General features: G+C 41.7%; 2 long non-coding RNA genes across 3 annotated transcripts; both read right to left on the reverse strand.

Annotated features, from left to right (window-relative positions):
- Positions 1-23,807: 23,807 nt before the first annotated feature.
- On the reverse strand, positions 23,808-36,342 carry LOC104685596. Of its 2 annotated transcripts, none has more exons than XR_002273328.2 (5): positions 36,256-36,342; positions 31,502-31,592; positions 29,268-29,426; positions 27,394-27,483; positions 23,808-25,671 (listed from the first exon to the last, which is right to left on the reverse strand). It is a non-coding gene; the product is annotated as an uncharacterized LOC104685596 (long non-coding RNA). The 2 variants fall into 2 exon arrangements; XR_751139.4 differs by lacking the exon at positions 36,256-36,342 and adding an exon at positions 32,653-32,946.
- A 6,917-nt stretch (positions 36,343-43,259) lies between these two features.
- LOC104685597 lies at positions 43,260-48,667 on the reverse strand. The gene is made up of 4 exons (XR_751141.4): positions 48,308-48,667; positions 46,963-47,178; positions 46,728-46,782; positions 43,260-45,792 (listed from the first exon to the last, which is right to left on the reverse strand). It is a non-coding gene; the product is annotated as an uncharacterized LOC104685597 (long non-coding RNA).
- Between the last annotated feature and the right edge of the window lie 23,422 nt (positions 48,668-72,089).

A 72,089-nucleotide genomic window follows, 5' to 3' on the forward strand; every position in this document is an offset into this window, starting at 1 on the left:
AAAGGGCTTAGTGCCCAAAGCTCAAACACTGTCATAAAACTCTTCTTTTAGAGATACCTGCCCAGTGGAAGAAAAGTGTGCTCTATTAGCTGCACAGAGATGCATCAGCTTTGAAACTCCAAGGTCACGTCTCCATTTCAATATATACATATATGGAAAAGCAACAGGGGACATTTATTTCAGCAACAGCATTTTCAAATTTTTTCAACTAAATATATATTATTTTATTACAAGATTTTTCCACTGGGTGAGAGCTTGCTAGAAAAAAACTATACTGACAAGCCTGTATAAAAAACAATTCAAACCAGGTACCTGCCAGCCAAAATAATGCACATGGAAACGCCTTACTGCCCAAATCACACTGGAGAGCTGTGTGTTGGGTATAGGGCTTTGGAGAAGTAAAAACTTAATCACTTTTTAATCCAGGACAAACTCCCTCCCTGCTATCTCAGGTCAGGGCATAGGAGGACAGGTGCAAGGACTAAAGGAGGCAGGCAGGACTCCCACCTCCTGCCAGGAAAAGCCATCACAAAACACTGCACCTTTTCCATACCTAGCCTGCCATGCTCTCTGCCACGCATTCATCACAGATTGCTACCAAGCAGGTATTTAAGCATTTTCCAATAGTCCATTCACAAGTGAAATGCATATTTGACCTCATTTTTATCATTAGGGGAGATAATCTCTTTGGGGGCTTTGGGGCAAACAACCAAGGCTCTATACAGAGAGTCTTTACAGGGACCACACCTTCCCTCCAGAGTTTATGGTTTCTACGATGCAATCACTCACCATAGGCACAAAACAAGTGTAATAGGGCAGGTAAAGCATGAAAAAATGCTGGAACAAGAGCAGCAGTATCTCACAAATCTGAGCTACTTAAGGTTGGACCAGCAGAAAGTTACAATTGTGCATTTTTGTTAGAGCAAGAGGACAGTCTCCAGACACACAATTAAATCTTTTCACTGAAAACCCGCACCTGGGGACCAAACACAACAAAAGAAATCACACTATGGAAGTGAACTTACAAATCACAACAACTCCTACAGAAGCAAGCTTGAGGTCTGCTGAGAACCTGTCAGAGAGCAAGTACTAGGACACAAAAACATACTCTGCATTTTAGTAAGAGGAGAGTACTCATGACTTTGCACCTACCTCAGAGGAGACAAGCAGCAGAAAGGCCCCTACCCTTCCCCAAGGAATTTAAAGAGCCCAGGGGTGTCTCCTGGGAAGGCCACCAGGCAGGTGCTAGCAATCAACAGCATCTCCAGTCCCGCTAATACTTTGCTTAATGCGATTAGGTTCATTACAACCACTTCCCTCTGACTGGTTTGCTATCCCTCTCCCTGTGGAAAAGCTACAGCCTGCTCTGCCAGGAGCTATGCACAGGACTGCAGTTATCCAGGCAGGATTTCCAGCCCTTGGTGATGGTATCGTTCACCTCTCAGTGCATCCAAAGAAGACAGTGAAAGGCAGATTCAAGAAGTTATTTCAAATCATTTGCTTTTTATCTTGTCAACAGAATAAAACCCAGAACTTATACTGAAAGCAAAATACAGGAGAAGGATAATCTGCCAAGCCCTTTCACCTCTATTTCTCAATTTAGTGCTAAGATCAGGTGACACAGAGATAAGTCCCCTATCTCTCTCTTCCTCCACTTGGGAGGAAGAGTCTGCCCTCATAAAACTCAGATTAACCCCCTAGTTCACCAAGGAGCTGAATAATAGCACTAATGGCTTCTACCCGTGCATTCTGCAAATCTGGTGACGGGACTATCAAGAGCAAGGGGAAAATTCTCGGTGCCAAGACCTGTGCTAGGACACAGCACCCGGCCCAGCAAGCTGACAGCAGCGTTCACAGTGGCTGTCAGACAACTGTAGAAGGACCTGTTTTGCATAGCTCCACTCACAGTGTGACATCTAATGTCAAAAAAACATCTGACGCTCTTTGTCAATCAGCAGAGTCAGCCCGACTTCGAGGCATGTGCTGAGCTATAGGCAAGAAAAAGAACGTATGGAACACTGAGCCTGCTGGGATGCTCAAGAGCATGAGATGAAGTAGGCAGAGTGCATCCCAGGATATCAGGTTCAGCACTGACATGGTGGAAGCTGTAAATACTTTATGTTTTAATTGGCTTGCTTGTGGAGTAAATGACTCACTAAAAATGGCATGCTGTTGGTCTAAATCCAGTTATGTACCATGTACCTCTCTGAGAAGATTAGAGTGAGCACATTCAGTTCAAAGTCTCTGGGTGAAAGGCATCTGGGCACACTGCTTATCAAATACTCTGTCCATGGTGGCAAGTCCTGGCTGCCAGCAGGAAACACACAGAACTCTGTCATTTGCTGAGCAAAGTGCTCAGAGGTGTAAACATCACAGAACCAGCATTACACAGAGCACCTGTGAGCAAGGGAAATAGCCCATGCCCCCTGAAGACCGAAGCAGTTCCTTCCTGGAGATCACAGTGATGGACGAGGGAAGTTTGGGGCCCTTCACTGGCCTGGGCAAGGTGAGGAGGTCCAATAGCACCTGTAGCTTTCTGCTGAGCCCAAGCAGAGGTGTATCATACTGCTCCTAAGAAATGGATTACCCCATACAGGGGCAGCAACAGCAGGCAATAGCTGTTCTCTCTTCTCTGGCTTGCAGCAGTGTGTCAAACATCCATTTGATAGCCATGCACCACTGCCTGCAGGCCAGCTCAAATTGGACTCCAAAATGCACCACATGGCTTTCTTTGAGGCAGGTTACAAGGGCAACACATTAGAGAAAAAGACTACAACACAACTAAAATGTTCTGTTAGTTTTAATTAAGCTCATCGCACTGGAAAACTTTCTGATTCCAGGGAAACACTTGTCCTTGGGATTCCTGCCTTTTTTGTTTGCTTTTAAGCTTAAAACCACCCAAATTTCAAACCAGCAAAGGGCTAAGTGATCCTGGTGAGCTCCCACTCAGGCTCCCGCAGTTTGCAATAAGCTCAGTGAGAGCCCATCTCAGCACTGGATATTGGATATGGTCTCCAGATGGTCATGCAGGGCATCAAGACAACAAATTACCAGGACAGGAGACCTGTCAGAGCCATCCTCTGTTGTAGGACTTCCTTTCACAGAAATGACATGCGGATTGCAAATGGGACAAAAAGCCTATGAGACAGCAACTCCAGACAGGATTTGTTTCTCACTGACTAACTGTGAATTCAGCTTTTTTCAAGCCATTTTCTGTCTCTTTACATATCATGCTGCTGTAGGAATTGCAAAGGTAAGGAACATTTTCTCAGGCACACATTCATAACACAAAACAAAGAGGAAGCACTAGGTACAGGAATGTAACAGAAAATGTAGGTCACGTTCAAAAATATTATCAGGAGCATGCAGAGTATATCATACCTCTACAATGAGCTTTGCTTTCATGAAAATTAATTAGGCACAGATTTCCAGTATTGCTTTTCATTTCTGTTGCCTCAGCTCTTTGGTGTCACATCTCAGACAGCTTGGCCCTGCTATTCATAAGCACTGATCACCTCCAGCATGACCACAGCAATCGGGAGCTGCCCACTGAAACAAAGCTTTTGATATCTCAAAGGCCACATTCTGTCTCTTGTCTTGGATGAGAAAACAGGTGACTACTGCAGGTATGCCTGTAATCTCCAATGAAAGGGCCAGCAGAGACACAACAATGATTCTCCTTTGGTGGTAGCAATGAAGGGCAATCACAGGAAGAGCCTAGGAAAACCACTACAAACAGAGCTAATTTTTTAAAATTTACATACTAAACAGGATTTGACATAAGAAAACAATTTCACACGTTAGTTTTAGAGCAAAGGCTTCATTTCATCCCCTGAAGTAGAATACTGATTGCTCAAACCATGTATTTTCCAATACATGGCCCAGCTACAGATCAGCTAAATGTTCACAGGCATCACTCCAACGTCTCTCAATTTTCTTTCTCACTTCTCTCCCTGTCTGCTATTTTTGCCTTCAGGAATCTCAATAACTTTAGTATTGCTCCTAGTTTTTATCATCTATATTTGAAGATGTATTTATACAATGAAGGAACATGTTTTGGACAAGGAATTCTGCAAAGTTTACTATGGGAGACAAGATCACAGCAGATATGAGAGTCAATTCACAATATATTTTATGCCCATCTCAATCCCGTGGATGAAAAGTTGTAAAGGGAAGAAGAGCCTCTTTGGCTTCCACCTTTTGTACATTCTTTAGTCCAAGAGCTAGGGCAGATTGCAGTGACTGGACATATGAGCATCACTGGAAAAGTAGTTTTCAACACCAGAATGGAAGTAGAACATTTTTGTTTAACAAATGAGGGGTCAGGCATCTGTGCCAGATAAACAGAGGATGGGCATATGAAGTTCCTACAGTCCTGCATTAGTACCTCTACAATCTCCTGTGTTGGACCTATGCAGCTACCCAGCTACTACAGCTAAGTGGAGTCTCATCCAAATCCTACTGCCTTCTGCTTGATGCATATGGAAAATTTGACACCTCCAACACCTATATTTACTCCATACAAACTTATGACTACACAGGTAAGTAATTCATGGCCCTGAGGAGGTCAAACCACAGATCTTCTAGCCATCAGTTTTTGCAGCTCCCAGAAAGTAAACAGGGTTTGAGCCAAGCCTCTGAGTGCAGTGTTCAGGGAACCTCAGTTTATGTGCTGCACATGCAGAAAGGGAGCCCATCATAAAATAGTAATTTTATTTCTGCTATATTTTCTCTAAAAACATAGGGTATACAATCATAAATGAAATCTTGCTATACCTCACTGTGCCAAGTGAGACAAAAGCCCCAAAGCCCTCATAAAAATTAAACCAAGACAAACTGTGCTCCAAATCCCCAGAAAACAAGAAAAACATTGCAACAGAGGAACATAATCCACTTGGCTCCTTTGTTGCTGCAGCACCAGGTATTTGTGTTCTGATGGAAACTGATGGTTTGTAACATCATAGATAACAACTCAGCAGCATGAATGGTAGTCCAGAGCAACTACATCATTGTGTGTTACTGCGTGATATTCCCTGAATTTCTGCATATTGATGCCCCTGAAAGTTTAACATGTAATGATTTGAGTGCAGGATATATTAAATTAATATATCCTTTCAAAACTTGAAACTATGCCTTTCACTTGCCTTTTCTTCACAAGATTTAAGAACATAAATGTAGTCTTAAGGAGCTATCTTCTAAATACTCAGCTAAAATCATGTTTCCTGAACAGAGACACAGCTTTTTAACGGGACTGTACTCTGATGTAAACACAGCCTCATATCAAGAAAGCATCATTTCAAAGCACTCTCCATATACCCATTATATCAGGCTGCTCTATGCCAAAAGATTAAACACTCCCTGTTATTTCTTCCTGCTTTTCCTGCAGAGCGATATTCTAGGGTTTGGACATAGATACAGTTGTTGTTTCTGGAACAGACTGTGAAAAACTGCAGCACATAACTTACCTCAAGCAATTGATAACGGGCCATTGTTCATCCTGCCCCACCACGGATGAAAGGAAGCCCACATTCCGTAAGCTTGTGGAAATTTTATATCTTCTGACTCCTTTGCCCCTTCAGAGCCATTTCAACAAACTAAAGACATTTCCCACTAAAAAGATTACAAAGGCAAAGACACAGATAATGATGCAGCTCCTCAGCTGTTCGTGCTGCAGCAGTAGGCATGGCTCAGCTTTAGTTGTCATATTAAAATAATTGACTGTTAATCACTTAGGCATTAAGATCAGTTTATCAACTCTACATTATCTAGCATGAAACCCATTGGCAGCTGGGCACTTGCTGTTTTGTAGTTACGGCATGTCATTTATTAAGGAGCATTGTCTTAGTGTTTGTTGCAATTTATGTTACCACCTTGAACTTTTTCCCCCTTTTATCCAATGTAATGGCTAATTAATTAATTTATCTAATGGCTGATTTTATTTTATTTTATTTTTATTTTTCGTACAAATGGACCTCCCTGGACCTCGTTCCGTTTCCTCCTAGAGCACACCTGATGGAAGATTGCAAGCAGAAAGGTTCCAAGGATGGTATGTTCTTTTGGTGTGAACAAAGCCAGAGGACTTGCATGTAGGATAACACCCCTGACTGTTAACAAATCCTGGCACGTGACACGGAATGAGACTGGAAAGGCCTGGAGACAGTGATGTGCTTTAGAGAGGTGCCTTGCTCTGAGTGTAGCAGTGAAGAAACCCAGTTAGATACTGACCACAGGTGAGCAATGTGTATGTCCAGAGAACTTTAACATCATAGATGGTAACACAGCTGGAGGTGGGCAGTCATTAGTATTCACTAATTGGTATGCCCCTGCTGGACAAGAAACGTATGAAATTAAAACTGCAGAGCTTTTGGTTTGGTATCACAGATTGTTTTAAACAAACTCATTTGTTTGGGTTTTTTAGTGAAATCCCCCATGACAATTCACAACAATAAGTTTTCTGGCAATTCTAAGAAGGTATGTAAATAAACTCGTAAACGAAAAAAATTGAATTTAAAAGTCCATCTTTTGAGCTGCTCAGAGAAATACAACTCTCACAATCCTTACCCAGCAGATTATAGGAGACATCCTTTCCTGGCAGGCAGTATTGTTGTTTAACATAGCAGCCATCTAAAATCTTGGTGGGGAGTTAACTTTCCCTACAGATTTCAGTTAGAATTTACCTGAAAAAAAAAAAAATAGCTGCAATTCTTTGCAGAGTGAAGCAAAAAGCCAACACTAATGCTGTGAAATCAAATAACCTGAATGAGGGCTGAAAGCTCAGCCCTAGTCCTTCCCACTCTCCCTTCCCTTTTGGCAAGGGGGTCTTGGGCAAGCTGCAATTGCCCTCTGTAAAGCAGAAGTAATTCTATTTACTTACTTTGCATGAGGAAGTGGATAAAACTTGAGATGCACCATCCTAGGCAAGAAAAAATGTTTGTGGAAGCCAACCAGAGTGGGAGATGGGAGCAGACCTCTGCTCTGGGGCCATGGTTGCTTGTTCTTCCCTTCAATCATGTGCTGGTGAGCCAAAAGCACAACTTGGCTGGTGCCTTCTGAGCTCCTGTAGGGCTTGTTCGATGGGAGACTGTGATCCACCCTTATGAATAATAAAAGTAGCAGGAGTTCAACTCTTTTTACCAGCTGGAAAAGATTGAACAAGCTGCAGCTTCGTTAGAACCCCCTCCCCTCAAAGCTTTAACACCCAGCATCGTCTTGAATGGCAAGTGCCAGACAAACCTGCTGGGAAGGAAGAGCTCCTAAAACAGGGAACCCAACAACACAGATGCTTGTTTTCTTTGGGAAAAAGTCTCCTAAGGAGCTGTATGGCTGCTAGCAAGGTAATGCCAATAATTTTTGCAATTTCAAACAAATAATAGGACATCACATCACCAAAGTCCAGATACTTTAAGGCACTGAGTCAAGCACCTTACTCTCTCTCCTATGTATGTGTCAGGGAAAAAATCTGGGAATAGATGTGTTGTTTTAGTGTGGCAAGCAGTTTATTTCAAAATTGCACCACTTTTAGTTGTATTTGTAAATATAAGATTTATGAAACAAGACCGTTTAAGTGACTCAGCTCACCCATTCTCATGTTACTTCAAGAACAACATGCTGTGTTTTGGGGGGGATGTATGTCATTGAAGCACATACAATTCAAAGATCATTTACTTCCAGCTTCCAGAAGCTCTGCCTGTGGACTGAGCCCAAGCATGCAAAATTTCAGCCTGCATGTATTTGCCAAAATTGTAATCATCTTAATGATATAAGGGCTTTGTTGTGGCAATGATGCAACCTACACCTATCTGCGCTATGAACATCAAGTAAACGGAGTTAGGACTATTCACAAATTCTCCTTTTGTAAATATATGTACACTGACAAAATGAAGACAACTAAAACCTCAGGCTGAAAATAGAAGGTGGAATTCGAACACTTTGATTTAATGGACCTGGGTGACGAGAACTCGCCACATGCAGATGCGTGACTCAAATCTAGACAAGCTGCAAACCTTGTCTTACCTTTGGTTTGCTGTTGAATGCTTCCGAGTTGCTCCTCATGCAATGAAACAGTAAGCCCTAGTCTATTTCCAAAAGCACAGTGATGCCCAGCACAGAGGTGGCTGTGCCAGCACCAAGGGCTCCATTTGAAAGCCTGCAGAGCTCCTCTGGAATACCCTCCACAGTGCTGTTGTGCAATCCCACCACTTTTGCCCCCGATTCCCTCCAAACGCGTTATCCCGCGCCTGGGCTCTGCTCGGGGATGCACAGCAGGTCCCTGGCGAGACAGAGCTGCGTGCAGTGAGAGCACGGTGCAAGGCACGGGCGGCACTGACTGCCCCTCCGGGCTTTCCTCCTTGCCTTTCAGACTCGCAGCAGCCGACCTTGCATGCTGCCCTCCCCCATCACACCCTCCCGCCTCGCCCTCTGGCAACACAGAGTCTCACGGCCGCTGGACTGTGAAATAGCTCTTTTTTCGTTTTTGCCTCCTTGATGAGCTGAGATGCAGGTGAAGAGAAGGAGACAAGAGGCTGTGCCAGTGAGAGCTGTGCTTGCCGTCCTGTCCATTCTGAGGGAAATGTTTCCCAGCAGCAATGCAGAGGAGGCCATGTCCAGTCCCACTCAAACCTCAGAGTAACACAAGGACCCATGAAAGAAGGAGAAAACCAGGAGATGGTTCACACCGGGTGCAGCCACCTCTTTTTGATGTTCTGAATGCTGCTAGCTGGAGGCAGAAGTCTCAAGGCCCTGGTGAGGACAGTGCTCTACCTGTGGAGTCACTACTCCTGCTCCCTCCCATCCTATTTCCTTTGCCCACCCAGGCAGCTAAGGGAAGGGGAGCAGCATCTTCCACCTCCACTCACCTTGTACTCTGTCCTTCCTTTGGCAGAGGGGATGTGCTGGCCACACAACCCAAGATGCTGGCCACAACTATCTCTAGGCAGTGCCTTATCCATCAGAATGATGTTCCCTTCAGAGCTGGGGGGGATGGAAGAAGAATGCTGACTTTAGGTGCTCTCCATTTCACTCCCATGGAGTTTCCCTCTCCCTGGCTCCCAGTCTGGATTACATGGCCAGGGGACTGCAGGCAGCACTGGCTACATACGAATGGCTATTCCCAGGAGGAGGATGGCGGCGTTCTGGGTGGAGAGCGCAGCCACCTGCAGTCAGCAGAAGACAGAATTAATGACCTTTGTTACCTCATTAGTTGAACGGTTAGGCATCTGGTTTTGACAGAAGAGAACATACTTGAAGCTGCTGTTCAGTATCTGGTGCTGAACAGAGGCCTTATGTCTATAGGGATTTTAGTCCAGCAATTTTGATGAGCCCTACATTCACCCAGAATGAATATATATCTGTACTCCTGGAGAAGCCATTCTAAAAGGAACTTTGAGCAAACCTTTGATAACTCTTCCCTTAAAAACATCCCCTTTGGTTGACAGGGTGATATCAAGACTTCAAATTGGAGCTGGTGAAATGCTCACACCAGAAAGGATGAATTTATCTTCCCAGTAATCTACAGCTGCTGTGTCAGACACCGTGCTGCAGTGTGTCCTGCTGTGTGCCGTATGCCACTTATAAAGCAACGACCAACCTTCCCAGATAGTGCCTCACACAAAGTGTTTACCAGAATATAGATTGCTGTGAGATACAGTTAAAAGTTGCTCAGAAATAAGAGATCAAGTAGGCTGACCATTTGTGAGGTCAGCGGTGCTTTTTTTTGTTGTGCCTTGGTTTTGCCTTTTTGCCTTTTTACTTTTTGCTGCCTTTTTTTTTTTTCCCAGCAGCATCTAAGTGCAATAAAATATCTGTGAGAAGAATTGCTATAGCAACAAAGTATGTTCTCCTAATGGAGGCTGTGTGTAATAGCCGACTGCCACTAGAACTTTAAGGAGAAGGAATAAAATCCATCACTAAAGCAGGAAAAGGAAAAGCATTAAAAATTAAGATTTTATTGTTCCATGATTTATGTTTACTTCCTTCACATCTCCAGATGATCTAGAGAAGTTTCAGTAGCTCCCTGCTCCTATTTACTGCTTCACACAAAAATTTTCAGGAACCCAGAAAAACAATGGTGTGAATGATCTATTAGCAGTAACATAATGATACAGTTTTGCACTCCACGGTAGCAGGATTGCTGTGAATATGAGGAATTAAGAGACTATAGCAGCACTGGGAGACCACAGGTAAGACAGCAGTTAAGACCAACACGATGCCGATACACAGCAAGAGGTCATCCTTCCTGTCAAGATTCACAAAATGTAGAGAGTGAGGGGGAAACTGCCACAGAGAAATAAAGTAATTAAGTTCAGGATCACTCAGCAAGCCAGTAGCAATGTCAGGACCATGTCCTCTCACTGTCCATCATCTAATAAAGCTGTTTATAAAGCTAATTTTACTGTTCTTGTGCAGTGTGATTGCCACAAACCTTAGGGTGCACTATACATGCAGAGAAGATGGTTTGTGTCAGAGTTCACTGGGATTGTTGAACTGTCCAAGGTAACTACTGTACCCCTGCTCCGTCGCCGAGCCCCAACCAGCCCTCACCTTTAGTGGGACACTAAGACCATCTTTCCCTTCCCTCCTTTCTTCTCCGTGGGTCAGACTGTGGTACCAGTGACAGCAGAGAAAAGGAGGATTATAAAATGGACAAGTTTTGACCTCCAAAATTATTACACAGGATATCAGGAGAAAGAGAAGATTGGTTGAAGAATTTAACTTAAAATCACAACAAGTTTTCCCCTCTGCTTCTGGAATGATGAAGCTTCAAATGGCTTCAAAGATGTTTCATGCTGATGGAGATAGCCTTTGTCCTGTTGAGCAAACTGAGATGCTGCATTAAGGTCAGTGGCAAAGCAGGGCAAAGAAGCAGCAAGTCCAGAAAAGTTGATTCCTACTGCCCTGGTTGAGTCTTTGCATACTCAGGTCTGGAAACTGCAGAAGGAAAGCAGAAAAATCAAAAGGCTCTTTTAAAAGATTCTCTCCCCACAGTGAAAATATTTCCTGGCATATCTTTGCAATGAACCTTGTTATATGTTGTCCTATTTATAACTCACATGTCTCCCTAACAAGCAAGCTCCTCAGAGGTAGAAAAGAGAGCGTGATTTGAATAGAGCTGTATATCACAGTTTGATATTCCCACTCTGGCTATGATTTATAACAAAAGCGTAGCAGCATGGGTCAGCCAGGGAGGGACTTTCTGAAGAAAAGAAAACTGAATAAGTGAAAGTTTCCTTATCTGTATGAAAGGCACTTTTTTAACTGAAAGAGAAGAGTGTTTTTAACTCACATCCTACCAGACTAAGCAGCAAGTTGTCTTCATTTTAAAATACAGTTTCTTCCCATTAGTTCCGCCTCTAACATTTTTAAACAAGGCATTGTATCAGATAATAGTGAGAACAAGAAAATATGAGCGGCTAACTCACAACCAAGCACACAAGTGGTCTCAAAAATCATATAATGGTACACTTTAGGTGTTTACCATCTGTGAAAAACAAACAAACAAAAGCAGCACTAGAGTTTCCCTCAGAGAGCAGAGGTCACCTTGGGTTAAAGCCCTGGCAACAAGAATCAGTCCAGACAGCAGCTCCTTGGGTGGGAGAGGGCAGAGAGCAGGCAGATGTGCACTCTTGCCATGACTGCTCTCCTCAACCTAAGGCACCTACTGCTGCATAATTTCTTGTGATGGACTGAGAGGAAACCTGAAACCTTCTAATTTGGCAATCTCAGACAACTGAAACCCAGTAAAAAGGCAAAGCTGTCCTCATGTACACTGTAGTGAGTTTTACAGGCTAGGGCAAAACAGGGACACATCCAAGACATACTGGAGCCTAATTTCTCCACCAACCTAAATGTACAAACAGGGAAGAGATTAAAGGTTCAAAAAATCAAGGGCTGCCATCTCCTATTTGCAATTGTGAACAGGAGCACCCAGTGATTAGTCATGCTCTTTTTTCAGCATTCTCTGGTCCCATGAAACTTTTATTGCTTTTTCATCTGTTGCCCAGCTATTATCACCTCCTGCTCTTCTGGGTAATCATCTTAAAATGAGAACTGTGCTGCTAGGTTGATCCAAAGAGTTTTTGCACATGCTGATTCTCTGGAAGGATATTCAAGGGTCTGACTGAACACAGGGCTTTCCCAGAGCCCTACTGCAGCCCCACTTGTGAAGCTCTCCCAGTTGCCTGCTGGTTCCCAGCATCCTCACTGTTTTGGGCATCATGATGAAACCCCTATTCTTCCTCAAGGTAGAAGGTCAAATGCGGCCAGTGAGCTCCAGTTAGGGGGCCAGACAAATAAACCATATGCAGTCCAGCAACAACTTTTTGGGTTCAAGCTACCACATAACAAAAAGAGTTTTGAAAGAGTCTCTTGCTTGTGTCCATTTACCCTAAAATGATGGAACTAGCTTTGTTTAGAAACTGAGCACAAGCTGCGTTTCCTCCTGAAGGTTTAGCAAGTTTCTACCCAGCTGGGAACTGTTTCCCAATCCCAGAAGACCAAGCTTGCATAAATGTTTACAGATTAAGTTACTTACATTCTGAGTAGGGGAACAGGGGAAGGAGTAAGGGGCTTGGTGAAGTGAGGAAGTGTCTCTATATGCCTCCCACCAGCTTTTTCCAGTTGCCATTGCCTACCAAGGTGCTGCCTAGCTGCCACCAGGACCTGGGGGAGACAGCAATGGCTCTAATAGTTCAATAGCTCTTGTTACAGTTTTCCCATCCTCAGAGGAAGCTAACTGATCCTTGTCTCATCTTTCAGTAGAATACAGCTTATGTACATCACACTCTAGCACAGTCCTTTCCCTGATATGCATGGCTTTGACAGACTGCTTATCCATCCACCAGTCAGTACACAGCAGGCTAATAATGGGCTCATACAGCAGCTCTCTCCCATTTAAGAGCTTACTTCACTGGGGAACAGACTGATGGAAAGGTCCAGCTCTTTAAACAGGATGTTATTCAAGTGGTGTAAAGGTGTTTGGGCTTTCTGGGAAGTACTTTTGTTGTACTACTACAGCTGAATGTGAACTGCAGGGACTTCCCATTGTATCAATGACAGAATGCCATCACAGATGTTAGCTGGAGTTACACCACCCTTCAGTGTTTTTCCTACCTGCTCCACAAATCAGTTAGCATGACTTGTGATAACTAGTTTCGCTATCAGGTTTTCCTACTGAAAAAAACTAATCCTATTTTAATTGAAGAGTTATACTATACTGCGTTTGATTTAACGTGAAGGTATAAGAGAAAGAATGAAACTAAAGATCAACTCCTCAAGCAGAACAGTTATAAAACAAAGCCATAAAAAGTGCCTCTTCCATTTACTTTGTTTGAAGATGATCTCATTTGTATTGTGGGCACAGATTTACCCTGTTCAAATCAAATTTCTATGAATAGAAAAAAACTGTAACTGTGATAAACACCCACAATTATAGCACTTGATTTTCTCTTCCATAATTTAGCACAGCTTTAGCTGGTAAATTCTCTCTTCTTAGGAAAGGAAATTGTAAACCCTGAATTTTTCCATAATAGTTTGCAGGGTGTGTGGTGTGCTGCTCTGAGTCACGCACATTGTCCAATGGTGCCTAAAGCAGACAGTACCAGTCATAGAATCACAGAAGAGTTTGGGTTGGAAGGGACATTTAAGAGCCATCAAATGCACTCAAATCCACTGTCTATATCATTGATAAGGACACTAAACAGTCCTGGTCCCTGTGTGGACCCGTGAGGGACACCACCTTTCACTGATCGTTGACTGGACATTGAGCTATTGACCGCTATCTTCTGGATGGAACTATCCAACCAATTCCTCATCCCGGCATCAAATCCACTTCTCTCCGCTTTAGAGAAGAGGGTCTTGTAAGGGAATGTGTCAAGGCCTGTCGGGGTCCCTCCCCCCTGCCATGTGGTCCTGGGAGAGGGGCCCTGAGGGCACAGACACGGGGCTTCCCTGCCCCTGCTCAGCCTCGTTCCCCATTGGTTGTTTTGTGTTCCCCTGCGTGGGCAAGGACCCTCGGGTCCCGTGTCTGTAACAGTTCCTCGGCAGAGCTCCGGCCACGCGGCTGGAGAAATAAACATCTCTGAAACATCTACCAAGAATCTGTCCATATAGATTTCTTTTCCACGGGCCTCGTTGTCTGATACACGTGTTGCAGTATCTGCACTGTAACAAATGGTGGATAACGCGAGCAGAACGATCCCCGATCCCTGAGGGCAGCGACTGATTTGTGAGTAAACTCTGGATTTCTCTTCTTGTTTTCGTTTTGCTGTTCCATCTCTAAACTGTGGAGGAACCGTGGAAAGACTCTTGGCTCTCAGAGCCGCATATGGACATTTACCTTAAACTTGAAAAGATTCTTGAACAACGATTTGTAAATTTTAGCTTAATTCAAGCTCAAAAGGAACTGAAACACTTCCTGGCATGGTTGTTTAAGAACTTTTTCTACGTTTCTTGGGACTTGATTCTTACCAAAGACTTTTGGAAGACTGTTTGGACACAGTTAATTTCTGAGTCAAAATATATGCCGATGGAAGAATATTTTCGTGAATATTATTTAATTACCGAGACTGTTGAACAATGTCAGCTCTGTCCTGGTGAAGGGAACCCTGCCTCAGGGACCGTGTGACCAAGGCCACGTGGACTGAGTGCTCTGTGAGCAGCAGCGAGGCAGTTCCCGCGTGTGGGCAGAGCGACGCGAGCTGCAGTGTCAGCAGCGGAGCGAGGCGCGGCGGGAGCCCGCCTGGCCCCGCGCAGCGCGTGGTGGAGTGAGCCCCGTGAGAGGGGCGGTGCGCGGGTGGCGGCCAGCGGTGGTGGCGGTGGAGCAGAGCCGTGCCCAGCCGAAATGCGCGCTGGAGCAGGGCACGAGGGGGGGGCGCTGCTCAGAGGCCTGGCCAAGATGTGGGCGTGGCCCCAGGCAGTGGCAGCGCAGCTGAGACCAGAGGTGGCAGCAGCGGCGGTACGCAGGGGGCTGAGTGGCATGGCCCGGCCTGGCTCAGCCCACGCGGCCCCGAATGCGGCCCCAGGAGACCCCGCAGTGAGAGCACGCAGACATGAGCAGCCCCGACAGCTCCGGCAGTTCCAACATGGGAGCGACCGAAAACGAAAGTGAAACCTGGAATGCAGCGAGATAGAAAACAGCAGCCACTTGGAAAAAAGAAAAAATCATCGTAGCTAAGATTTTAGGAATAGTAAAATGGTATAATGTTAAACAAAATTATGGTTTTATAACAAGATGTGACAACCAGTAAGACATATTCGTTCATAGAACTGCTATTAAAAAGAATAACCCTGAAAAATACATCCCAAGTTTAGGAGATGGAGAGGTAGTGGAGTTCAAAATTGTGCAAGGTAGAAAAGGGTGACAAGCAGCAGAGGTCACTGGGCCTGATGGTGTTCCTGTAAAAGGCAGTATATATGCTAAAAATCGTAGTCATGTTAGACAATATCTCCATTATAAGCCCTCCCTACAGTCTCCCTTTCCTAATCCCACCTTTCTCTTTTATCCTATATCCTATTACCCCCTGTGTATTCCCAATCCATTTTTTTCACCCATGGTTTCCCTCACAAAACCATGCCTTTGCCAATTGTTTCCCCAAAAACCCCTTTCCAATGCCAAGTGGGGGATGAAGAAGGGGAGGGAATAATTTAATTATTGTTGTTTAGAGTTCCAACAGGTACAAATGGAAGAAACCCTCTCCTGCCTCAGTTTCCCCACAAAGCATGCTCGGAGAGTCCTGTCTCCCTCCTGTCAGCCTTAAGATGTTCCAGAGAATCTGTCTGGACATTTAAAGACTCAGGAGGGTGGCTTGTTTTGTTTTGAAACTGTCCTTGTTATCTCATGTTTATCCAGTTGTTTTCAATATTAAGTTTTAAATCTCTTTTTGTTAAAAATAAACAGGTGAAATGTCGGGGTCCCTCCCCCCTGCCATGTAGCCCTGGCAGAGGGGCCCTGAGGGGAGACACGGGGTTTCCCTGCCCCTGGTCAGCCTCGTTCCCCATTGGTTGGTTTGTGTTCCCCTGCGCCGGCAGAAGGACCCTCGGGTCCCGTGATTGAACAGTTCCTTGGCAGATCCTCAGCCATGCGGCTGGAGAAATAAACATCTCTGAAAATACCTACCAAGAATCAGTCCATATATTTCTTTCCATGGGCCTCGTTGTCTGATACACGTGTTGCAATATCCCCACTGTAACAAAGGCCTTACAGGAGTCCACATGAATGACATCCATAGCCCTTCCTTTCTCCACTGCTGCAGTCACGCCATCACAGATGGTCACTGGGTTCGTCAGGCAGGACCTGTCCTTGGTGAAGCTGTGCCATGACCTTTCCAGGCATGGAAGTGAGGCTGACAGGTTGGTACCTGCCAGGGTCCTCCTTTCTACCCTTTATTAAAAATGGGTGCAATGTTTCCCTTTTCCAGTCACCAGAGACTTCACCTGACTGCCATGACTTTCCCAATGTCTTGGAGAGTGGCTTGGCACCTACATCAGCCAGTTCCCTCAGGCCTCATCAGGTTCCATAGACTTAGGCATGTTCAGTTTCCTCAGGTGGCACATTCCATCTTGAGTGCTGGAATGCATGTTTTAGGAATTATGAAGATAAATCATCTCTGTCCCTTCCTCCATTCCCTCCCTTAATTAAACAAATTAAACAAAGAAAAGTTAAACAAGAAAAAATTTGTTGTACATCTGTTTCCCTGTGCTATCTGAAGTTTTCCTCCCTCTAAAACACTCACTGGTGCCTCTTCCCCAGGAAAGGTCTTCCCTAGGAGAAACCATCCTTTTCTAGGAGGATTTTTAGGAGAAATGGATGAACATGGCATTCTATTCCAGAATGGTCACAGCTGCTAAAAGCTTTCCACATCCTGGATCAGTGATTCCATCTCTCCTGCCCAGGTTTTTACTCTCTGTATTCATGAAAAGCAAGATGCAGTCAAGCCCTACACCAGCTGTCTTCTTGATGTTGAGAGTTCTGGTACCCCAAGGCTGGGACCTCCTACCCCACATCCACCCCCTTCCACCCTGGGAAAAGAGGTGGCCTGAGCAAAATGTTGTTGAGTACCTCAGCCTTCTCCTCATCTTTTGTTACCAGTGTTGCTCATTTTGGGGGGCATGAGGGGCTGCTCTTTTTGACATTCCTTTTCTGAAAGACATACCTGTAGAATCCTTCCCTGTCATTCCTTGTGTGCCTTGGCAAGTTCAGCTCCATCCACGCCCTGGCTTTGCTGACCCCATCACTACACAATTGGACGGTGTCTCTGGACTTTTCCCAGGTCACCTGTCCCTGCTTCCTCTGCTTGTGCATTTCCTTCTTGCCCTTTAGTCTCAACCCAGCAGGTCTCTTGCCTTCCTTTCCTAATTTCCTACACCTGAGGATGAAGAGCTTTTGCACCCTATGGAAAGCATCCTTAAAAGATCTTGTCCCTAAGGGCAGTTTCCCAGGAGTCCTATACCATAAGTGAGTCAAATACACAAAACTGTTAATCTTTGCCTCTTTGATATTCCCTGTAGCTTTGTGTTTCCAAGTGAGAGACAGTGGCAGAAGACAAAACCTGCAGATACCTCTCTGAAAGCTTTCTCCTCCTCAGAGCCCCTCAGACAACTGCTTGTTGGGGACTCAAGTGCTTGCTGGATCAGCCCTGCTCTGGCGTGCTCAGCACAGGCTCAGCTCCTGGTGGTGTCTGAGATGTGTTATGGGTACACAGGGACCTGTTCTGCTTCCCTGGCAGAAGAAAGAGAAATCACAGGAGCAAACTGAAGAGAAACAAGTGGGAAGATTCAGATCAGTAGAGTCAGGAGTGGAGGTTTGGAGGGTAGAAAGACCAGGATGGTGACAGCACAAAAAGTCCTAAAAATGCAAAGAAAAAGAATAATCTTAGAGGTTGAAGGGTGGGTTAGGTAGAAGAGAGCTGGAAAGGATGAAAACTGAAAATGAGTGACCAATGGACACAGCAGCAAAAAGCAAAAGCCATTTGCAAGGAGCAAGCTCTGTGAATATCAGCAGTCCAAAAAGAGCTTTAACAGTCCCACCAGCCCTGTTTATGAACACCATTTTCTAGCATTTCTCTAAAAGCAGTGAGAACTAGGGAATGAAATCTAGGGTCATCTATATGATACAGTTCATAAAACTTCATAAAGATGAGATACAGATCAGTGAGGGTTGTAATATAATGGAATAAACGCACACCCTATAAAATGTGGAACGGCATCACAACAATTCTCATTTTCAGGATAAGCCATACACGAGGATTCTGGCCCTTGTCGTTTTGTTGTGTAGGAAAGTCTGCCCATTTTAATTAAAATACTGAAACCAAATTTAGAAACCTGGCTGGGGCTACAGTCCTAGGAAAATTTTCTGTGGTCACTCAGTACACAGTAGGATTCAATACTTTCTCTTCCTGTGTGCAATCTGAATAAGTGAATTGAAATAATTTACACTTTTCATAATGATTAGGGAGTTGAAATAATGAAAGGTGATCATGAATATTTTAATTGAAGAATAAAATTATGTTAAAATAATCTTCAGATTTCTCTTATGCTTTGTCAAAAGACACCAATACTATAACGGTATTGTAATTTTTAGAAATGCACTATAGATTCAAATATTCACTATTCATAAGGTTCATTGATGCCTTTTTTCAAAGGTGCTTTAGAAAAGATGTAGAAACCTCTTTCATCTTTTAAAACATTGTAATTTTTGATTAAATATATCTACAACGTAGCTACAAAGATATTCATCTGCATCACAAAATCAAAATCAGAATATAGCACAAGATCCGTGCAGTTGACATTTTCTATTGCTGCTAGTGTTTTATGCAGTATCCTTCAGATGACCACATCACCTGATAAGTTTCTTACAGAATCTCACTAAGGGTCCTTAACAGTGGCACATTTCACAGCAGACAGAGGTGATGCTGGAGTCTGCCTTGCACCAAAATTTTGTAGTTTAAGGGTGTCTGTGTTCTTTTCATCAAAAACCTTGCAAGTCTGCAAAAAGACCTTACAACTCAAAGTCAGATGCATTTGCCTCAGTGGAAGATCTGAATATCAGCTCAAAATTATACCTTTGTTTTTGTTTCCATTATAATATTCAAAGAATTTAAGTATTAGAATAAAGCATGACTACATTTTATTGCTGGATGTGCAGAGTATAAAATAACGATTTAAAACGTTATATATTTATAAATATATACCCCTTTAAAGGACTGCCATTATGCTTCTGTGGCCTATCATCTACAATGACTACAGGAAGCTCCAAGACTTCCTGCATTGTGTTCAAGCTGTTTGCTTTCAACATTGTTTAACACTATATAACCAGTTGTAATACTTCGAAAACAAAACTAATACTCAAAAAATGGATTTACAGAGGGCTTGACTTTTTGAAATGCATATTATTTTCCAATGCTATGCTACTAAAAAAATCCTCTATTTTTGCTCATTAATTATTGTAGTTTAATGAGATCCTTTTGTTTCTGTTCCCTAACTTTTTGCAATCATCTAAAGACATACTCTCTTCCGTCCATAAGATACAGAGACCAGAGCAGGAAGTCTTGTCAGCAGAGCAGTTTCCACAGCACACTGATGAAAACCATAAACCATTTAGGAGCCACGTGCATGAATGTATATTCTGTACATATTTCTCTTACTCCAGGAGGTACAGGCCTCATGAGAGCAGATCCCTTCAAATCCTAACTAATTATATTTTCAGAGAACTGGGGCACTGATATAACTTCTAAGAATGCAGCAGGATATCCACAAATAATGCTTCTTTCAAAACTTACCACTGTAGAAGAAATACTGGTCTCAGTAGGAGTTATGTCCACCATGACTGGGAGGTAAATCCCACTGCTCCTTGTGCCTGCCCCTGCTTGCCCGTGGCACCTGATGCAGGATGCTGGTGAATAACCTCAAGAGAGCAGCTAGTACTGCCCTCCTTGAAGGCAAAAGGCAGGGAAGAATAAGGGCATGAAGGACACTGAGGCACCGGCACTGCTTCATCTCAAAAAATATGTAAATATCTGATCCTAAGTGGCCAGGAATTAATTTAATCTTCAGTTTGCTCACACAGAGCTGATCAAAGGGTCTGTCCTTAAAAACAGGCTACCTGCAAGCCAATCAGTGTAATTGTATGTCAAGGGGGCACATGGGTCTTCTTTGGAAATGAAGAAGAGCCTTTCATCTGAGAGGATAAACAGGCAACACAGAGGGGATTTTTGAGAATAAGATTTCACCTTCCCACAATTACCAAAAAAGCTTCTCCCAGCAGAATAATCATATCTAAACTCCTGGCTATCCAAAAAGGTACTGCTCCTTGTCTTCTTCAGTGGAGTTCCAGTTTGCCCTGCTCCTCACCTCAATAAAGACTGCAGCTCAGCTTTTAATCCGTTTGCAAACATAAGGATTCATTTAAGAAGCAGGTGTTTGTGCTCACCTCACTGTATTTGTACCTGCCCCACTTCCTTGCCTCAATTCTCCAGCCCTGCTCAGCATCTCCACACTGCAACCTTATCTTCCCAAACCAGACAAACAGCTCCCTCCAGATGCCAGGCCAGTGCCACTGCTGTGGCAATAAACTGGTGAGAGGGGAAGGATTAGAGGTACACTTACTGAAGGAAGAAGTAAATGCCTTTTCCAGGGGCTGAACGCATCACCTCTGCCTCCTTAAGGTCAGTGAATAGCAAGTTGTTTCTAAACTTCCCTCCACCTGGAAGTACAATTATGCTAGTTAATCTTGAAATGCCTTTGGCAGCTGTCATCTGGGTTTTTTTTATATTATCCTTAAAACTTTTCTAGTGGTAAGTACACACGCAGTGAGAAATAATAGCCCTTTGTGTAACAAGCAATACACACACTTTGTCCAATCATTTTTACAGTGTTTTTCTCCATTTCAGAAGTTATTATCATCACAGGAGAGACTGAAAGCTGAGCCATCATACCACAGCTTAAATGTAGTGGTGAAATGTTTCCTCTTTTTCTCCCTTCCCTCTCCAGCTTTTTTTTTATTTTTTAAACCAAAGGTGTAGAGGATGCTAATTGTGACCAATATTGTTATTTCTCAAGAAACCCAGCCTAATCCCAGCACAGCACTTGCTGCTCTGCTCTCAGATTACAGCCTGTGTGGCCCTTTCAGGCTTCTGCCAGCCTCCAGAACAGCAGTCATCCCCTACCATGGACTTCTGCTGATACCACAGGTTGAATAACACAGGGAAAGAGTCAGGCCCTGCATAAACAAGAAATAAGATAGTGTCTGCCACTCAGTTTGATGCCAGGTAGGTGCTGTGGGACTAAGAAGTGAGAAGCCTGCAGACTGAGACAGCTGGAGGCACTGGTAAAAGAAGCTCACTTTGAGACAATGCAGTTGATGTGCTGAGTGTTTGTCCTCAACAATTTCTCCTTGGTTTAACTTGGAGCAGGCAGGGACAGACTATTGCAGGAGAGAGGGATCCTTGAAATCTTTGTCTTGGCAACTGATCTCTGACTTGTGACGAGATCTCAGCTCAACCCAGGGCTCTTCTGCATTTTCCTGGAAGTGCCCAAGCTGGAGTGTTACAGTAAAAACAATAAAAAATTAAAAAAAATAAAAAAGAAAAGTAAAAGAAATTCATTTAGAAGCCGCTTTTAGTACCAACATTCTCCAGTGTGAACCCCAGCATTTAGAATGGGAAATGGTTGAGGCTGATTCTGAACACAGGTTCAAACCCCCATACAAAGATTGTGAAGGACAACATTGAATCCAAACTGTGCCAAAGGTATAAACTCTAAATTCAGTGCCTGCTCTATGCATAGTGCTCATCTCTTTTGTCATTAATGTTTTCTTTTTTTTTTTTTCCCTCTTATACTTCTTTTAGAATGCCTGATTGATGAAAAACACTCACAAAATCATGACCCAACAACTTCCCCAGGCATGATCCTGGATTAACTCTCAGGATCTGTTGCCTGTTCTACAACCAGCCCTGGTAGCAAAGGTTGGCACCTACCTTCTTGTGCCTGAACGTCCTTCCTCCCTGGGAAAATGCAATCTGTTTCCCATCAGAAATGTTATTTCAAATTCAGCAAGTAGCGTTTAAAGCAAAGGTCAACATTAGTTCTGGATGTGCTAATGCACCGTGCTTATAATGGTTCTGTATTGACTCCATATTTCAAAAGGTGAGGCTATTATACTTATGCCACCTAGGATTCTTAGTAGGCACTTAAAGGATGTTTTCACTAGCCTGTAGTAGCCTCTATATATTTAACAGTACACTCAGAGGATTTCATCTTGAAGTTTTCAAAATTGTTTTACGATTTTACCTCTATCCAAATATACAATTTGAAATTTAAAATTTTGCGTCCCATCAGTATATTTATTTCACTGCCTGAAATAAATTAAAAACCTAAGTCCCAGCCTATGTTGTTGGAAGAAAAATTGGAGGTCAGATAATGTTAGGCAGCCAGAGCTACCAAATGATTGAAGAGTGGTAGGTAACAGCTCCAGTCTGTGGCAGGTGACTGTGTTCTACAGCTTGAACAACAGAAATCTCTCTGCCTGTACTAAGGAAAATAGCTACTAATCATATATTAAGGTTACAGCCATGGGATATGTGTATATAGTCTCTTGCACTTGTCTGGCAGTCACAATACACTATTTATCCGCAGGGAATTTTTGTAGCAGTCTTACAACTGTGAAGCAATTTATAAGGTCTTCCTTTCAACTCAGCATGTTCTCATCAGAGAAGTAGATAACAGAATAACTTGGGACTGAAATTTAGTCTAATATTTCAAAGCCCTTGAGACTCTGATTAGACCATTGCTCTGTCTGCAGATAATCTCCCACTAAACTAAATGGATGGTGCTTTGTTTTGTCCACATAAAAATAGCACTAAGACTTTGTATCTGGAAAAAGCAAAGTCTGAGCTCCCTGATGTGCATGCAAGGAAAAAAAAATCTTATTTAACTAGCAAAAGAATGAGATAGGGATGAAAAATGCGGATGTTAAAGCAGACTGAAAATTGATTGGCACAAAAATTTTCCTCTAGTTGTAGATATTCTGGGTAGACTGCACTCACTGGGCAGATGACTAATGACAGGCTTCTCACTCTGGAGTCTTTAGGCCAAATGCAGCTCTCAGTTACCCAAATTTAAATCTCAAGTAAATCTGCTGATGTTACCGTAGAGTTGTGTCAGCTTCCCTGAGAGCAGAGTAGGATGCCTTGTTTATAAAATTAAGCTCTGAAAGGTACATCTGTGTGTGCATTTTGATTTGCAAATAAAATAATTTTATGGAGCTAAATTTATGCAAATACTTGGAATCTAAATCCAAAGGAGACCTTTAGTCTTGTGTTAATCAAAAAATATGTACCATTTTACAAGAAGGTACTCAAAAATATGATATGGAATACAATTAAAAGGAATAAATTCACAGAGGTTTCATATTTTACCAAGTCTTTGTTCCCTGCATGTGTATAACTGACTGCTCCCCTAGGAGAAAAGAATATACATGCTCCAGTCCTTGTATTTGTCTACCTAAAAATATCAATACATTTCTCCTCACAACAGCTGAGGGAAGAACACAGACAGCATTACCACTCAATCTTTAATCAAGCACAGAGTCAGGAGAAATCATTAGACTTCCCAAAGGCCAGCCTGGGAATGCAACATGTAAATAAGGAGAGAAATGCAGTGTTCTGCACCAACCCTCTAGTAGCATTAGATCCCTTCATAGGGGATGGAACATTGTGCAAGGGTAGGGATTGGGAAAAGATGTCTATGCTAACTCCCAGATCAACACATACAAAATGAAGTCAGAGGAACTGTTGTCTTAAGCATTTAGGCATTTATTTACATTTTTGGGTACACTACACCTGAGTGCATGCAGCTTACAGTTTGTTTCCACTCACTGGAGGCAGAACAATTTATAAAGGACCGCTGCTTCTTTTCCCCTGCATGGAAAAATTCAACACTGCAGGTGAGGCGTTCGGGGAGTGCATTCCAGAATATAAAAATCACATCGGTCTTTCAATATGAGGATCACCTGCAGGCTTTCACACAATTCTTTATGCTTACAACAACTCTGTTTAAAAGAAAACTTAAGGGATGGCTGGTGATGAAGGAATTCGTTTTTAAAGCAGGCATTCGGAAAAAGCAGTGAAGGAAGAAACACCATTCATTTTTCTCAAAGAAACAAGACATCAATTCCACAATGAATATATCTATAAATTATCATTTCTTAACTTCAAAAAATAAGTTTTTCTAGCCTGCTTTGGCAACCCTGTAGTAATTCTCCTGCAGGTTGCAGAATCATGTTCTTGATGATAGGAGCTAGCCTATCATCAAGAGCCTGCTTCCCAAGAAGCCTGCTTTGCTGACATGTTTTTGGGATAAGGCAGGTAACACAAGCTCCATGTATTTTCTGGGGGTGCCAACACTCATGCCACTTAGCTCTGAAGAATCTCTGCTTGGTTTAAATTAGAGTCCTCTGGAGTTTAGCACAGTGGATGAGTCTACTGACTCACACCCAGCTCTTACAGCTTCAATGACACTGGCCAGAGCAAGGAGAAAATTGCCAAAATCACTTCAAACCAGCTGGCAGACAGCCACTACTACATGAACTAGAGCAACCCTCAAATTGAAGCACTGCTCGCCAAATTGATTTTGATAGGGCAGAGAATACAGGAACAGTTTAGGCTGACTGCAGGCACTGGGTAACCATAGATTCACCAGCAGCACCATGCAGAGATCAGGAACTGGAGCAGCTGCACCCAGAGTGGGGCTCATCAGGACAGACAACTTTTCACCACACCATGAAAGGCACAACCATGCTCCCCTATCAGGTAAAAGCTGGTCCCATCATCCGAAAACCTACCAGTTTTTCTGAGACATTTTATCAACCTTTCTTTAAAAACACTGAGGCAGCCTAAAAACACCCCACAGATTTGAATGTCGCTGCCAGTGGTTTAGTCTAGCACTGTCTCCTCACTCTCAGCTTCCAACCAGCTTTAGAGACTGACATTTGTGCACCTGAGGATGTGTGAGCTGACACTATGTACTTTTTCAGGTGGTTCCATCTCCTCCTGGGTTTAATAACAAAAATATTTTTAAGCTGCACTGTCCTCAAAGCCCATCAATGTAGATCACATGAGTGATTCTTTAATTTTATGTACCAAATACCCACATGACTGGGTGTCTGCTACACTGCCCAATATTTTTCGTTCATTTAAAATATGAATTTTCATAGGGAAATGCATAATGTGATCAAGATTTTTCTAACATATAAATGAACAGCAGTCAGACTGGAAGCTGCTCTTCATATACTGAATAACAAATACAATCCTTCCACACCTCCTTGCAGCGTTCCCCCATTTCCCACTCAGCCTCTTTCCTCACACCACCATTCTGCTCTGAACACTGCCAAGTGGAACACATATCAGGAAAGTCAGGAATTTTTTCTTTGCCTGAGAAAACATGAACCCATGGGCTATGGATATAAAGAAAGGAAGGAACAGATGCCTACTTAAACTGAAATACACAGGGAAAACACGATTTCATAGTTCACAGTCACACTCAGTGCAGTCGACCCCTGATCTCCCCATTTCCACAATGCAAATCATCCCCCCAGTGTAGCTATGCAAGGATACAACAAACAGTGCCTCTGTAATGGTAGGCTGTCATCATTCCAGGGAAATTGTTCAGCGAGACTTTTTACTTCAGGATTGGAAAGGTAAAATCTGTAACAGCAGCACAAAACCCCAACCACAAACCATGCCCCTCCACAAAAAGACCCCATGACCCAGGGAACTACTGTTTTCCTTCAAAAGGGAGTAAAAGCCCTTTCTAGTTCTGAACATGACAGGATTTTTCATTTTCCAATGACTGTGCAAGAAGTAATTAAGTCATCTTTACAGAATGCTTTTGAAGAAAAACTATACAAATAGTTTCTCAATCCTTTTTCTCAGTGAAGAATCACACAGCATATTCAGGCAAAAGAAGGTTTTTGGGCTTCAGCTCAGTGCTTCTCCTTCAGCACAGTGCTGTCTTTACAGAGAATTGATCAGCTGAAAACAAATGCAATGCAATACCCTTGATATTTATAGAGTACAAAAGGTGGAACCTCTGATCCTCAGACTGTGAAGCCTGCTTTGTGCAGACACTCCAGAGCAGAAGATAGTTTCGCCACATCACTGCACCGTGAAAGAACCAGACGTGTTTGTGGCAAGCAGTTTATACGGATATCAGGCTCCCAGGTGCTTCCCAGTATTTTTACAGCTTACATCACCAAGTTGTGGCATGGCAAACTTGCTTCAAAGGGTTTCTGTGGCCGCCCCTGCTCAGCCTGCCGCGCTGTTGTGTTAGGAGTCAGCTAGATGGTGCTCATGGGGTGGCAGCCGATGTGCAAAGTTAGCTCTGGGATTTCGCTCCGGGCCTCTTCCCCCGCCTCTGGCATCCCACACAATCTAAGCCCGCTGCCAAAAATGAAAAAGCAGCACCGGGAGGAACGGGATGAAGGAGGGAGGTGAGAGTAAACTGCATCTCGGATACCGTATGAGCACGGATCCATACAGAACTGCGCTGGCTTTCGAGGGCTGGGATGCAGGGATGAAACAGGCTGGGTTTGTGTATATGAGCCAGCTCATTTACTCCTACCTGGCAGCCTGAAAAGAGCACAGCACTGACAATTTGGGAATGAACCACGTTGTTGGAGAGATGTGACAATTTGGAAGTTGTTTTTCCTCTGACAAATAGCAATCCTAGCTGTAAGATTCACTGTGGTCAGATGGAGTGTGTCTTTATGGATGTTTGAAGTTAGAATTAATTAGTAGCTTTTAGCAGTCTGTGAAGTTGCCTAGTTTTGCTGGATTAATTGCATATTGCAGATAGTGATGTAAAGACACACTGTGCTAACTCCCAGTAAATATGAAAAACTCTAAGCGCACGGGAATGGTTTGGTGTGGACATATTGTTCAGATGCATTGAGTGGCAGAATACTTATAAATTGTTAAATCTGAAGATTCTACTTGGTCCCTTGGGCTGAAAGTTTGTATGAAAATTTCATTTCAAAATGACAAGCCTATATATGCACAGGAATGGTTTTCTAAATAAAACCCTAGATCATTTTTTATTCATCTTACGTCTAAAATGCCCAGAGGCATAGATCCATAAAAATTTTAAACTTTAAACAAAAACTCCTTTTGAGTTGCAGGAAAACAAAACATTCTGAAAGCAACAGTTTATATTATTTATTGTGATGTTTACTTAGCAAGAGAAGCTGATGAGTTAATTCTCAGTGGAAGTGCTGAATTACTTTAGGAACAGAAGCCCAATTAATTAAGGATCATTTCCTATTGATTTCACAGTACTACAGTCCAGACTCAGAGTACCTGCTATGCTCCTATACAAGATAAACATAATAAATAATAATATACTTACACTAGTTACTGCTGTCCTGATGACTTGTAATTCTCAGGGAAGAAACACTTCTAAGATTTTTATGTGAACATAATAAAAGCCAGAATGTCTCTTGAAAGAAAGAGAACAGGAAAACACAGAAGAGGCACTGTATAAACTCCAGATAAAAGACAATAGTCAAATGAAGAGACAGGTTTAAAAAGCAGACAAAAGTGGAAATATATACATTTGTACTGGAAATATCAATAGGAAAACGTAAAGTTTAATACCTAAAGCTGGGAATTTTTACTTTATAGAGTGCAAAACCTAAATGCATTTGGCATACCTCTCTCCACTCCCTGACTGCTTCCTGCCCCGAAGCCCTCACAGCACTGTGGCTAGACCTTAAGCCCAGATTCACCTCACAACTTCATTATGAGCAGAAATCAAGCCCTGGAAATGTCATTATTTAACCACTATGATCAGCCTGCTGCACGACTGTGAAGAACTAGGGCACATATTTTCTCTCTAGGTGTGTGTCCTCGTTCCAGGAACGACAGAGTTAACTTTTGCAGCAGCCAGAAAGGGCATGGCCAGGACCATGGGGTTATCCCCTGGTCTTGTAGTGCCAGATTCCTGTGGTAAGCAATCACCTGTGGATGGTTTGCCTCTCTGGTACACTCTGTTATTTGTATTGTTGTTGTTGCTACTGCTTGCTTTCTTATCTCATTGCTGTTTCCAGTGAAATTTTCTTATCTCATGATCTTTACCTTTTCATAGCCCCAATTCTCCTCTCCATCCTGTCTCAGGGGAAGGTGGGGTGGAAGTGAGTGGGCAGCATGAGGTCTGGGGCGTTTCAGTGGGAACACTAAATTGGGAAATAGCATTCCTAAACCATGACAGTGAGCTTATCCATCCTGGAGACCAGCTGGAGCCCCACACAGCCCCACTGTCAAAGCCTTTCCACACAGAGCAAAACAGTGAGTTCCATCATCCTGACTCTTATGCGAACACAACAAAATTTGGGGTAGTTTTGGCTCAGTTCACGGGCAAGTTGCACTGCACTGTTGGAATGGACAGATGTGTTGGATTCACTTTGGATAATTTAGCAACCATTAAATGCATTACCAGGATCCTCTATGAAGAAATTCAGGAAGTTCAGCATTCCCTTGTACGACCACATGTATTTGCAAACAGATTACATATAATGGTGTTGTTTGAGGGACAACTACAGAAGCAAGTTATCTGGCTACAATTTTCAGACCTGCTTTTGTTGAGTCTGACACCTGGAACTGTGCTATGTCTGCTTCCTCTTAAAGCTAAACTTTGTCTCATTCTGCTACCTCTCTCCACTCCCTGACTGCTTCCTGCACCGAAGCCCACACAGCAGTATCCAGTGACCCAGCTTTTGTGTTTGTACCCAGTCACTAAAGAGACCACTGGGCCATAAAGATTCAATTTTTGCTGGAGGTTGTCAGGCTAACTACTAATTACTGTCTTGTACAGCAACTTCTCTTTCAGCTCTCACTGCCTACACCGCCTCACTTTTTTTTTCACTTAGCCTAAAGAAATGACAAGAAGCACACCCATGAAGTTCAGCCATATTCACACGTCCTGATGTCCATCAATACTGCACAGAACAGCAACAACACAGGAAATACAATACTCACATTTACTTAGACAGTAAGACGGAACAGGTAACTTGAGCTGAGGCCCTTGCAAGTCATGAAAAATAATGCATAAAGGTATCAACTTATTTTAAAAGATCTCTAAGCATCTTTATTTGCTAAAGAAGAAGGTGAAATCCTACCTTGCAGTTATGGCAAGGATAAAAGGAAGCTGGGAGCAGTGCTGTAGCCAGCATGCACACAGAGCAGGAGGAGCACACAGTGCCTAAAACCAGCGCACTGACTCACCAGGAGAGCATCCTCCAAGACCTGAGGTCAGGCTTCTCAAGAAGCAGCAGATAAATCAGCAAAGATCCTAGATCTTCATGGCCAGGCATCTGTACTCCCAGACAGGGCTGCAGGGAGTGGGGCTGGCAGCAACAGTGTTCTTTGAAAGCCTTTAGGAAACTGGAAAAGAAGGGGAGAAAAAGGATGGTCTCAGAGCCTTTGACTTTTGCCCATTAAGCTCAGCTTCTCTGAGCTTAGACTCAGCAGGAGGACATGAGTAAACCACAGAAAATGGCCTTTACCTTTCTTCTGCTGCTTACATTTTGGGTTTGCTTAGACAGAGGATGGACTTGAATGAGTGAGGCCATTTTTTGGCCTCAGGAACAAAAGGAATCAAGGAAATGATCAAATCCAGTTAAAAAAAAAAAAAGAAAAAAAAGCATTTTAAAATTTTAACCAATTATTTAAAATTAGACATTATATGAAAATAATTATTCCAGATCTGAGAGCATGTGTACTAAATGTGAACATGAGATAGAAGGGGCTGGGTTTTCCAGTCTGGAGAAGCGAAGGCTGAAGGGAACCAATCTTTGTCTTCAGCTACCTTTGGGGGTTGAAGATAAGGGAGCCAGACGTCTCTGCATCTCACACTGAAAAATGAGACATAATGACTGCAGTGGAGCAAGGGCAGCTAAAAGTGGATGCAAAGATGATGTTCTTCACCATGAAGCTGATCCACCACTGAAGCAAGTGCCTTGAGAGGCTGGAGGAGCTCTGTCCTTGGAGATTTTCAAAAGGCTTAACCTTTACTACAGTGTGGCTCGTAAGTCACCATAAAAACTTAAATTGATGTGGAGACAATTTAGGGAGGAAGGCTGTAGACACGTGTCCTGTTTCTGCTGCCACTGAGGTGTTTAACCCCTATCCTTCCCTGCTGATTTTTACCGCACTTGAGGGGGCCATGGATGCATCAGTGCAACTGCAAATGCAGACACTCCTCAATCCAGTTACACAAATTAAATGCTTTGTATGTTTCAGCCTATTTTGGGAGAAAGGGTGACACAAAGCTGGGCAAAGTACATTTTGAATGCCCTGGTTAGGAGGGCATAGAGTGCCTGACCTCCAGGTCATACACACAGGTCTAGGACCAACTTGATTCAGGGAGACAGACCGCTGCAATTTATCTTGTGTTGTTCTTTCCTACTAGCAATAAATAAAAGCCCAAAAAGATATAATTTTGGATGGACACAGCAGGAGCTCACTTCACTCAAAGCAAGACTGGAACCTTACCTGCTGACATGCAATTATTGAACTCACTTCATGCCCCCATGCACCAGCTGCACAGCACAGAGGGAGCACAGCATCGACATGAAAAAGCCCTGATATGCAGGTGGCTGTGCCTGGAACAAGGGACGGGATCCAGGGGTAAGTGTCAGTGCAGGAGGTGAAGTGTGCACAGTGAGTGCTGACTGCCTGCTGGGTTGGCACACCTGCAACAAAATCCATGGCAGTACCCTCCCTTCCATCCAGCTCCGTCTGGAGTGTTTGCAAACAGAAACATCATGGGTGTAGAGTCCAGGTCAGGAAGGCAAGTAAAAGGGGGAAAAGGGGAAAAAAAAAATAGAAAAAGTCAGCTTCTGTGCAGTGTAAATCTTAGTGATGATATTTTTATTACTATTAATTTGTTAACCCTGTTAGTAGACAAGGTAAACAAATGCAACAATCACAAGTATATAAACTCAATGCATAAACAGCATTACTCAAGGTTGCTTAATAATTCATTTTAGTCAGTTTCAGAGCAACTTCCTACAGAAATAAATAACAAAAGACCATGAAAGAAACCCAAAACTGAAAACACCACTGTGTGTGCTGTGAGCTCTTGTTCCTGTGGAGACTTTAATGTTTTGGAACATGATATGCAGCAGAAACAGTAATTTATAAGGTTTTCCATAGTTTTGTTTTGTTTTACATGTGTTTCTGTCCACCTGAATTTTTGTCAAAGCAAGTCTCAAGTCTTTGTGAGTGAAAAATCCTCTCGGTAGCAAAAAGAGGACAATGTGACTGCAGAGAAGTTGGCATGTGCAGGGTAGACTGTAGCCAGGACACATCCAATCTGTTGGGCATTCATGCCTGCTGAGATTGGACACTGGAATGGGCACTTCAGAGCCTGGGCATGGGAAACCCCTCTGCAAACTTCAGCTGCACTTCACCAATCTGTGGGCAAAGCCAGTACATTCACACAAGAGCTTGCTCACCTCAGACCTCGCCTGTGATGCCACTGGCTGTACAAATGCCCTCAGCCTCCGTATTCATTTTCCTTTTCAAATTTATGCAATTGTCCATGTCCTGGAAGATAAGGTAAGGACACAAGTAAGGAAAGTCTGATGTCTTTTTCTTGAACACTCTCCACAACCACACCTTTCATTCTCACAGCAAATCACGTTCTAGCCAGGGTTTGTAATTTTCAATGAAAAAAGACGCAAATTTTCAATCATTTAATATTGTTTCAACCTTTCCAACAGTACCTTCTGAGTGCAAAGTAGCTGTACAGTATCACATAATTTATGTGGTACTGTATTATATCCAGTGGTGTTTGTTCAGAAAAAGCATAATTACTACCCAAAGACAAGGGGAAATAAATAAGAAATGAAAACTAATAATAGTGTGAGGTGTTGGTTTTCTTACCCCTCAGAGTTCAATTTAGGCACAGTAGTTATTGATTTAATTTCACAGCACAGGCCCACATTGATAAAGGATAATATACACTTAACAAGGGAAATTATGGAAAAATAAGGAAGTGGTTTTCTCAAACTAATTTTATTTTGTTACTATATCATTCCTCACATTGATCCTTCATTTATTAACAAACAGTAAAACATATTTTTATAAGAGGAAGGAAAAGAAAAAATTGGAAATTTTAACACTGTGGATGGCTGAAGAGTTTCTTGTGAAACTTCACAAGAAAACTATCCAAGTAACCCTTTCTCTTAGGAGTTCTTACTTTCCATGGAAGAGAGTGGATATTTTTCTAAACTGAAAAATATAAAAGTTGGGAGATGAAAAAAAAAGATTATGCAAAAAAAAAAAGGATTTTTGAGATGTAAGTTATTGCAATACCTCTTAGAAGTTGTATTTCAGATAGTTAATATTTCTTTTCTATGCCCCTGCAGTGAGGTTCCCAGTGGAATACTATGTCTCATCATTTATGGGAGTCTGTGGTAGCTCCCTGGCAAGAACTCCAGGCAAAAAGAGTCCTGTGGTTCAAGGGAAAATAATGAACCACACATCAGAGCTATAACACTGTAAGATACTACAGAAAGCTTTCAAGGCTCAAATTTTGCTTAATTCTACTTTAATTTTTTTCTTTAATAAAAGAGACCAATGGCAAAAAGAATCATTTTCTTACTGCAGGAGGTGTATTGAGCCTGAGTCAGTCCCGGTCATTTTTTTTTTTATTTCTTTGGTAGTGTGCAGCCTTGCAGTACAGGTGGGAGCTAGGATCTGTACCTGGAAAACACACAGAAATTCACAAGCCAAAAGCCTGCCACAGAGCAGTCCCCCATTCGGTCTGCCACGGATCAGCAGCTCCCAATGTTTGCCTGCCTGCCCAGCAGTGACTGCTCCAGTACCACTCCAGCAGGGAGGTGAACCACTGAGGCAGGAGAAACGCTGAGGCAGTAGGATTGCCTTCCTGGCACCCACACAGGCCGCTGGCTTTGGCTCAGATCCTAAAGGTTTACGTCAACATCAATTTCCAGATTTTGAAAGATGTGTTCTTTCAAGCACAGGTGCAAATAAAAGGCCTTTTAGAAGCCACTACCATGCCTCAACGTAGAAAAATTTTTATTAGCTTTAGAAAGCGAATAAGTTTAATTTAAGGCATGGCCCAGGTTTTGCAGTTTTTATTTAAATTGTCCATAGACCCTCTCCCTAGAAGAGGAAGGACCAATGACCCCACGGCATTTTCTACAAAACACTTCAAGCCTGATTTGGAAACTGTCGAAAGTCTGGCACTCCAAGTAAACACTGCCATATTTTTGGAATCTTTTCCCATCCAAATTCAGTAGTACAGCATGAACTTCCCTCAAATAACAACACAGCTCCCCCGGGGTGTAGATAATACACATAATCACCACAGTCTCTGCCTATTCAAGTTAACACTTCTTAACAACAGATGTAATCTTCAGTGAGACCCAGCTTTTACACATTGCTGCTAATATGAATCACGCTTAACTTGTCCAAGTATCTCTTCTAAAAAGCTTATGTTTTCCCTAGAGGTATTTAAATTAGGAATCTTTAACTGCTAATTGAATATGAACTTGTATAACCGAGCAGGTCATCCTCGCTTCTGAAACAGAGGATGAAGGACTGCACTTAGTCCAGACTAAGTGAGGTAAACACATCTGATGAATAAAACCTTCATGATACAGTAAAGGTTTGAGGGGCACTGTTGCAACAGGTCTTAGGGTGAAGAGCACCAGATGATGCTATCAAATCTTTCCCAACAGCTCAAGGTCAATGCCACAGAACGAGTTCTGTCACTGCATTCATTTTCATTGTTCAGGTGTCTAGCAAGTTAGAAAGGACTTCAGTTCAAGAGTGTTTTTTAAATTCACTAAGTGTATGCTACATTCAAATATCATTAAGACAGTAAAATGATCTGACAAAAGACAGGGATTTTTATATTGCCTGTTGCAAAAGCTTTCAGAGAAAAGCAAAGCAGGCTCCTTGCTTTTAGTGCACCAGATCACTGTCACATGTCAGTACAGGTATTGAATTCGGTCTAGTATTTTAAAAGTCTTGCAAAGCAGCAGACCTTTACATCTTCTAAGGATTTTGCAAACAGTTCAAAATTGTACTTCAGTATTTTTATACAATGATAATGGTTCAATAAGTAATTTAACACTGGTTATTGCTTTCTATTTTGGTGTAGTAATTTACAAATATATATTTAACCAGACATAATGCTGTCAGAGAATTACTTAATCAGCATATGAACGTACATTGAAGCAAAAGCTGGGAGTACATTTATCCAGTTAGGTATGAATATTGCTAAAATGGCTCAAATAGAGTGAGGGGAAATGGGACAGCAAGGAAGAGAAATCAAACCATCACTGATCCCATAAATGCAGAAAATGGACAGATAACAAGCACGATATTAACTTAAAACTCATAATGTTCTATTTTTCTCTGTATGTTAAGTGATAGCTTTGCTGCAAAAAGCATGCTTCTCTTCTTTGAACACAGAGATAATGGAGTGCACACTGGGGAATACTGGGGGTATGCTTACAGCACAGTATTCATTCCATTTCCATCCAATTCAATCTAAATCCCACCCCGTTGCCCATCACCACTGGTTTTCCTTAAAACAGAAACTTGATTTTTTTCAGCTATGTCAATACATTTCAGTTTTACCTTTCTATAACGCAGTATGTGACATGCACACCTGTGGTAATTGTGGAGTTTCTGGACATCTTTTTGGGTTTCCACCTGAATGGCAAGACACTACAGTCAAGAGTGGTAAATATGGTATTTCCTCATGTATTTGAGACAAGAGGTGGAAGACTTCACACAGGCTACAGATGTGGCTTCTTCACAAGCCCTTACCAAAACATGATCTTCTGGCTCCCATGGTGGAAAAGCGTAGGTTTGGCAGAGGGAGAATTACTGGGGTTCAAAGATAAAGAACAAAGGCAAGCAGGGCTCTGTATTTCAACTCCAGCACCACAACAGCAGCCAGAGCAAAGACCCAAAGATAAACTCTTGCAGGTAAAAAAGGAGCATCTTTTACTATGGACTCGAATGCCCTGCACCAGGCCACTGTGACTTTCTGAGTTGCACTCTGTTCGACCAACTTTATTACAAGACAGGCAAAAAGGATTCACCTTGCAAGAGGTGAAGTAAAAAGCAAAACATAAGGCAACATAAAACAAGATCTGTCCTCAAAAAGACTATCTTTGCTTTTAAAGTTACTTTGTTCTCCTCTGGGGTTTTGTAAAACAAGACCTGGAAAATGCAAATATTTCCGGTATTGCTTGCTCAAAGGGATGGTGCTTTGGCAACAGAAAGGCTGTGCCAGTGCCCTGGTTGTCCCTGGCTCAGGATCCCACTCTGCTGGTACATTAAGTCTCCTGGCTCAGTCAGCAGTAGGAACTGGGCAGCCCAGGGACAAAACAGCTTTGGGAAACAGAAAAGAGCCTGGAGGAGGGGACAAGTGAAAGCTGTGAGCTCACACTGCTTCATGTCTTGGATCTGGTGAGGGACTGCCCCAGGACCTAGACCCAACCAGGCCATGAGGGACTGGACAGCTGCTACAGAGAACAAGCCAGATTTCTGTCTGGCAGACAAGAGGCAAAATGAAAATATGTTTTATAAAACCATAGAATATCAGGTTGGAAGAGACCTCAAGGATCATCTGGTCGAAACTTTCTAGGCACAGTCTACACAAGATGGCCCTGCACCCTGTCCAGGCACTTAAATGTTCAACACTGGGGAATCCACCACTTCCCTGGGGAGATTATTCCAGTGGCTGACTGTTCTCATTGTGAAAGGTTTTCCTCATTCTCAAACAGAATCCTCTGGACTAACTTGTACCCACTTGTACCTCATCTCTCCCTGTAAAAAGGGAGCGTCCACTTTCTCTGTAGCCATCCTGTAGATACAGGAACATGGCAATACTAGAACCTTTGCCTTTTTTGAACTTCCCTATCAAAAAAACCATCCTCTTGTAGAAAGATTGACCTCTTCTCTGCTTGGCAGAATTCAGTGTGAAACACACAAACTCAAGAATAGAGACATGCATAACATCTCTGCCCATCCCCAGAGGAGGACAGTTATGAAGGGCAGCACACATGTGACAGCTTTGCACAAGAGGAAGAAAACAAGAGCAAAAAACCTTATTTCCTCACAGGAGTCACTTGCTTCTATCTTTCCAGTGGCTAGTTAAATGCCATTTACATTTTTCCCTGATACAGACAATACAGATTCCCACGATGCACCTTCTCCTCACCCTCACAGAAGAGTTTTTTCTTCATAGACTTATCATTTAACCAGGAGATGACGAGACACTGTGAAAACTTTTCTTTTCAATCCATATATATCTGTAACAAAAAAAAAAAATTCTGTTACTGATTTCCAACTCATTAGCAGTTAAAAATCATGCATCTCCAGAAACTGAGGGTAGGGGAGGGAAATCTGCAGCCTCATGTCACCTGTAACAGCAGAGCATAATCCTCCCAAGTTTGGTAACTTTGCAGACACGGGGAACTGTAGAAGGTAGCAATTTTCACTGATCAAAAAGTTTTCTGACTCTGCATAACCCACAGTCATATATATCCTTGAATGCCATTTGTCTATTATTATACATAACTATATCTTATATATAACTAAATAACTATGTTATTTAGTGCAGGTATGACTCTTAAATCTACATAATACTAAGGCTGCCCAACACTCTCCATTTTGGATGTGTTTTCAGCTGCTGGTGGCATTTCCAAGCTTGTGTTCTATGCCACTGTCTGCCTCAGGTTAATTAGCTCTGTAGAACACAGAGTATAAACAAAACACACCATGTACCCAGAGAGCTTTGCCCAGATTAGATGAAATTGTAAATGATTAATTGAAAAAAATTCAGTTATCCATGCCATGCTTTGATGAGGGGATCTGAAATATGGCAGGAGGTAGGGTTTTTTTGTGTTAAAAATCCACTCATTGCTGTTGTAGTGAAAATCTGTACCACATCAACCACCTTAAAAGATTTTGTGTATTTTCCCTTACCCTCCCTATCAAGATGCTTATTCTTAAGCTACTTACAGTTTATCACCTCAAGTCCCAGGGCTACTGCGACTTAGTCTGTGGGCACAAGATTGGCAGTGGAGATTTCATCTTCTGCTTGGATTTCTGCTCGACTGGGGCAGCAGAAGGCAAGGACAACAGAGAGATCCCAGTGTCAGCAGTACAAAAAGGATGGGCAGGGACTCTTTTTGGGGACACAGACTTGCTTCTGCCGTCATCTATATCTCCCATATTACTCTGGTAGATGGATTCCTGTGGAAAGCACGTGCATTTGGGAAGCTTTTATGTTGCTGAAATGCTGGAGGTGGATTATAAAGAGGGAAGGACTGGTTAGAGTGTTTTGAGGTGTGGGAAGAAGGAAGTTGCTAAGAGAAAAGACTAATTTGGGCTCCTAAATGTCTCATTACTTGCTCATGCATATTCCTAGTCCAAGGTTGAGAAAGAAATCACTGCATATCCAGCCCTGACAGCAACTTAAAACCTGGATTCTACATTCTATCTTTCTTTCTCAGTGAGGAGGCAGGAGACCTCAGGCTGTGACTTCAGCTATGCACCCACTTGTTGGGAAAGATGCTCCTGCATGTGCTCACATTTCTGGTTATGGATGCACAGGAATAAGCAGATAATTCTTATGTCCTTTATCCTCTCAGGACAAATGAGCACAGCTAAAAACTGTCAGAGCCTTGAGTGCAACATTTAGTACTTAGACAGCACATCTGAAAGAATATGGTAAATAGGGGAAGAGAAAAGACACAGCTTGCTCAAAGAAGTAACATTCTTCATTTCCCTTCCACCTCCCCCTCAGTCATCCGCCTCATGGAGCAAGTGAGTAAAAAATCATGATCCAGAGGGTAATGGCTGAATAAGAGAGGCTCCCAGGTCCACTGCAGGCCTGCCATGCTTCAAAACATAGCTCTTGCTCAGCACTGACAGCTGAAACCTCATCTTTGTAATCTATGGCCTGGCTGTGGAGTTCTCTGCTCTAATTATTCTGCATTTGTCTCTCCTCCCAGCCTGGAACAGGTTTTCAAAGGCCTGAGACCACTGGAACGGGGAAGATTTATGGAGTCAGTCAATGCTGGTTGCATTCTGCAGAACTTTGAATAAGAACCAAAAGACTATTTGAATCTTACAAGGGAAGTTTCCCTCTGATTCGAGTATTACTCACTTCCTGGTGCACTGAAGTTAAAGGATTAAGTAACTTTTCCCAAATATAGAATGGATCACACCCAATCACACACACACACACACACACAGTGCTGCCTTCTTTAAGTGAAGCATCTGAGGAGGAAAATGAGATTACAAATTTAGGAGTATAATGAGATCAAGTTAAATTCACACCATTTACCCGCCTAAGCACAATCTATGTCCTTAGAAAAGATTAATTTTTTTGGTTGCAATTTCTAATCTCATTATACCTTTTGTCACAAGAATGATTTATCAGAATTTCAATACTTAATGCCATACATTTTGTATATTCACTTGGCTTCTCCAGTATTTTATATTTTCATTAGCTGGTATCCACTCACTCATGCCATACCACTCAGCACAGCTATAAATAGAGAGACCAACCAACCAAATCACACAATATTGAAAAGGTCAAAGTAGTATATTACATTACTATAACTTAGAGAATACTCTTTGCAAGGTATTAAAACTTTGACTCCTTATTTATGTGACAACGAAAATAAAGAAAATAGGAGCCACTGTGAAATAATCACATCATTACCAGACGTCCTTGGGAAACTGAGGGATTGTAAACCCCTCAACATTATTATCTTTACAGCCTAATATAAATTAATGTTGTTCTTTAGGTACTGTCTATCATAGGCTAAGTTAGGTACTGTGTGTCTTATGCTCAGGCCATGGTCTGTTCACTACCACTTTTTATGTTTTTAAATACAAATATTCAAGAAGCTCTTAAGGAATAATTATAAGCAAATTTTTTGAAGTCAGAAACCTCTTTTAGTTAACTTGTAAAGAAATTTATCCAGAAACTAAAAATTTGTGAAACTTAAGATAAGGATTATTATTACTGACTCCTTCCCTCCACCAAGAGAGTAAGAGAATTATGGCCTTTCTCTGAAAGTCTGTGGAAAGGATCTGTTTGAACTCAGCGGCTGTGTCAGCACAAAATGCTTTTAGGGTGACGGTGAGCACAGGCTGTTCTGCAATACATCCACCATCCTGTTCCCTCTAAAGACACCCTTGTCTGCATGGCGAAATGCGTATCCCACCTCTTTCCTCGCAGCCCAGGATTCCTAAGAGATCAGGTATACACTGCAGAAACACCTGAAAATCCACAGTAACCTTCCCAGGCCCAGGTTCAGTCAGGTGGCTGATGTGTGCCTTGCATCACTGCCCCTGTACCCAGTGCTGTTTGATCCTGCAGAAGTCTCTGGCTCACATGAAAGTCTCTCTGCTAAGTCATCTACAGGCATGAGGTTTTACACAAAGAACAAAAGTACAGCTGGGATCTTCAAGACTAGAAGAGCTGTCCCAGACATAGCAGTCATGGCCCACATGAGACAGTACTCACAGCTGTAAAGATTCACAGAGTAAAAGGGGATGTTTTTAAAACCGTGAAAAAAATTGAAATGGAAGGAACAATGTTAAAGGGATAAAGAGAGAAGGTGCTAGCTGGGCTTTTCGATATAACTGCAGGAGAACTGAGCTTACTACTCAACCCATAGTGCACTTTTGGTATGTTCCAGGCCACCCTGAACCCCTGGGCAAGTTTAGGCATCCACAACCCAACATGCTGTGGAAGAGGTGCTGGAGGCTGCCCTGCTTTCTCCCTGTGTAGACAGGGGCAATCTGTATTTAGCCGGCATATGTTTGATTAGATCCTGGCATTATACAGTACTGTAGGTTTGGGGAATCAATAATAATGCCATTACAAAGGACTTAATAAATGGAATTGCAATTAACAGATAACTGAGAAATAAGCTCAGCTAATATTAAGACAACAGCAAACAGTGACCTAATTTCTATTTTATGAGCCTCACTGTCTTCCATGAGAGAATACACAATTCCCAGTGAGCAAGAGGGGATGCCAGGATAACTCTTTGAGGACTATCCACAATTTCCAGTTTGAAACACCACAGTTGCAACAATGCACAGCCAGATTTCCTAATGCAGAGCTGGAGCTGATCTGGCATCTCTCCCTTTCTCCCACTGAGTCCCTGTTAAGAGATCAGAGAGGCCGAGCAAAAACAAAGCTGCAGTGTCTGCAGGCAGTACAGCTGAATAGCCACATTCACCTGCTCATGTTACTTAGATGCTTATATGGCAAAACGAGCCTGCAGCTTCTATTTTTCATACATGAGACTTGAAGGTTGGGTATGACTTGGAGTTTTTTTGGAGGGGGGGATGCTTTGGGGGCCTTTTGGTGAGGTTTTTTTGGTGGGGTGTGTTGTTTTTGGTTTGATGCCATTTGTGGGTTGGTTTCTTTTTTTTTAGAAAAGTACTTGATAAGACCTTGCTTAAGGCCTTGTCTACACAAAAATAATGTCCTAGTAGAAGTGATGCAGCCTCCTCCCCTGACAGTGACACCTGCAATATAGATGCTATTATTTTAATAGCAAGGTTGCGCACACCCTGCTAAACAGTTTACTGAGGAAGGGATTATACTCTACCTGTGTCACACAATTTTCAGATTAGAAAACTGAGGCTGTACTCTTACAACTGACTAAATGTCCATAGGTAAAACAAGCAAGTAATTTGCCAGGAAGAAGACTTAAAAAATAAATAAAAAACCTGCCAAAAATAAAAAGCAACACCAGGCTTTTATCTTTGCCAGCAAAGGTTACCCGGGAGAGAGCAAGAGAGAGAAATGTGAAGTAGTGCATCTCCTGGCTAATCCATACTTCCTGAAGATTCCCACCCTGAGCTGATGCCTTGGCACTGTTCTGGCAAGGCTCTGGACCCTCTGGCAGAGCAGGTGGCTGTGGGTGGCTGCTCCACCGTCCTCCCACTCCCAGCAGATTTGCTGGCACTGGGGGCGTGGAAAGAGAGCTCCACCTGAGCAAACCGAGCCTCTCCACTTTTGGGAGGATGGCTGGAGGGATGCAGAGCATGCCTTATGGAATTTTGCTTTGAATCATGCAGCATATGGAAATGGGTCTGCAAGAAAAATGAGAAATATTTAGAAACAGTTGGAAAGGCTGTCATTGAAATTTATCCTGGCTATGTCTAAACATGGAAAAGGACAACAGAAACCAATGTTAACTTCAGAAAAATGTAAAGAGAACTGACTCTGCAACAAGCAGAAGGCTTATTTCTTTTTAAGTATAAACAATCTGGTGAGGAGGAAGAAAGGCAGAACTATAAAAATAAGCCAAGGCAAGTAAAAAATAATGAGGGTAAAAATTAATAATCCTCTGCATCAGTTTGCAGAGGTTTTTTTCTTGTACAGCAGTCTCCAAATATAACTTTATGGGAGAAACCAGACAAAATATTTCTGTTCTGAGCTATCACAGTGGGAAATGGCTTAAAAGGAAATTCTGCTGGAGGAAGGGGATAGCCTTGAGGTGTGGACAAGCTTTTTAGACACCTTCCTTGGGAGACTAAGCTTTCTGTACTCCTTACACAGTCAATGGCAAGAGACGCCAGCCTCCACAGGACAGTTCAATACCCCTAAATGCAGGTGACATGGCCTCCTTATGTACAGTAAGGATAAAGGCTGTAACAAATCACAAAACTTGGACCATTTTCTTCAAGCTTTGCCCATTTGGAGGCCTGAGCTGAATTACAGATGGAACAAACATCGCTGCCTTCAGGGGGAGTTAAGGAAATGGGTGTGAAGACACAGAACCCTCATTTGATGCTTCTTCCATTTTTCTGTCCCCTAAGTGCATCACTGTGTGTTAAACCCCCTCCCCCTTGTCTTTGGTTTTTTGCTTTTTTTGTCTCCCCTCATCTCTGTAATATTTCTTTTCACTTCAGTGCCACAGGCAGTCACAGGCAATGGGAGCTTCCAGGCTGCAAGCTTGCAAAAGTGCAGAGCACCCCCTTCTTTATTCAGATTTCCTCTCCCACCAAGGTTTTGTGCTGGTGGAGAGGTCCTAGCCATAGGAAGCAACCCTTTATCCAGAACAATAAGCCTTGCAACAGAAGCATCCCTTGTGCAGTGTCTCTAGTTCCAAGGCAGAAATTTTGTTCCCAGGGAACTTGCAAAAAAAATATCACAAAGACAGTAGAAAAAAATTAGTGTGAAAGCAGCCTAACAAAATGTTTGAATACCAAGATTAACAATGACTGTAAATAAGGCTAAGGACAGAAGTAGAGATAATTGCTTCTCATATGAACACCATAGCATTTACCACTTTCCATAGATACCAAACAGACAAGATTATCTAGATTTTCAAATGAGTTTATCTGTGACCAATTGGCTGAATAGATTGACAAAAATAATGTAAAATGCTAAATGTGAAGCATATTTAGTACGGAAACACCATGACAGATAATGCTGTAATTACTGTATGCAGTTGCTGAATCTAACAATATAAATTAAGTGCCAAGTATGAGTTTCTTTTCCACAGCTAGGGAGAGTCAGAGCAACTTAAATTGCCCTGTATTTCTTTTACAAAGAAAGCTCATTTTTAAATTATGTATGCATATAAATTCCAGAAAAATCATAGGATTCTTCTGCTTTCCTTACTTCCCACACTGTATCTGAGAACACCAACTTTTTTCATTTATTTCACTTTCCCTTGAAGGACTCTGACAGAGATGCAGTTTGTCTTCGGAGACCAACTCATTGAATTTACTTTTTCTAAGCCTATTACCCAATAACTTAGCATTGTGCATCTACCCAGAAAAAACTAAACAGAAAAATCACCATGCAGATATTTGCAGAAATATATAAACGATCCTTTACTTCACGTATGTCCATGATTTTCAGCTGATAACTTATGTTCAGATCCTAACTTTCAAATTCACTGGTTACTCATAATCCTTTCTGGCAGATGACAGGCACCACATCACATCCTGTGTTTTTCCACCTTCTGCAATACACAATTTCTGGACATGACTGCAATCAGTGGGCAAACTGCAGTTTCATTTTGGTAAAAACTTCTCAATAAAACTTAGTTGCCTACACATTTCTGCAAAAATTAATTGAAGAATTTGGATTAATAATCTTTTGACTTGCTGATAATACATGGCATGGTTTAGGAATTCCTGGGGAAAAACAAAAATGAAAATCAGAAGCAATCATTGAGTAATACATCATTTATTTAGTGTATTACATCAGTTTCTCAAATCTTCCTGACTCATAATAGAGCAAGCAAACCCAGTGCTGTAGAAATGTGGCATTTCCTAGCCTTCACTGCACACATTTTGAAGCACCATCCTCAGTTAAGCCATCCCATGACATATGGGAAAAAATGTACCTGACATAGCAGGAAAACAAATTTGGACTGATAATGCAGCACATCTGTACAGCAGGACAAGAGACAGAATATGTCATGCAGAGGTGATGGAGGAGAAAAAGGAAAAGATGTGGAACGTAGCTGAAGTACAAGTGAAACTCTTCATGGTTGAGGCAAGTGCAACCAATGACAACTCCTATAATTTTCCATTGTTTGTAAGGGGAACATTTAAATAATTTCATGGTGTTTCCCTCCCATCCTTCTCGTCCCTCTCTTCCTCCACTTGCAACTTGTCTCACATCACACCTTTTGTTTGTTAAGGTCAGTTGTGAGACATCTTCCTTTACACCTGAATAAGGCCACACTGAATACTGTGCATTAAAAATGAGACAATAACCTGTTTCCAAAAAGTATCTCGACCAGTTTGAACTAGGAAAACAAGGGAGAATTCTTCTACTTTGCAAGTAGGGGTATGTGGAGAGGTGACATATTTTCCTCTTTCTTTAGGTTAAATATACTTGTTATTTACATGAAATCCATCTGCTACAACATCCTACATGCCCAGGAGGACCATACAGTTAAAACATATCAAACCCACATTATTGTGCCTTTCCATACTGTGACATATTAAAAAGGATTTTAGGACTGGGCTGTCAGACATGCACAACAGATTAATTGCTGGGTGAGCATGAACATACAGTACACCACAATCCATGAAAGGATACCACTAATATATAGCAATACAAGTAGACATAAAAAAAGATTGACATTTAACCCTGGATTTTAGCCCTTCCCATATTTTTGGCCTTTCAGTGACTAAATTCTTTGGAGTTAGCAACAGCAAGCTAGGCTAAAAATGTTCCACCTGTGAATTAGTGGTCCATTTTTTTCAAGTGCCTAAAAGGGATACAGAACCATCTATGGGAGCAGACATACTCAAAGCACAAGCAAAACCTGGTTTTGTCTGGAAAAACTGGACAATTGCCAAAGTTAGCTGCTCCTCCACTTGACCACATATGTAGAAGGTTATAGTGCATGACTTGTATGGACATTGGGGGAAATAAAGAATTATTTCAATGTTTTTAATATTCAAAAGCAAAATGGAAGAAAATGTTCAAAAAAATCTGTGCCTACCTCCCCCACTCAAATCTTCCATATATTGAGGTTTTGTGTTATATGGCTTTTGCTCCAGTAAGAATAGTGTTTAGGGAAGGAAGATGACACTGTCCATGTAGTAGGAGGAAAATATAAAGCACTGTTAGGTGCTTGGCAGCAATACGGACAGATATATTTCCTTTCAATGGCAAATGCATATTGGATCTACCAGTCATACACACATATCTCAGTAGATATGGCTACATTTTCCTCTTGACTTTGCTATCAAAGTGTTTCTTTACCACATTTATATGTCCCTCAAAAATATACACAGAAAAGCAAAAGCTCTTTTTGATCAGATGAGAGGTTCCTTTGCAAGTTCTTTTTGCTCATTTATCTAAAAGCCACGTAAAAACTGTCTCAAGATGTTCCCAAATTGCTTTCATACTTGTTTTGCTGAAATCCTGTTAATTCCTGTTTAACTGCATGTCTTGCTGTTGTCATTTACACACCTTCCACACGGCAGGATGCTGCAGGACATATTGTGCTTGCTGACAAATTTTTTTGAAGGAAATCCTTGCAATCAGCTGTCCAACATATGAAGCTACATTTGACCACAAGGCATAGAACAAGGGAATTGTTTTTATGACCAAGGAAATCAAAACTGTTCCTCCATAAAGTTCTGGGAGGAAAGAGGGGAAGGGGGAAAGAAGCACAAACCCCTACATCTCTAAGAGCATAATGAAAAGAAAAATAAATCCTTTCTAAAGGCCTGAGGTTAAGAAGCACTGAGTTCCAAAATCCCAGAGGCCAATGGAAGCTGAAAGCATTCAATATCCATTTGGACTGGTCCTATTACTTCACTGTTCAGATCTCACTGTTTACAGCATGTATTTTCTAGCACACGGAAGAAATTGGTGCTGATTACAATAGAAGCATTTTGGGGATGGCAGTAGTAACCACTGCTAACTGCTAAACACAAATTAGAGACAAACTTCAGAGCCTATTTAGCACACCATTTCCACATGCAGCTTGATTAAGACAGAAAACGACTCAGTCTGTCTGTTGCAACACGCTCCACAAGAAGTACAGAAGCGAATTGAGGACAGTAACAGGTAAATAGATGATTCAGGAAGAAGCTGAATTTAGACATATGACATTGACTTAAAAGTTCAGATTTTCTCCCTGTTCAGTCTTCTGAGCTCACGCTGGCTCTGCTGAACAACTAGGCTTTGTTTTCTGCCGTGAAAGGGGAACATCACTGAAGCCAGCAGATACATCATCTGCAAAGAAAAGGTCACTGTTACAAAACCAAATCAAGACCCAGTCCAAAGTGTTTTGTCTGTTTCAAAGCAGGCTGGTATTCTTTTACAGTGAATTTTCATAGGGATAAAATTCCTGCTCACTTGACAAGAAAGACTAACAATACATACTACATAAATAGCAATGGTTCACAAATAACTTAGTAATATTTAATTAAAGTATCTACATGAAAGCAAATAACATCTCTGTGCTATGTAAAGTATTAAAGCACTTAAAGAAATCCTTCTTTCAGAGGATGTGGCTGAGCTATTAACTCAGGCTTATTTTATGGTTTCATCCAGGAGTCACAACTCAGAGCACATCCAACCACCTCATTCCAAAATACTCTACTAGGAACCTTGCCTCTAACCTTTGTGGAAATGTATTCAGGACTCTCCATTCACAACTTAAAAGGCTTTTCTTTGGCACCACACTCCTCAACGTGTAGAATTTACACATCCAGTCATAACAATATCTTATTTTCTTCTGTGTCCACTCTGAAAACTATTTCAGGAAGTCCCCCATTTGTCAAATCGTCAGCAAGCTTTATATGACTTTTTTATTTATTTTTATTCTTTCCTAAAGAAAACAATATTTAATCTATGAACAAGAGTGTGCATGAAATATTTCTCATTGTATGACAATGTTTTACCAGTTCATCTTCAAAAAACAACAAAAAAAAAGTCTGAAGACTAAAGTCAGGAGATATTACAATATTTGGGCAACAGGAACACTAGCTTGGTGTCTTTAGAGGGGCAGGGAATAAGCCTTGCATCTTACACGTGGTTTCATTGTGTGCAATCCCAGTGGTAGAAAAGGAAGTGGCAATTATTTTTTAACAGATCTTTCCACCTAGGCTAGAGGAAAATGCAGACTTAATGTAGCTACTGCAAACATAAAAACATAGAGGACGTACCTCTACAAACTCCCAGCCTGTGTTGTTGTGGGCAAGCTGAGGCCACAGCAAGTCTCTGAAAGAGTGAAAGGAATTAATTATTGTTGTACACAGTTGTAACAATGCAAAGGTATTAAATCTCTGTGTGAACCTTTGCCATCCATTGCTTGGAACATGTTTGTATGCATAGAACCTCTCTAATGTTTAATTGTTATAATGAAGATGCTTCATCAAAATAACAAAACAAGATATTCACCTTTCTGTGTGCAGGGAAGTTGATAAAATGAAGGAGCTGGACCTCTGCTTTGGTGCCCACCCTGGCAGAGAGATAACAAATGAATAGAAGATACTGTGCAGCTCTAGGGCAACTGAGAAGCATCTCTGCTCATCTCCGCAGAGCAATTGCACGTGGCAGGAAATCCTGTGCTGAAGAAATGCCACCCATTGAGATGTTCCAGGTTTGGGAAGACAGCTGAACAGTGGTGAGAAGGTATGAAAAAATTCAATATGTTCTTATTCCTAGACTTTATAGCACTACTAATGCTATGTTTTAAAACTTTCCCTGTTTATAAACTTCCTGTGCTTTTGTCTGGCTCCTTCAGCTGAGCTACAACACTTCTGCAAAGTCTTCCTCCCATCCCAGCCCTGACCTGTGCCTGCCATGGCAGCTCTAACTCAGGTCTCCTTTACTGCTGACTACAGAATTTTTCTCCCAGCACTGCCACTGCTCACAGATGTCTTTGTTTAACTTGAATATTCCTTAGCATCTGCCAGCATTTTCCCCTAGCTAAATTCCTACTAAATGCACTTTACTTCTCTAAGCCTCGTCAGCTATTGCTCTAAATGCATCCCTTCAAGAGGAAAAAAAATCTCCACCTGTCTTTAATACGTGTATCAATAAAATGAGGATTAGAAATCTGCACTTCTAGGCTGTTAAACAAACTCTCTTCTGCCTCCATTTATTCACCCATAAAATGGCTATAATATTTACTACAATATCTCAAAGAACAGTTAAAAAGCTTAATGCTATTAATTCAATACTACTGATTCTGTCTTGCTACAGGGAATATATAAACATTTCCATGCCAGGTCGATATAGATTTATAAGATTTATAGTTTACAGTTTGTAGTCATTAGTATACCAACATTTGCAAGGTTAATACCCCAGTCCTACGGAGCAGAAGGTAGTATCTGCATTATAGGCAAGATTATATTCTTGTTTGCTAGATATTCTTTTTAAGTAAGTCTGTAACATTTATTTTCTCCTATAGGGCAGTATTATTAATAAATACATACTGCCAGGCTTTAATTTATGTAAAAGCCCATTGTTTTAAAGAACTTCTCTGCAACAAAATTAATCCTTTTTCTTTTTTTAATACATAGTACAGAATCTTTTTCTTACAGCTGCTTTAGCAAGGTTTTTCCCTTAGGTCTGTATATTATACAAATGTTTTCAAAAGACAGTAAAAAAAAAAATAAACCCAAAAAAAACCAAACAAACAAAAAAAACCCCACCAAAATGAAGAATCAGTAACCAGCAGAAGCACACAGAACACCATTGTACCCTAAATACAAGAAATACTATTGCTAAAATCACAGACCTGAAGTTGCGCTTTAAAAAAAAAAGTAAAAATAGGTGACTTCCAAGTTTGATTGTGCAGCCCACATGTGCTGTAACATGAACACGCGAGACCGTCCACTGCCTCTCGAAAGGAAGGATTGCCTTTAGCTGTGCTGATCTTCTCCAGGAATTACTCTGCTCTGTACAGGGGATGACTGTCAGCCATTTCCAGCACTAATTGGACTCAAGTATGGTACGACCTAATTTCTCAGCATGTACCGCAGAGTTCTGAGATTCCTGAATGCTTCAGCCTTTGGAGAGTTTTGTTGTTTTCTATTAGCTACAACTTCTCTGTCTCTGACTGCCAGCAGAGGGAGAAAACGGAATGTGAAGCTGAGAACATAATACGACACACCATCTCTCATCCACACTGCTGAAATAAATATGATGTGGTTTCAACCATTTCTTTTCTAGGGCAGGGTACACTCATTCTAAGTTTCCCAGTGTAAAAGTAATCTGATTAAATTTGGTGGCTTGTTTTTTTTCCCCCTCTCCCGTCTTTTTTCCACCCTTCTCTCCCCTTTTGCCTTTCGTTCCGTGCAGGCGGAATCTTTATGAGACATATAAAGAGTGGAAGAATTATACGGGGGGTTTATTATGAAACTAGAAATCATTTCATTGGCATTAATGGGAAAGTCTGTCTTTTGGAGAGCTCCACATTTCTAGAAGCCATTTCCTGTTCTCAAGATCCCTTAATGCAACGAACCAGGGCAAGACAGGAATTGCTTTACCTCTCTTGTGCTTCAAAGATGTGTACATGAGATGGGCTGCTGAAGGGCTATATTTTTTTTAAGTACTAGCAGTTAGTCTTTTATATAGACTGGATGCTGTTTTAGTTAACAATTTGTTAAGCTTAATTGTCACACAAGCAGTTATTTTCACCAGAGGTGAAAACAACTTCCCCCTAAAGCTGTCCTCCCCACATCTGGGAAAGCACATACACACACCAGGCCATATAACACACTATTTAAATAAAGTGCTTTCTCATTCCTTCCTCAGGCCTAAAACCTGTTAGCTGAAAGAGAGACAAAGGGCAGACAGCTCTGGCTGCTGCCTCATTGCCTCCCAGATTTTGGCACTGAGGCTTGGCCGGCTGGGTCAGGAGCTTGGTCCTCATTACATGGATCCTCACACTCCAGGTGAGGACACAACTGTGACTGACAATTCAGGATCCCCACCTAATGCCTGGAGCTTGCACCACCTGCTTTAAATAAGGGACTGGAGATGCATTGGTGCAGCCAAATGGTAGAGATTCCCAGGAATAAATTACTTTCTTATTGCTCTCATATTCCTAAAGCCTGTCTTTAGGTTGCTCTGGTCTTTCCAGTTGTAGCATTTTACACACACAGATGATCATGGACCTTACAGCAAGTGACAGCAGTGCTAAGTCAGACTTCCAGCTGTCTACAGGTGTCCATGAATCATCTGGTGTCTGGGGAATTTCTGTTCCAAGGCTGAATGAAAGCAAGCCATGGAGAAATAATTGATGACCAGAAAGCATTAGACACTCACTGAATCAACACCCTCATCGATAACAAAATCATTACCAAAGGGATAAACCCCAAGTGAGATCCTTGCTCTACCAGCAATCAGAAGTGTTTGATCTGGGACTTCTGTAAACAGAGCTCAGTTTCTTTTCCTGAAAAATTGGATTCTTTGAAACAGAAATTGGGACAAACCCCTTTCTTCCCACTTATGTCTCACTAGGTTAGAAAAGACATCAGAAACTTTAAGGAAAGCAGTTTAAGAGGGCAAAGGTGGTCTTGAATAGGACTTCAAAGAAGGAATAAGAGGCAGCAGCTCAATAATATAGCACAAGGGAAAAAAGCTCTACAGTGGTATGCAGACAAGCAGGGGGGTACAACTCTTAAAATTTGTATTTCATGGGGGTTAATAAGATAAATAAAGTTTCTGCCATCAAAGGCCATTGGAATAATGTTGGTACCCCTTCACTGGGGTACTGACAGAGGAAAAGGTTATCCACAACATCAGAGGAGGGCTGCTGCTGAGGCACAGCCACAGGAGCAGCAAACTGAACATGCAGTCAAAGGAAAATGGGCCATAATAGATTCAGGATGGAACAAGAGGCTTGCTGACAAGGCCACAGAGGAGACATGCCAGCTGGCTCACATCCTGTTAAATGACAAATGGATAGAAAAAAAGTCCTGAGGTTTATGTCCTGTCTAGCCTGGCAGTGCTCAACACAAGGCATGGAGCTGTTCTGAACCGCCATCCACAGAGGGCTGCAGCTCTGCTGACTGGAGAACAGACAACTAAAGCAGAGTCTGCTTCTGAGCAAGGCCTGTTTTGGGGTCTGGGTTGTTTGTTGTAGGATGTGTGCAGAGCCGGTTGCCTTCCCTGCCCAGAGCTAAGGATACAGGCTGTGTGTGCCACCAGGATTTCAGAGTAAAAACACCTTCATCCCTGGGGGCATAGATGCAATGGGCTGTAGGGCAATACTCTTGGGATGGAGATCATCAGTATACTTAGGCCCACAGATAAACTGGGACAAGTCTGAGCTTATGCAATCCTATACAGCATCAGAAGGTGATAGATGAGCATGACAGAGGAGCAATAGAAGTTCAGTCAGCATATATGCATACCACCTCTTCCAAAAAAGCAGTGAAAGGAAAACTACCACCTGCCTTTGAAGCAGGGATGCAGGAGCCTCACTGCTGTAAAACTACATTAATCTGACAATTGGAATTCGGCACACAGCAGTAGGCAGTAAACTTCAAGGACCAGGCTGGTGCTGCTGGAGGAATGGTGCAGCTGGCTAAGCAATTTTTATCTGCATGTAAATTCTGCTGATTTAACCACAACTTCCTCCAGGGATTTCTCTAAGATCTAGGTTTCTCTTATGTCAGAAGGACTTACCTATGTGTGATACACAGTCAGATTCCTTCAAAAGCTCTTTGCTTCCTGGTTGTTCCTGAGATGTGTTCACAGCTTCTGCACGTCACACACTTGCCAAGCAGGTAAGTCTGTTGAATATTAATTATTTCCTAAAAGGGATCCTTTCCAGAAGCTACACCCCACCACCTCAGCCAGCACCTAACCAGGAGGTTTGGGCTGTACCACTGTTGCTTATATTAATTTTGGTATCCATAACAGCTTTGGTATCCATAAAGGCATGGATATAAAGGAGTGGCTTGGATTGATCAGAGTGTATCTCCAAGTTACACCTGGTCATGGCACCAGTGAAGCTCACACACTGTGTAGCAGTGACAGAACATCAGTTCTGCCACAGTGATAGAGCTTTTAGGCATGAGTGTTCACTGACAGCTACTGGGCATGCTCTGATGTCTAAGCAGCTCCCAAATCAAAGCTCGCAGGCAGCTCACAGGCAGACTTGGAGATTTATGTTCTATGAAACAGGCCCATGGACTTAAGTGAAGTCATTGCAACAAGGCAAAGGAAAAATCAGGTCCATATTGTGCCACAAACGGCCTGTGCAGGATTGTAGTTGTAGTTAATTCTGCACAGCAAGGAATATTTACCCAGATTATTTATTGCTCCTTTTCTTATAAGGCTGTGGCTTGTTTTCTCTTGAAAAGTCATGTTTCTTACTCTCATTTGTAACTTGCCAGAGGCAAGTAAAGCAGAGCAAGTACACAGAAAGGCCTACCAGAATAGTTCATTTCAGACTTAGACTGCTAGTGGCATTTGCTGCTCGTGTCAACTTCTACAAATGGGGCAGGCATAGGGAAATGGTTTCCCAAGTGGTAAGTCATATGGCATATTTAGAAAGTACTGATACACTTAGAGAAGCATGCAGGCTGTGAATAAAAGCCTCACGTACTGGAATCAGCAATATTTCATGGCATCCACATGCTGCAGAGAAGGCAATAGCCAGTGCTGTTGGCCTTACTGTTACCCATTCTCATCACTGGGATGAAAGCACAAGGTAATGAAAAGATTGATCTCCTGGAAACAATACTTAATAAAGAGAAAAAATCCAAAAGTAATTCCACATTTCTTAATATAATTCTCTACTTAATTTTGCCTGATTTTCTTGTAAGCAGCTACAAAATCTAAAAATCGAGCTGAAGTCTATGGACTTGATTCTGTTTCCACTCAGTCCAGTACAAGTCTGGAGTAAATTAACTGAAGTTAATGTAGAAACAAAGCAATAAAAGTATGAATTTGACCTGATCTACAGAAAGGTTTAAGAAAAAAATGTAGTCCAGCTTTAATTTGCTGGTTCAATCAAGCCAAGGCAAGATGAGTATTGGCAGAAATAGATACAGAAGTCATGATATATTTGTGTTCTGTGTCAAGATTTAGTTTTTTTTAAGGAGTCATGACACAGTACCTGAATTTGTTGTTTTAGAGGGAACACAGCTGAGATCTGATAACTCTGTTTGGGGATTTTAGCTTTTTTTCAATACTGTGTTAGATATCATATGCTGCAGACCAAATTCCCAACTAATTTAAGTGGGTGTAACAGCTTTAATTTCAATGTAACTCCATTAGCTCATAGTACTACTCAGCAATGGCATTTTCATGAAATGTATTGGTACAAGCCAATGCAATTTAACAACACAAGCACAGCAGTACTTGGTAGAGACTGAACTAACTCTATTTTTTAATGCTAAGACCAGAAAAGATCATTACATTATAGAGTTTGATCTGCTGAAAAGCACAGCCCAATCACCAAGACAAAACCTCTCATTAAAATAGATTAGAATTTGATCTTGAGCACGTAAGAGAATGTCATAGTTTAGTATACTTTGGTTTTTTTGTTAGAGGTCTCCATCAGCCACGGAAGTGATTCTCTTGCAAAGAGGTGCTTACAGCTTCCTCTATGACCTGACAGAACCTATCAGCTGGCCAGTTTGAATATTGGCAACTTTTTAAGCCACTTAAGATGCTTGACACGCCTCTGTGACCCACATTTAAGAACGAACAAACCCCGGGAAAGCTCTTCCGGCTTTCGGACAGGTAGCAGGGGGCAGCCTGCAGGCTTTGTTCGGCCTGGCTGTGGTGCGGCCCTGTTCCATCCATGGCTCCTCCACAGCCCTGCTCTGAGCAAGCAGCCCCTGGTGTGGCCGAAACTCATCTGAGGCCGCTGCCCCGCTGCCCGGCAAAGATGTGACTGACAGCGAGAGGCGAATGCCGGCTGCGGGGCCGGCTGAGATGAACCCTTTCAGTGCTGTGAGTTTCCTCCAGGACAGATGGAGCCTGCAGACATCAATCCTCTCCCGAGTCAGAGGAAGAGGAAAGGTGGAAGCAAGTGAAGAAAACACCATAGAGACACCAAAGTCAGTAAAGAAGGAAGAGCTGAAACCCTGAGGGAGGAGAAAGAGGAGGTGCTTCAAGCCTAGAAGCTGAAATTCTGTTGTAAAGCTATGGTGGTGATGGACTATGATACATCAGAGTGCCCACTGTAATTTCATGAAAGCATGGGGGGGGGGGGGGGTGGAGTGTTCAAATTGCAATTATGAGCAAAAGTATCTGTGCTGAAACAAGCAAATGACAGTAGCTGTAATTTGATGAGGACCCTTGCCCCCAGGGAAGGAGAAGACCTCTGTTCCTAGAGGTGAAGACGCTCCCAGAGATAGGTGAAGAGAACCTTTGCTTCTGAACAGCTCATCCTTAACATGGTACCCCAGTAGCTCAAGACTGGACCCTCGAAAGCAGTTGTGGGGAAAGCTGTAAGTCAGGGGAAGGGACTCTCACATGCGAGCAGAGAACCAACCCGGGATCTGGCTTGCTGTGACACTGAAGCCATGAGAGAACTGTTTCTTGTGGAGATGCCTCCATAGCATGAGCAAGGGAGACTCCTCTCCCTAAGTGAACTGAAAAAGATTATTATAGAAGTAGTAAACTGACTGAAAATCTCAAGGGTTGTCTTTTTACACTGTCAGTGGGAGAAGGGAGAAAAGTGGGGGGAAGAGAAGTGTTCTGAAGGTTTAGTCTGACTTCTTTTTCTTTCTTTTAGGTCTGTTAATAAACTTCTTTATATTCTTTTAAGTTTTGTGCCTGCTTTGCTTTCTCCTAATTCTTATCTCACAGAAAGAAAGTAAGTAAGTAATAGATATTTTGAACCAAACCACTACAGAGAAATATCATCATTCTTAGATAACTAAGAATTATGAAACAGAGAATGGACTGAGCAGCACCCATCCCATAACCATCATGTTTTGAGTTCTGGTCTCTTTCCAGCTCTGACTGCATCTCTCTCTAGTTCAGTGTTTAAGGAGGAGAAAAAAATTTAAAGATGAAAAAAAATTTAAACCACAGTCTTTAAGGCCTGCAGAGAATTGACTGAAGTACAAGATATGGTAACTAGCTGAACAGAAAAAACAGAATGCACTGAGACTGAAGGTGAAAATTTTATCCTCCTCACTAATCTACAGAGTCAGACCAGACTAAAATACTCTTTGGAATGAATTTGAAAAACTCCTTGTGTCCACTCATCAGGTAAACTATCTCAGCACTTAATTATCCTGTTCCTATGGAGAGCCTCCTTTGTTCCTGCTCCTTCCTTGTGTCCGGAAAGCTCCCTCTTATGCTGAAATTGAATTAGTCCAGCTTCACCTTCCAGCTACTGAACTGTGATGTGCCTTGTAACAGTTGCTGTCATAGCACTTTCCATGTCTCAGGACTGATTTTCAGCCATGAAGTGCCCCTCTAATGTTGTTATTGAAGAGACTTGTGCATGCAAATGGTTCCAAAGTCTGTGGTAAAATGCTGCAGCCACTGGTTTGGTTGCAATTTCACTGCATCATATTGCACAAGCCCCTTAAAAGGCCAACAAATAGTTAAGTCCCTGTACATGCTGAACGAGCATGCACGGAACATTTCCTTTCATCATTGTTGAATCTGTCCATTGATTTCACTCCAGAAGTTTCACATCCTCTTTCAATCTCCCTTGGACATTATTCGCTCTATTACCAGTCCTCTTTTCTGAGAAACTCTGCAAGTCACAAGGCTGTGTCACAGCCTATCATGTCAATAGAAACTCTGAGGAGCAGCGGGCTCCAGTTTTCAGGGGAAGCCACTAGAGACAGTCTCTTTCACTCCTGTGCTGTTCTCTGTGTTATCTGCAGCCAAGGTAGATATTAATTTAATGTTTTCTACATCTCACATAAGGCAAAGTTTACTTAGTTGTAAATCATACTACAGTTTTATGGCTAAAGCAGCATAAATTCAAGGATGGTATATCAAACTAACTTTTAAGATCTACTAAAAACTTGCAAACCCCCCATTCCACTCCCCCCACGACCCCTCCCCCAGCCCCCCAAAACAAAAAAAAAGAACGGCCTCCCACCACCAGTAACATTTTCATTAAATAATGCCTAAAATGTCTAAAATATCATCCCTGTGACCATTCTCCCTACTACCTGCAGGGATCAGCTCACCTTCCCCCACTGAACTGAGCCGTCTTTCCATCTGTTGTATGGGGTGGGTTCACCCCCTGGTTGTGCTCTAGTACCAAGGCAGTCCTGGCTACTGCTGCCCCAGCCGCACCTCTTTTTATGTTTTTAGCACTTATATCTATCAGTCACCCAGCTGCCCTTCAACATTTCCACAATTTCACTGGCTTTCCACAGTGGACCAACACATGACTTGCAAGTTTGTGAGCACAGGGAGTTGCTTACAGAGATTTCACATCGAATACAAACAGACGTTTTCACATCATCCAAGCCAGGTTCTTCAAAATGGTAGATAATAACCATTTGCTCCACTCTTCACCAGAAGCATATGATTTATAGCTAGAAAAATAGAATGATATGGTCTAAAAGTTTCTCCCTTCAACTTGAAGATTGACAGTTTTCTCTGATGGTAGCTTTGGATGTAGAAAGCTCTCAGGAAAGCAAAAGCATTAAAAATAAATGCAAGATGCTTCATGCACGTTATAACATACTGAACCTTCAGAATAAATTATTTATACCAAAGGTTGGATGCGCCATAATAGCATCCACCCAGCAGCTAAAAAATGTATAGGAAATAGGAGAGCAAACCACAGAGATTAACAGAAAGAAGCCTGCCAGCTATGGCTGAAAACTTGGTAGGAAAAATAACATAGTGCTTAACTAAAATTATTCAGAGAGTTAAGGGATGATCAATTCACTCTGGTTTTGGTTCTTTTCCCCCCTGATAGTCTACAAAAGAACACAAGGACCAGAGAACTTTGCAGAACTACAAATCTGATATATTTGTTTATGTTGTACATCTGTATTTCTGTGAAAATAAAAAGAGAACTTGCTGTCAAGCCTTCATTTTTAAAAAGAGGTCCAACTTGAGATTTCCCATGCAGTAAAAATGTAAAATATACAAACTCTTTTAATCAAATATCTTAGTTCTTACACCACTTTTAGCATGACATTAACTAGCACCTTCCAGGAGTATGGTATTAAAAAGATCAGCCCTGGCCAGGATACTTTCTGGAGTTAATTGCAACCATGCTGCAATCACATCACCTCCCAGCATAGGGTTACATGGTAGAAAAATCCATTGCATAAGGCAGCAGATAGGGCACTAAATACTCACTTCTCAACTCAGCACAGCACCATATTTTGTCTCCATGTCCTTGCCATTAGCATAAGAGACTGAAGCACTGGAACAAAAATCCATATGCTGATCTGGGGACGCAGGTCTTTTCACACCACAGCATAGAAGCTGGAGATGGGAGCTAGTGAGGTAGAATACTAGGAGGAACTTATCCAAATCCCTTTAGTAAATCCTTACTTCCACATAGTTGAATCTCTCTTTTACACAAACTGACAATCAGCTCTCCATACCAAGCGTTTTGAATCCAGAGTTCAAGAAGATGGTGCAAAATAATCACTGTATCATATGATTTTTAAAGTTCTCTTGATATTCTGAGAGCTCCCTCCACCACCAGAGAGCTGTTAGGTCAGAACACAAACATACCCACCCTGACAAGGGAAACCTTTCAGTCAGAAGCCGTTATTGTAAGAATTCAGAATATTACACCTGCAGTGTATTGCATCTCTGTGGAACGTTTTCACCTGATGCCATGCTGACACTGTCAGACTTTGGAGGTTCATTTTAATATAGTTTGTTCTTCATTCAGAGAGGCTTCCTAAGCAGGAGAAGCCTACTAACCATGCACAGTAGAATACTGCAAATTTGAAAGTGCTGTACTCCAGCCTGCAAAGCTCTTCCATAAAGCAAGGTAACATGCTACATATCATAACCAAAGTTTTGACAACCAGAGGCTCACCAGATCCCCAAATTCCATAACCTCTTTGCTGCAGAGACCATCACCATGAGGCAGCAGATGGCACATGCTGTAGCCCCCTGAGAGTGGTCCATATTTTCCATGGCACTACTCCATGGCTGCGTGTGACATGGGCACGAGCAGCACAGCCAGGTACACCCTTACAGTGGTGCTTCAGGCATAAACCATCCTACAAAAGGGAATTGTCCCTGCCCCATCTTCAGGGCCATCTGTAGGCTGTACATCATGCTTGGTGAAAGCCCCTGAACTCAGTAACACGCGGTTTATTGTCCAAGACTGCCACCTAAATATAATATAGCACAAACTAATCATTTTTACTGCTGTCATGAGGCTGAGCTTAGGAGGGTAGGATGAAGCTGAGGGGCATACTAACTTTCAATAAAGAACCTGACACAATATTTCAGTATATTTCAGAATGGGCAACAAAGAGGCTGCTCTTGTACTGTGGGTTGCTTTGTAAGCTTAAAAGGCACGAGTGGCTACCTTGGATTTTTCACAGACCACTTTGGAAAAGCACATACTCCCCAGACAATGGGACAATACATCTCATTTCAGTATTTTGTGAAGATACTAAATTAAACAAACTCTGTCCTTTCTCACTGTTAAAGAGTAGAGAGCTCACAGAGAGATCCTGTATATAGCAATTTCTCATAGTTTCAGCTGAAATCAGAAGCACATTTAACAAGGCATGAAGAATGCAAACAAACTCATAAAGATAATTCTACTGCCAAACAAGCTATTCAAACCTCCACTACACTACACTATTCTCACCAAATATACTAGTATGCAAAATGTGGGGGAAGGGAATTTTAAATTTGCCGTTGAAAAAAGTCCCTTCATGGTATCCTTACATGCAATTCTCTTACTAGCCTCACAGTGAGTTCTGAGTAATTCCACTGACATCAAAACTACAGTGGTGTAAAAGCATGAAAAATGTGAGGACAATTGTATCCAATATCAAAACCAGAATTACAGGGTGAATAATGAACAAATTGAGGCAGAGCTTTAGCTGGTGTAAAGCAAGTTGCAGATTTCAGTGTGGCAAGGCTAATTTACACCCGCTGTGGATGTTGGTCCATTGTCAGCAAATCCTGTTTTCTCACACATTAACAAATCTGTTAGCAACATGGGAACAAATGCAGAAGTAGGTGTAATGATTAATTTGATGAAACTCTGAATTCATTTACTCTATTAGAGCAATATGGTATGCCCTATAAATGGACAACATTTAAGTTTTGTAAAAAGCCATTAAAATCACAGTAGCTATTGAGCAAATTAGGGGCTTGGGCAATTATTCATCATTTCATTACAATTAAAAACTAATTGAAAGCCTAAGTAAATAACGTTAGAGTTTTATTCATGATAGCGGGGAAAATAGGTTTGAACAGCTTATGTTAGAGACAGACTCTTGTCCTGTCACTAACGGGGAGGATTATACTACACAATAATTTCTGCCATCACCAGCATTTATGCTGCAGCACTAAACACAAAGATCAAAATGATCAGTTGCAGCACAGAAATCGGGGCAATGGCATTAATAAACCCACAGAGCTCAGTCATCCTGCACACCACAGGGGAATCCAGCCTTGCACAGTTGGTGTTTGGAGGCACATATGTGACACAATTAGTACAACAAAATAAGTTTCTCCTTGCTGAAGCATTTGCTGCAAATTGAGTCATTAATCTCATTTATAAAGCAGGCATGATGGCTGGCACGCTGTGATTGGCCAAAGCGATTTCTTCTCATTAGTGTGCGAATAGCTCAATCCTGTTCACTTTAAATGTGGGTCATTTTAACTAAATATAAACACTTCAGCCCTGAGACCCTGCAAGAGCTGGTCCTGTATTTACATGAACAATCAGAAGTCCCAACATGCTGGTAATGCTGTGCTCTAGCACCTGCCTGGGCTACTGCTTGGATAGAGCTACTTGGCATGTGATTCCTGCTTTGTCCTGGTCATGTTTCAGAGACTTTATCTTTTTTCAGGGTAAGTTCTGTGTGGCATTGGATCAAGTCTCTGATGACATATGTGCAATCTTGTATGAGTTGTGCAAGATCAGGGCCAGTCCACCACAAGTAAAGGACTTCTTCCAGTTCTGGAGCAATAACCTGTGCTGTCTGACAGCAAATACAACCCAGTCGCTACATGTGTGGGATGGGTCAGCCTCTGGCTTGGATAGGTAATCTAACCAAACTCTTAAGTCACTGCTTTCCCCTCATTCAATAGGAACTTCCTTATTTTCGTAGACCACATTTGCATGAGTGGACAGTGACCAAACCTGGGGAGGGCAAATATCTTGAATGACTTCTAGCAAAATTCCCTTTTTCCTGGTAAGGACTTCTGCCCATAAAAAAAGAGGCAATGCTAGGAATCTTCTGCATTCCTTGTAGGTCTTTTCTTCACAGACTTTTAACGTCTTCCTCCTCTGCATACATAACCACTTGGATGACTCATGCCACATTTACTTCAATTATATCACCTAATGTAATAAAGTGCCACTCATTCCACCAAATGTAGAGAACAGCCCATCAGATCATCACTACGAAATTCTACAGCTCATCCAGGGAGGAGGGGAAATATTACGTCACCCCTCCTGACAGCACACACTGTTCTGTTGCTTTTAACTTAAAAAGACACTCTCAGGCCACCTGTCAGGAGTTTCAGTCCCCATCCAAGGGCTGCCCCATCATCAGAGTCACTACAGGGTAAGGTGTAGAACCCCTTCACCTTGAGAATGCAACAAGCTCCAGCATATCATGGCTTCTTTAAGGCTCAATTCCCCTTTCCTATCAAAGGGAATCTGCATCATTTGAACAGAGCAACCAAGTGCTAAGTAGTAGAGAGATCACCGTCTGGCCTTCTTCGAGGTAGCAAAGACAACTCTTTTGTCTCTTTGGGTTTTTTGTATCAAAAAACCTCTCCAACCAACCACAAAATCAGACTGATATGCTCATCAGGCTCCAAAAGTTCACATTTTAACAAGAGCAACAGGTTTACAGACAGGCTTAAAAACTTCCTGCAAAGAAAAGCACGAGGAGGTCCTTCAATATGCCTGAAAGAGCTGCTCTTACATGGAAGAACATAGCAAAATTAAGTTACCTACTTACCCAGCTAAAAAGGCAGAGGTTGACCAAGACTCCATAAACCTCTTGTCTCCTTCCTATAAATATGAGTACAGATGTACAAAACTTGATGTATAGAATTTATAGTGTTTTGTCCTAGACTGGTTTGTTAGTATTTATAAACTAAAATAAAAATTTTGGGCATTTTTTTGCATCAAAGATTGTGGCAATGCAGGTGGTTCCAGCCACTCTCTCTCCTGAGAAGAATTCGGACGACCAGCTCTGGTGGTCAGCAACCCAAGTTAAGCATATAACTTCTATGGTGAAAACCCATAATTTCTTTGTTCTTTCATTTGCATGTTTTCCCCTCCTTGCTTTATGTATGAGGTTATGTGTATTCATATCCCTTCTTTAATATGTATCAGTTCTAGAAAGTTCTTTGTTCCTCGACGCCCCATTGGATCCTTCCCTAAGTCCCTCCTATGTGTTGTTCCCATTGGTTCCCTTGCTGTCAACCCCACCTACTTGCCTTTACCCCATTGGCTGAGATCCCTTTCCCCACCTATTCTGTACCCAGTATAAGATCCCTGGACCCTCCTACCAACGCGTCTCTTTGTCCCTGTCATTTCACTGGAAAAAACCTGTGTGGAATACATACGGAGAGTCCCCTCTCTTTACTTCTTTGCCTCTGCTACTGCGTGCTTGCTTGACTAGCTTAGAGGGAAGCTCCCTCGGGTGAGGAGCTCAACTCCCTTAGCCTGCTTTACTTGTGGGTGTGTGACTGCCGTAGCGTGGACGGCACCGTGGCTAGACCTCCAGGCCCCTTTTAAGCTAGCACGCAGCTCCCCGTCGAAAGACTTGTGCTCTGCTCAGATAGGGCTCTTCTCTGATGTGTGAGCTCACAGTAGCAGCTTTAAGTGAAGGAACCTCCTTCCTGTTTGAAATCCTTTTGGGTAAGTTGCGAGACTTTGGGAAAGAGATGGTCAAATGCAAAGTGCTGTGTTCCAGCTTAACAGGGTCCTCTGCCACTGTGAAGCCTCTAGATGTTTCTTTCTTTAACTAATCATAGCACACAATTAATGAAAGAGTGAATGTTTGTTCTGACAGTTTAAAAATATTGACATTTTGAATACTACTATTACAAATTTTCATCAGTCACTGAACTCCATTGACCGCACTGAAATTGAAAATGCTGCTACTTTTCTCGCTAAGTCAAAAAGGTGATGAATTTCAGAGAAAAGGATCAGATCTTACTTACATTTCCAGGCCAGTAAGACCTAGAAGATTTGGCTGAAGTCTGAATCTGGGACGTCTGAAAACAGTCCTGTGACATTATAAGCAACTGTGGCATCTGAGAGTGGGATTACCTTTCCTTACCCTGGCCTTCGTTCTTGTGGCTGAAAGCAGGGCTTCCTCATCTGCTCTTTCACCTGGAGCTACTTAACCCTCTTCTGGCAATCCTCCTGCAATCCTTAGGAAGGAGGGGAGTAACAGCGTTAATCCACTGCTGCAGGTACTGGCAGGAGTTAAGGTACAGCTCTCATTGGAGGCCTTGAGTATTTACAATTGTAATCCACTGTGGCAAGTGTTTTCAACCTGTGCCTTCATTACATTTCTAGGCAACATATATATTTTTTTTGTTGCTCAGAGTAAATACAGGGGCTCTGGACTATTAACAATCAGAACACTTGCTGTTGTTTGTGAAATATTAGCTGACCTACTTCATTGCAGTTTTAATTAGGTATTACTCCCATGCTGTTCTCGTCCCTGTGGGGATTCTACATTTGGCACTGATATAAGTGCTCCTACAGCACGGTGATTCACCAGGAGAGAGGCTGTGCAGAAATACATCATTCAAGGTGCAGGAGCACAACAGTGTGCTGAAGCCTTACCTGAGCCATGCCAGCCTCCCTGCTCCCATATCAGGAATTAAAAGGACAGGGCTGCAGGTGTCCAAAAAGGAGACCATCTGGAATTAGCCCTGATTCCTCCCTGACTACAGCCCACACCCAGAAAAACCCTGCTGTACCAAAACTACTGAAAGCCTGGGTCTGTGCCCAGGGATTCATCACCTGCAAGCTTTAGTTTACTGTGTTGACAACTTACAAGTCATTTTAACTGTTTAATTTCCCAAAATAGGTCTCTTTGCATCATACCTCAACAACTGAAATTATTTCAAATGAGCTATTTTTAGTTTAAAGAAGCATGTTGAGGAACAATAAGGCAGAGATCTTAGATTATTTTCTTCTGTTACTCGTCAGCAGAGCCATGATTGTGCAATTATTTTGTTGTTTCACTGTGGCAGTTCAGTTGTATGCTGCTAACTGCAAAAATGTATTCCCTAGGAATTTGTACAGATTCCTTTTTCTTTTTTTCCTTTTGGCAAGACAACTCTGTATGCAAAATTTCACTCCTCTATGTCCAAAAATAAGAAGCAGTACGTTGAGCAAGAATATGATTCCATGACACATGAAACAGATAGTTTTACACACATCAAAGTAATTTCAGAAGCAATTAAGGATGAAACACAAATCAGGAGAGCCTGTACTCCCATTGAAGTGTCCCAGGGGATAACAAACCCCCTAACTGCCACTCTCCTCTAATTATACGTAATGCAACTGTATAGGATGCAAAGGAATTGATAGCTATGGCTGCCTGCTGGCATTTGGCAACAAAAGAGAAAGTTAAAAGCTTCCACCGCAGTGAGGTTTTGAACTTAAAAACATCAAGCATATTTTTGTTAGCTTGTTTCCTTTTTCCCTCTCAAAGGGAGAGATTTTGGGGTAGTCTTCCTTAAACTGTGCCTTGGATCAAGGACCTCACTAATTTTCACTGACCTATAACAAAAACTTTTTTCTCTCTGTTTATGAATTTTAAGAATTCTTAAAAGCAACCTAAATCCACCTTTCCTATTACTAATGAAGGTTAAATTGGCTACAGCCAAATCCACTTTTAAACTGATGGCACAATCTGACTGTCATTAAAATGAAGTCATTTTTTCATAGAATCGTAGAATGGTTTGGGTTGGAAGGGACCTTAAAGATTATCTACTTCCAACTTCCCTGCCATGGACAGAGACACATTTCACCAGACCAGGTTGCTCAGAGCTCCATCCAACCTGGCCTTGAACACTTCCAATGATGGGGCATCCACAGCTTCTCTGGGCACCCTGTGCCAGTGCCTCAGCACCCTCACAGTAAAGAATTTTTTCCTAATATCTAACCTAAGCCTACTCTTTTTCAGTTTGAGTCCATTCTTCCTTGCCCTGTCACTACAAGCCCCTGTCAAAGGTCTCTTTCCATCTTTCTTGTAGGCTGTCTTCAGGTACTGAAAGGCCACAATTGGTTCGTTTTCATTAAAGAAATTCAGAACATGGAAACAGGGATAGAGCACTCCTGTATAAGCTGGACAGCTCTAATGATGATTTACCCTGGTTTGGAACATACCTGTAATACTTTTGTTCACTCATTAGTTTTGATTTGTCACAGCAGGATTGTGGCTGCTCTGCTTGTGCTGTAACACTTCATGAGGGTTGGGTGACTTAATGAAGCAGCCTTTCTCCCATTACGTATAAACACCAAGTTAAACCCCAGCAGACTTCATGAAGGTGCCATAAAATTAGTAAGTTCTGAAGCCTTTGCAGGAGGATTTAATCACATAACTTTGTAATGATGTTTATAGAACTCATGTGGCAGGAATCTTTCCGAGCTACATGAAACATAGTACTGCAAGACTCTGCTTCCCCAACAGCTTCCCTATTCCTCCCCAGAAACAGGTTTTGGGCAGTTTCTTTTTGTCATGATTCAAGAGACTTACAGGTCTTCCATCTTTCATCTACCTGAAAGATGGGCTCCTTTAAAATCAGTAGAAACTCAATATTCCTCTCCCAGATTCCACTCACTGTTCCTGGGTTGAGCCCAAATACTCAGATGTGGGACAGAACTGCTTCTAAAAGTTTTGGCAGGGCAGGATGCCCCACCTGTGCTATGGATCCACTTTAGAGGCCCCAGAGATGTTGCCAGCTCTATCATTACTTCTCCCCATTCCTTTCATCGTCTGCAGGATATGGGACTGACCATGGGACCTGCACAAATGAGACTGGAGCAAAAAAAAAACACAAAACAAAAAAACAAAACAAAACAAAAAAAAAACAAACAACCCAGGAATCAAGGAACAATTTTTCCTAAAATAAAAAAGCAAATAAGGTGATTACATTGTATTTTTACTCTCTGTAGTTTGTACAAAGAGCTCCAAATTCTGTCCTATGTATCTATGTACAGAAAGCTTTACAATGAACCTCGGTTCTATCTGAAAGATGTGGAATTTTCTATCATAAGCATACATATTTCAGTGGAAAATACTCATTTACTAAAGCTCCCTTTTTCACTTCCTTTAGAAAATACTAAATGGAGACACCAAGAGGTAGAACACCGACTTGAGAAAAGTGATTTCAGTGAATGTATTGCCTTCTCAAATCACGAGAGCTGGTTTAAGCCTAACTAGGACAGGGTTTGAATGGGTGAGGCAGATCTCTCAGAATTAAAGTTGTCACCACTTAATTCTGTTGCAAAAAGTTTGGTACGTATCTACTGCATATGCAAATAATCTAAGCATCAAGTTGTGTTGCAGTCGAGCCACTGTAGAAAGGGGGAAATTTAATCTCTGTGACTCTTGATAATCCTGACTTCTTAAATATAATGAAAACAGTGCATCTCTTATCTACCTGTAACACACCATGCCACAGCTGTCAGTCTTTTGCTGATGGAAGTGACTGAGAATAACAAATCTGAGTCATGAAACAGGAGCAGGGGAAAAAAAATATACTATGTTTTCTGTTTGTTTTTTTGTTTTGTTTTGCTTTTTTTTAATATCTAATATTTAAAAATCATTATGTACAAATTTAATTATAATCTGCTATTTCTGAGCTATGAAATATGAGCCCTGTCTTGGAGGAAAGGGAGGATAAAGAAAACAGACATTCTTAAAGAAATGCCACCCACTAAAGAAACAAGAGAATTTACTGTAAATGTTCTGCTAGATCCTTATCTGCATGCAGGGCAATAACAGACCCCTCTGTGGTTACTCCTGTGTTCTTGGTTCATGAAAGTCACATTATATATGTATATATCATAATAATTATACATCATTTCTCTATGTGTTGTGAGTTATCATTTTTGGATGAATATGTAACAGAACCTAATGCTAGGGCTGACTCCTCCCACAAGCATATTTATTCTTACATTTCAATTTTATTGGCATTTCTAATGCCAGTGTTGCACCTGCTGGAATCCTTGCCCTGCTGCACATGTAACAAAAGAAAGTCATGCAACATTTTGGTCAGGCTTTGAAAAAACCATCCATGAAAACATGCCTTTGGGGAGTCAGCAGCAAGCTACTGAGCATAGTATGCTTGTAAAGGTGGGCTCAGCACTGTGTAAGGCCTAAGCAGGGACACTCTTATACCTTCAGAAAAAATATGTTGTAATGAGTGAAAGATGAATATGTTTTGCTTTTGTGGAAATATGTTCAGTGACTCACACAAGTGGGCAGTTAATTTCAGTTCTCTGGCTGCAGTGCCTTAAGTTATGAATTTCAAGGTAATGTTCAGAGAAAGGAGTCATTTATGAATTGCCTCCTTCCTGCCTGTATTCTATATTAATATTTACATTACTTTTCAAGCTACAAACAAATTACCAAAGATGAGATTCAAGAAACAACATCTGGGCTGCTGCTGTAAGGGGTGGGTAGAATATGCAGCAGAATAGCATCGTATAGGGGAACTGTCTGTGTGAGGAGACTGACTCACGTGCATTAATGTTTAAGGAGAAAGCTCTTGGGGCATATTAGACCTTTTGCTTTATGGATATACACAAGATTATTTTATCTTTCATCCTATCCAGAGCACACTGAAATCAATGTATGCCTTGCTTTGATTTCACTGAGGTTTTGAATCAAACCAATGACTGTAATTATGAAGGGCAAAGAGTGATCATAATGATTCGTGATCATTTTGGTGTCCTATAAGCTGAAATGTTGATTTACCATGTTCATAGCCCATTTCCTTTTGCTTTATGGGGATTGGAATCGATTCACACACATCAGCAGGAAATGAATTTGATGCTCTTTTTTTTTTCCAGTAAATTTGTCCAGAGCAAACAGCTATTTCGTTACTGGAGGGGCCACCAGCATCTGCCATTAGCATTTGTGCCAGGTCAGGACACTAAACTGGTGGTGATGCCTTTTTTACAGCTGTCACTAACAGTTACCTAGAACTTGAGGGCACGTCTTGCTGGGGAATCCCATGATGTTCCAGCATATGCTATCTGGCACCACACAGAGTGCTGGGGGAGGCAAGGGAGGGTCACACTCACAATCCTGCCAGCTGGTCAATCTTGCACATAGCAGTAACTTGAAGTGATGCTAAACACCACAGGTTGGATTCTTCTGAGTGCCCTGCCAAGTTTATTGTAGTCCTGGTTTAATACTTTTCATTGCTTTTTCAAATAGAGGAAGTCCCTAAAGCTCCTTTTCATCTGGTTCAGTGCCACCATCTTTTTTAGTGCTGCTCCTAGCAAGTGCCCTTAACTAATAGTAACAATTACAAACATGCCAAGAGTTAATTAGCCCAACACAAGGACAGGTTTTTCTGGCAAGTATCCCAGGTCCTTGACTGACATCTTGGCATGGGCTCATCACAAGTGCTTCTCTGGTTTGTGGATATGAAAGCATACTGCAGTGTGGCCCAAGGAGGGAGAAGACCGAGATGCTCCCCCAAGTGCTATGAGGAACTATGACAAACAAGCAGAAACTAGATTTCATAACTCTACCATTCTATATCTGAGATTTAATTATGAGCACAAGACACAAAGCTACCAGTGTGGCTGTGGGGAACATGGTGAACTCTCCAGAGATGCAAGTGTCCTTGCAATATTTCTTCAATTTTAAGTGATGGCCATTTTTATAGAAATACAATTCTGTTCACAACCACTGAGGACTGGAAGCACAGGAACATTACCTTTCCATGAAAAAGTGTTCTAAACATTTTTCTGTGTTGATGTGGGTCTATCTCTATTCTGTTCCTGCCCATTTTCTGATATGATCTATCTACAACCATTGAAATCCAGAGAGTAACTTTAAAATATGTAGCCTGTGTCTGGATTTTCTTCTATTGTTTTAATATGCTTGCATATATGTCCTTTCACTGCATCTATCCAAGAGTACCACTGCCCTTTATTTATTTAGAAATGATAGAGATTAGAGAGTTTGTATTCAAAAAGATCCTTGATGGTATACGGTATTCCAATGGATTAAATGCCAGATTCTGATCTTATTGTAGGCAAGAAAGTGACTTGTGCCAGTTTCAACATCTTTGCAAAGCTCTTCAGAGTTGTTTCATAGCATTATAAGAAATGCAGTCACAACTAAACTGAAAAATACAACCTTTGAGAACAGAAAGGGATGGCCCCAGTCTCCCTAAGTATTTTAGCAGAAAAATCTGACAAAATAGGAAAAATATTAGTCATGATGTTTGGTGTCAGAGTACTTATGACAACATCAGTGCTTAAAAAGCAAACGAACTAACACAAAAAAGCCCCCCAATATTTCCAGAGAATCTGTGATCAGTTATTTTATCCTAGGATTTTTATAACCTTTCTCTATAAATACGGTAAAAATTGATTTGGGAAATGCAGTGACTTTGGGCAGTTATTCCTTTATTGAGAAAGACAGTGGGCTGCACATGCCTCTCCCAGCCTTATCAGTAGGTTTTACAGTGTGTGCTTAGGAGGAAATATGCAAATAATAAGGCTCAAGATTGAACTATGATTCCTATTCTAAGTTCTCTCTTTACCCATACTGTGATCTGCATTACGAGTGAGTATTGGAATAAATCTGAATCCTTTTTTTTTTGGTCACTTATGATGCCCTGTCCAAATCCAGAAGTGTCTACATTGATGCTCCAATGAGGCTAATTATAAGAATAAAAGTAAACTTACTGCTAGGGAGGTACGATTCTTTATAGCATGAAGATTTGAAGGAGATGAGTAAGCATTTTGAAGCTGCTTCTCCATCATTTTCCCCCGCATTTTCAAACACCTTCGGATTCTGCATTTGCATTTTCCCCAGTGCCAGCCTGCAGAGCGTGTCGTTTTCCAAGGCCACCACGTCATTCTGTTTAGCTGAGCAAGAAGCATGTCCATGTTCAGTTTGCTCAAAATTCTGTTGTGCTCTTTACCTCTCAAAGATGTATGATCATGGTTTTTGAAGAGTGAATGCCTAAGGGAGGATAAAAAACCAGTGCATGATGTGGTGGCAGTGGATGGGGAATCACTGAACTCCATGGATGTGACTTTTCCCTCAGTTCTTATTCTGTAACCTGGTTCGTTATGGTGCTATTGGTACCAATAGTCAACACTACTACCAGTCCTTTCCTAACCCAGTGTCCCACATCTTAATTTTCCAAGCAAATTATGACCACCAGAGAAGAGCTCCTGTGCTGTTCTGTGAGTCACAGCTGGAGAATCCTATACACAGAAATACCAAGTACATTGTAGGAATCAGTGACAAAATAATTACTTTCCCATCTCAGTTCAAAATATCTCTTAACTGTACTTTGTAATGTAATATAATCTACAAACTCTTTGATCACATTTTGAAAGTAAGCCATGGTACTGCACTGTCCAAGGATTTATGTGGGATTCAGGGAGACAATAAAGAATGATTCAAGCTCTTTACACTCTTTTCACTTAGTTTGAACAAATTCACTGTTATGGCCTAGACATATGAGTGGGCATCATCCCAGTGCAGTTGAGGAGAGATGGGAAGGAGTGCTGATGCAGGTCATTGCAGTGTGAATGAACTCGCCCACTTATCCACCATTTGTACACCTTAAAGACTGGTCATAAGCTGATTGGAATTTGCAATAAGCATTCCCACTTCCTTTTCTCTGTGGCAGTATGCACCATGGCAGCGTCCTAATTTCTGTTGTATTAAAAGATTTATTTGTAAAGGTTGACAACCCCATTACTAGCCAAAATATCAAGCAAAGCTGAATTTCCTTCAAGCTCTTTTCAGAGCTCAAGATTGAGGAATTGCTGATCCATAGGTTAAATCCCATAGGTACTGAATGCTCTGGTTCTAGTCAAGGAAATCACAGAGGACTCTGAGGTTAGGACAAGAGATTTTTTTCCTAGTCTCCAGTAAAATTACCTGCATACTTGAAGCTGAACATCTGCCTGAGTGCTCTGTTGGATTGAAACCAAGATGCTTAGCACTTCACCAAGCAGGGCTCTGACAGTCTCAAGGCCAATGATTTTTACAGCAGACAGCCAAGCCATCAAAGGATTGAACAATACAGAAAGAATGCTGAAAACACAAACTTAGTGGCTTGCTTCCTCAAGGAGATGACAATGTGTACCCTTATCACAAATTAAATATGAGAAGAAAAGGTTGTAACCATAGCAGCTGTGAAAGTCAGGCACTCTGGGCACAGGATTTATTATGCCTCTACTTCATCACAGGCTGCATTCATTTACAAAGAAGTCCTTAACGTCAAGAACAAAAGAAACAAAATTTCTGTGAATGCTCTGAGTGTGCTGACTGCCTAATGCTTTGAGTGCCACTTCATAAGCTGAGCTGACAGGAAATAATAATACAATTAGGCAACAATGACCTTCAGGTCGGGCACTTCCTGGCAGTTAACCCAGTCTTCAACCTGCTGGCTTGGCTGCTCTTGGAAAGTGCCAGTCCTGAGGCTTTCATAGCTATGACAACTGCAGGAGTTCTTAAAACAAATAAATTACCATTTTTATGTGTTGAAAAGTTAAAAACTGAACTGCACATTGCCATGGAGACAGTGTGCTATTTAGAGCACAGAGATTTTCCAAGGAGTGAGAGTCCAGTTTAATATCCAACAGGAAAGAATACCTCAGTTTTCACGATTTGTTGGGTTTATAATCATTGTACTTTGCATGTAGGATCCACAGAGACAATGTTAATTGATACTCTGAAGTCATTTGTGCATTCTGGAGACACATCTTGGCTATCATATTGGAACTGTGTATTCTGCTTTGGTCTGCCCCAGTTCTTACACCACCTGCTTTCTGTGATGTCCTATTACCAGAGACATCAGTAAGGACAGTTTAAGGAATTGTTTAAGCGTCAGCCAACAGAAATACTCTAATAAACTGCCTTGAGTTTGCTGGCTCTATACCATGCACTGAGTGCTTCAAATCTGAGGATTGCCAACCTGGCTTAGATTCTCTTTTATCAATATCTTTTTGGGGAATAAAAATGCTCCACAAGTTTGCTGGTAAACACAACTTGATTTGCACTATAGGAATGTCAGACAAATGCTTGGTATTTGTAAAAATAGCGTATCCCAAAGCATTAATGCGTCTTACCAAGGAATCTTACCGACTGAAAAAGTCACTGACACTTTGCATTCCTTAATGCTTAATTGTAAACGTTCTTCTCATCTTGTCAAGGAATAGAAAACAACATATGAATGAGCTTTTGTTGTAAATATTGATTCTAAAGGAACCTGTTAGACAGAGACTCTGCATGTAACAAACGTATGAGAAGAAGAATAACGTGTGGGTTTTGCTCGCAATTGTCACACACAGAGTTTGGCCAGTGCTTCAGTTTTGTATTCTTGGGTATACCCTCTGCTTGGCAGACCTGTTTTGGGTTGGTTTGGAGGCTTTTGGGGTTTTTTTAATAACTTTTTAAAATAAACAATGACTTGTGGTTTGCAAACAATTCACTGCAACGTGAGGCAGAATGTGATTTGGAAGGGCATGTGCTTTCTTGAAGGACACTTGCAGAAAAGCCAAAATACAAAGTTACCGAGCATTCCTGCTGGATATCTAAAGATGGATCTGAAAGGAGGAAGGGATGGAGGGGATGAACATTCTGATTTATATAAGCTGTAGAGGAAAGCATATGTAAGACCACGTGCAGGAACATATTGCAAACAGTGCAGTATAGGCTATAGCAATAGAAAATTAATCAGTATATATGAGATTAGACACAGGATGCTTGGATTTCTTCTCTGCAAGAATTCTTTCAAGGCCTTCTAAGATCCTTTTCTGTCTTTCTCAACACAAGAGGCATCTGGTTTATTAGATCTAGACTCATGAACTAGGCACAGGCCTCTTATTTTTTTTCCCTTTAAGTGTAGGACAATAAGGTGCTGTACAATACTATATTACACCAGTCAGATCTCAGGTTAACTTTATTTTTTTAGTGGGTGTGAAGGCACTACCTATTAGCTACTGATTGAGATTCTCTTAAAAATGTCTATATCAAATAAGCTATAAAATCAGTGCTGCAATGCCCTGTATTTAAGCAAAGATTAATATTTTCTCAGCTGTGCTATAAACCATTAAAAATATCTCACCAAAACTAATGTGATAAATCCTTATCATCAATGAGTCAATTTGAGAAGACCAGAAACTGCTCTCAAACTGCAGCTAGTAACTTCTG

This window comes from Corvus cornix, chromosome 3 (assembly GCF_000738735.6).
Source record: "Corvus cornix cornix isolate S_Up_H32 chromosome 3, ASM73873v5, whole genome shotgun sequence".
Classification (NCBI taxonomy): domain Eukaryota; kingdom Metazoa; phylum Chordata; class Aves; order Passeriformes; family Corvidae; genus Corvus; species Corvus cornix.